The sequence below is a fragment of the Sparus aurata genome, chromosome 15 (assembly GCF_900880675.1).
Source record: "Sparus aurata chromosome 15, fSpaAur1.1, whole genome shotgun sequence".
In the NCBI taxonomy this organism is placed as follows: Eukaryota; Metazoa; Chordata; class Actinopteri; order Spariformes; family Sparidae; genus Sparus; species Sparus aurata.
The window spans coordinates 27,857,976-27,929,808 of record NC_044201.1 but is presented as its reverse complement, the minus strand read 5'-3'; the positions used below and the strand labels follow the sequence as shown (position 1 = coordinate 27,929,808).

Here is a 71,833-nt window from a genome sequence, read left to right as displayed (position 1 = left end):
CACACACACACACACACACACACACACACAGATATAGAATTGATCTATATATATATATATAGACTTTATACACAAATTACAGAACGTTTGCATCAGCAGACTTTAATGAATATTTATGACTATTAGAGAGAACACGGTGACCTATAGAGAGGAGGAGCACTCAGCAGTGAGTTACCCGAGCAGCTGCTGATAACTTCTGTTGAGAGATAAACAATATGAACAAGACTCTGAAGGGTTTTACAGAGCGGATTCACGACAATTTAAATAATGATGTTACCTGAAAAAAAAAAGAACGAATAATTCACTCTCCTGCTTCCTCCGCGCTCGATATCTTTACGTCTCCGTCGTCCTCTCACTTTCTCCCTTTTCATTTCTCCTCTTGCGCTCCTCTTAATGTGATTCTGAACTCACTGGTGCCTGAGCGAATGATTATACAGGCCAGCGCCAAATGAGAGGAGACAGTTTGATGGGCAACAAGTCAACCATATTGAACTTCAGCTCGCCCGTGTCTATATTAAAACGTGACAGATGACAATTATCGCGCAAGTGCCTAAAACTGAGGCAGCAGTCAAAAAAAAAACAAAAAACCCGACAGGATGGAGGTAATTTTTAGACCGCAGGGGACACGTCAGCGCTCTCCCGCCAGCTGCGCGACGAGCTGCGTGATGGCCTCGCCGAGAGAGGTCCGAGTTAATTACATAAGAAATTCAAAAACCTCTTTGATGTGGTGTTGTGACACGGCTGAAGGTTTTTTTTTTCCGGTGGCAGCGGGGGCAGCAGGTAGCTGTGAGTCTGCAGCAGCAGCAGCGGCGGCGGCGTGACCAGTCAATTCTGCATTAATTAAATGAGCTGCTGCTCTGCTGCCGCTGCCTGCCTGCTCTGCCACCAACAAAACAGTTGATGAGCAGAACCCGATCATGGATCAATGCCCAGGCCTCTTTGTAGTGAGGCAGGAACAGGACTCTGAGGCTCTGGACTAAGCCATGACTGACTTAATTCCAGTTACACGACTGATCAGTTTGACAGCCCTGCAATGTCGAGAAAGAGAGTCAAGGGCAAAACCAACTGCAACCGTCAGATTAAAGACTAACTCCACGCTACATCCTGCACTCAGGAGAAGCTTTGATGCTCTGACCTCTGCGAGTCGAAGAGTAAAAGTCTGTCCACGCATGATCACAGCTGGTCAACACGGCCAACCTGTCAGCACATCCAGCTGTGATGAAGCTTCACAGAGAAGTTAAACTGAAAAACTTCCAGGTCCTGTTAAAGGACGGAGGACCGGAACTGACAAAATACAGCATGAATAAAGACATTAAACAGTCCCTCCAGAAAAACGCGATTATGTGATCGCATAATTCAATGCATAATCAGCCAGAGTCCGAATATTTATGCGGGGGCTGCATTTTTTCAAATACGCCGCACTTTCGCCGCATAAATTGCCGATTTCCGCGCAACATATGCAGGGCTTGCATGATTTCATAATCCCCGAATTTTCGTTGCAAAAAAGTCACATATTTCTTAGCAGAAAGTTGAAAAATGTTGCGTTTACTTCACACAAGAGCAGCCATTTTCCTCTGTTGCCATGGGAACGTTATGAAGTGACGTAATTACGCGACGTGAACATCATCAAAAGCTGCAAACCCCGCGATGAAGCCATGATGAAGCCCGCAAATCAGTCTCATTTGCCAACAAAAAATCATACTAGTTTCAAAAACCTTACAGTTGTAAGTATATTAGTCGTATGTAAATGTACGTTACAGTAAGAGATGCACTTTGTCCATTGGAAGCACTTATTTTAACAGAAGATGTCTGTTTTGTATCGCTACCTCTGTAAAACAGGAAGCACATTTTATTTTTTTATATTTTATTTATTCATTTTTACAGAACTTGTTTGACTCATCAATGTTGTGTAAGTTTAAGCCATGTGTTTATTAAGGTCTGAAATAAAACAAGCTGAGAACTTAAATATTCCAGGACTTTCTGTGATGTAGTATGTTGCTTATCATAGGAAGTAATAAGAAATGACTCCATACATTAAGGTAGTAGCCTGGTGAGAACAGTGTGTTGGGCGAATCACTTTTTATTCTCTTTTTCATCAAACTGCAATTTTTGCAAGTTCCCGCAATTTCATCACATAAAATTGCATAAATATTCCGCATATTCCATCACATCTTTTAAGAAAACGTGCCGCATAATTAAGGATTTTTCCCCGCAACAATCACAAAAAAACTCTGTGTTTTTCCGGAAGGACTGATTAAATGATTCGAATATGATGACACGCCATTAATTCATGTATAAAGTGTGTCATAATCTGTTTTTCCTTTTTCTCTCTTTACATATTTACCTAATTAAAAACAGAAATATCAATTTATGTCACATTTCAATAATTAACTAATGTCTACATTTGTTTTTAATTCTATTTTTCTGCATTTAATCGTACATTAATTCATTAATTCATTTATTAAAGGGACTCGGGAGGTTCTCGTGTCGAGAACCGAAGGTCACGTTACAATCCGCTCACATGTGGCCAATAAAAAAGCAATTATTATAAGTAAACTTGTATAGATTGTTACATAAATCTCCTGCAATTCCTTTTTGTATTTTTGATTTCAGCAGTTTCGGTCCTCCGTCTAGCAGAAATACGAAAACTTAACGATAATGGACAGACGATTGATTACTGGAGTCGTCAGTGACATTTGAGAAATATAGAAGTTTATTTACGGCGACTGGCAGGAAATTGTACTGAGAATACTGAGAATATACAATGTGGTCGAATCGTTTATTATTCACCTCAGAAGATACAAAGAGTTCACACAGAAACTCTCAGTATATAATGAGTTCATCAACAAACACTTCTACAGACTCAAATCAAACTTGCTGACATGAGTTTATCTGTGATGCAGTTCGGAGACTAAATTGTGATTTTGCATTTTGACTTTTGATTCACATTTTTTTCCTCCAGTAAGTCCTTGTGTGTTTGCAGCCTTCAGGATATCCACATTCTGGCCATAACAGAGACTTGGAACAGAGAAAAATGTCTTTTTATGTGTTCGGAAGGTGGTTTGAAATTTGTTGGACAAATATTCAAACTCAAAAGCGTCAAGAAACTGTGCAGCGGCTGGCTGTGAATTTTAGGAAAAAGTCTAATTGAAGGGGGAGCAGATGAGCCGGGCTGGTGGGAAATAACCTGTTTTAATGGTTTATCCATAATTGTGATGGTTCCTGACAAACTGCGGCGTAATGGTTTGTTGGTTTGTCGGTTGTAATCTACTGGAAATTATCACAACCATTAGTAACCAACGCAGCCTGTAATGGAAACCATTACAAACCACAGCTACAAGATGAAGTGGAAACCATTAGATCAGAGTCCAAAAACCCACGACAAACCATTAACGCCATGGATCCAATGAGGCTTTTTTTTTAATGTTGCAGGAACAAATGGAAATGTGCAAAAAGGTTTATCTAATGGTTTCTGGTGTTTTTTCTTTTTTGCGGGGTAAGAACACCGAAAAGTTAATTACAGCGCTGCAGAATAACTCCTGGAACACTTCGAACATCACAGATTGACATTTAAGAGTCTAAGAGATGCAGAGGTTGACTTTTTCATTTAATTTGCTTCTGAGGCGACGCTGGAAATAGGTCCTGATGTACATTCACCCGCTCGCCCACATGTGGAAAAAAACACACCAGTAAAAGCTTTATGAAAGATTAAACAAGACAGACGTGTCGCGGTTTGTCTGTTTGGATCTGTTCTTCATGGTTTCCCTTGAATATTCCCGCTTTATTTATCTTCTTATCAAAGGCAAATGGGTCTGTAAGGATTATTACATTACATTTAAATAGTTTGCAGACAAAAGGAGGTCAAAAATAACGTGTTAATGTTGCTTTATTAGATATTTTGTTTGTATATTTTGGTTGTTTACTTACGTTATCCCAAAGGATGTTCAAACCAGAGAAATGCACAAGTTTACACAAGATAACGGTGCGTTTCATTCGGTCGCCATCGCACATTCCGGGTCAGCGAGCAAGCTTAAACTGTACGTGTGTGGAAATATATGACTTGAGTCACGTCAGATAGACTTTTATCAGCAGTGGTGGTTGTTAAATGGTGTATTAAAGGGATATTCCGGTGTATATTTAATCCATGGTCTAAATCACCGTGAAACTGTGTTAGACTCCCTCTGGAGAGATCAAGTTAGCAGACCGCTAATTTACGGAGTTTTATCAACCTCAGAAACGACCGCACAACAACAATACACTGCAGTAAATGGATCCAAATATAAACCGCCACCAAAAAGCCACAAATAATGCTCAGAACAGCACCAAACTTCAGCAACAGTACAAATAGGGTCTCAGCACATAGTCCGGGGCATCTAACCTCCGCTAGCTTAGCTGGATTTCTACTGAAAAGCTGACTAAATTTACCACTCTTCTGCAGCAGCTTCCTGTTGACGGGAAGTCCCGACGAGTCGATTACCGAGTGCAGTAGAGTTCCGCGGCTCATGGATGAAAATGTATGATTATGACTCCATGGAAAAGCAATCAAAGTTCATATGTGTCTTACCTGCCAGTTTATAACAGTTATTTTCGAGAGCGGACAGGGAAAAGAACGGAATTGAGCATTTCTAACCTCACTCGGTAATCGTCGCGTCGGGACTTCCCCGACCGGGAAGCTGATGGAGGAGAGTTGAAATCTGTTTTTAGCTTCACAGTAGAAATCCAGCTAAGCTAGCGGAGGTTAGATGCCCCGGACTATCTGCTGAGACCCTATTTGTACTGTTGCTGAAGTTTGGTGCTGTTCTGAGCATTATTTGTGGCTTTTTGGTGGCGGTTTATATTTGGATCCATTTACTGCAGTGCGGTCGTTTCTGAGGTTGATAAAGCTCTGTAAATTATAACGTAAATTAGCGGTCTGCTAACTTGATCTCTCGAGAGGGAGTCTAACACAGTTTCACAGTGATTTAGACCATGGATTAAACTTACACCGGAATATCCCTTTAACTACCAGCAAAGCTTACTTAGATAATGTTATTAATGCACAATGAGCTGACGCCAGCCACCAACGGCACACAAACACAGTGTGTCAGGTAATCTCTAACTATTCTGCTCTCACCAGAGATGACTACCACTTCTTTTCCCCTCTCCCTGTGATGTCTCCATGAACTATAGTAGCTCCAGTCGGTGATCAACACTACAGTAACGTGACACCGACAGCAGAGATTCCCTCAGCAGATCGCTGCTGCAGTCAGGTTGATAAACAGGAGTGAAGATAAACAGTAAATGAAGGTAAACGCCTCCAGATCAGAGACTCCAAATCCTCTGCAGATGTCTGGAGATGTCGGGAAAATATATTAACTCCGCCGACACTGAATCGCATATTCTACAACCTGCTGACTCTGCAGGGTCATAATAACAAGAATGACGGATGTAATATCCACTTCTGAGCTCTCTGTTAATCTTTTATGTTTGATTAAAAAACATAAAAGCAAACAGTGCCGAGGGAACTGGTAATATAAAGACATTAGGGATTATCCAGTGATGATGAAAAGCTGAACATTTAGAGAAGTATTTCTTCTAAACCTAAACAACTGGATGTCTTTCGGAAGACGTCGAGACATTTCTTCAGCCGTATTTCTGGAAACCAAAGCAGATATTTCAAGAAAATTTAAAACTGAGCCTAAAGAAAGGAAAGTTTCAACACTGCCAGCATTTATTCTGGTGATTGGGTTGGATGGGAACACACACAGACAGTATGAAGGCTCTGGGGATTTTTTAGTATTTTTTTAGTTCTTTTGCCGGGTGTATAATCTCAGTGCTTCACCTCCTGAAGGCACAGCGCCGCAGACTTAAGAGACAGTTCTGGCTTCCTCCTCCCATCAGGAGCTGAGTGAGGTGACCAACCGGCCAACTTAAGGTTGGCGTGGTCGCTGATGTCACCCCGACTTCAGGGAGCGGCGGGTGACGCCATGACACGTTAATCTATTACAGTAATAAACCAAAACACTGTGGAGGAATGTCTGCTACACACACACACACAAACACACACACACACACGATTTACATGCACACTTACAGTATGAACACACAGCTTATCCCTGTGCTTCACACACGCACACACACACACACGGCTCATTCTCTATTCCAGCAGCCTGCCGTCTGGAACTTATCGATGGCCGATCAATACTTCCTGATCGATTGACCCTATCACCATGGCAACCACCATTTAGCCCACTATCTTTGGCCATTCATTATAAAAGCCATTAAGCCTTGTGTGTGTGTGTATGTGTGTGAGTTATTGCCACCATTAGAGAAAGAAAAGAGGACTCCTGCTGTCTGTAAACTATGCTCGCGGAATCACAACGCCGAATTCAGCCGCGGCCGCCACTTCCTGTTTAACACGCCGCGCTTACACGTTTTATTGGTCCGACGTGACGTTAGAGGCCCTGGAAAAACAGATGTTCCCACCCAGATGTTTACTCTCGGTGACGCACGCCGTTATCTGCCCACTGTTTACTTCTCGGGAGAGATTTCTCAGGAGGAAGAGCCCTGTTGACAAAAGGGTGGTGTCATATTCCCACCCACCAATCAGACGTTAATAATTTAGAAATCTTAATCTCATGGCAGTTATTGGGTTGCTCCCTTGTGCTGCCGGGAAGACGCCGGTGTCAATCAATGCTTGATCAAACCACACAGTCGTAAGGAAAGCAGATTAGCTGCAGCTGTAGACGTCGGCTCCCAACCTGGGGAAGCCTGTTCCCGGAGGTGAGATTCAAACAGCTCTGGTGACGTCCTGAATGTATTAAGAGAGCTTTCAAGGTTCAGGGTAATTTATCTGTTCATATATATATATCACAGGGCTGCAATAACAAAGTTAAAGTTCATGTGTGCTAACGTGTGTAAACATAACCGAAGCTAACATGAAGCTCTTGGTGTTGTGATTTTCCTTTTCATTGGGACATTTTGGTTTCATAACAGGAAAGGTGTGTCGGCCGTGTGCTGCTGGAAAACAGGAAACAGATGTCTATTTATCATCACATCATTAATATGCCATTAATATGCTTGATTCTGTACAAGAGGAGCACACAAACAACTTTATCTTTGCAATTAAACTCATTCGAACGCCAAGCTGCAGGCTCTGTGTTTATATTGAAGACACACTTTCTATATTATTCATACACGGATATACATAAACATGTATGTTGATGATGGTTCTCGGTCATCCAGGTCATGGTAATTATAAGTGGCCCTAATGACTCTTTAAGGTAACTCCCACACAGGGTTTAAAAGCCTGCGACTCCCCTCTAAGTTAGATAGAACTCAAGAAGCCTTTTGGATGAGAGGTGAGACGTCTTCAACAAACTGAAACACGTCCAGTTGCCTGAATATTTAGGATCTGCATCAGGGTGAATGTAAACAGCAGCAACAAGATGGCGATGATAATATGGTTGGTACAAATGAAAAGATGTCGACATCTGGAAACATCAGTTTTGCTTTGGTGTGAGCGCTAAGCATCGATGTTGTAAACACAGAGTCCAACTCTATTCGTCTCAGGCGTCCAGTGCAAAAACTTGATCCTGGATCCTGAATGTGGCCACAACAGTCTCTGATTTCACGTTGTTTGAGTCCCATTTCTGTCCATTTTCAACCAGGAGCAGCAATAAAACCACCACTGGATGCAGCATGGCTCTTAATCCGACTCTTTGTCTGTCAGGGTCGTTCAAGTTCGATAGTCAAAAGATGTCGTGGACAGTGATCATACCAGAGTCTGCTGATCTTAATCCATAACACCCGCCTTCTTCTCCAGTGATGATGAAAGCCGTGGGCAATATGTGTTTCAGCAACAGAGCGGAAAGAAACTTGAAAGGAGCTTCTGGACGCTGCATCTTCTTGCACAACTTATGAAAAATGGCGCCACATTCACTCCAATGCAGTTTGCTCACTGGGCCGGCATGCAGAAAAAGTTTTTTAAGACTTCCTTTTACTTTGTGTCCTTAGAGCAGGATCACAAGTCTTTCCTCTGCCAGACTGGTAAAGAGAGCGCCATTAAAAATTTCCTATGACTGAGCCTTTCTTGACTCCCTGAGCACATGAACGGCCCGAAAATAATTTATAATGTTGGAGACTTCTCAAAGTTTGTTTAATCTACAGGACTGGATCACACAAAGAGACATTATTTTTTGTGTTTTGTGACCAAACATCAAAGTGGAAACACAAGTTTAAAACCCCTCTAGTGTTTCCAATCAGCGTTAATGTTGGTGACGCTGTCTCAAAGACAGAAACAGATCATTTAGTCTGTAATGAAGACATGAAAGCAGACAGTGCCAGGCTGCCAGCCTGACTGAATCACCAGTCAGCCTTCATATTCCTCAGAGACTTCATGCCTGGTGACAGACAGAATTTGCACAGTTAAAAAAACCAACCTGAATGCCAATGGTGTCTTTACTCAACAGCTATGTCAGTGTGCCGTCAACATTTACCTCATTATGATAAATGGAAGCAAATAACTTTATTGCCACTTTCAGAATTCATCTTCCTGCAACAGAGATGGAAAAAACAGCAACTCTCATGAAGGTTACACTCATAAATTGACCGAAACGCAGCTGGAGAGGTTGAGTAAGTCAACCAACACAAATAACTTAAAGCTCAAATCTGCATATTTATTTAGCAGAATTGAAATATTACTGACTACTGATGGGTGAGGGCAAAAAGAAATAGCCTGTCCACACACACACACTAATTACAGGCAACAAGATTATTTTGGGGGGGCTTTTGAGCTTTTATTGTGATAGTACAACAGCAGGAAATACAGGAGGCGGGCTTCAGGAAATGACCACAGGATGAATAACAACCTCCGTACATGAAGCAGATGAGACAACACCACATGATATCTTTAAAGGGACAGTGTGTAATATATCAAGTATTTAGCGCCATCTAGCTGTGAGGTTCTGCATTGCAACGCTCCTTTGCTCACCCCTCCCGTTCTGAAAACGCTGGAGACGTTCCGGAAGCTACGGTGGCCCTGACGGACAAAACACTCATTTTCAAAATATGGACTCTTTCCCAACAGCGTCGAGTATTTCTACTGATTCAAGTAATGAGGTAAAGATGTAGTTAGTTATTGTTATTGTTAGTGACGAGCGCTTTCGCCGAGCTCCCTCTCAGTTCCGCAGTCAAGCTAGCTCTGAGCGAAAACGCGTTTAGTCTTACTACGTAGTACCACGTAGTGCTTTGTGTCCCTCTCGACAGTCCGTAGTTTTTTTAAAACCGGAAAGACATGGCGGCCTCCACAGAGCTTGCCCGTGCTATGTATATTCAGATAGGTAATTCTTCGCTCAGGAGGATAAGTCAGATTGTTGGCAGAGGTAATTGTACACCAATGAGGACTGACTTATGAACGAAGACGTTGATTTGAGTTAATAAATTACTTAAATCGTTACACACTGTCCCTTTAAGGACATAAACATGATCTTTTTCTGACCGCTAACCAAGTGTGTATGAGCCTAAACCTCAACGTAAGATTTCAACATATTAGTGAATATATTGCAGAAATGTGCAATGCCAACATTTCTTCTTTGTGTTGGGTCAAGTAATTTAGCTTTGAGTGTCTTGGATGCCGCTTGGATTGTTGTCGGTTATGGCAGTCTTTTACCGACAGTCTACATCTGGTGAATCCGACTAAAAACACTCTGATCTGTTCAAAATGCTTTCTAGATATAATTTCTAGAAAATCTTAAATCTCTGATCAATGTTGTCTTTCAATCTCGAGACTACTGTGATGTTTTTGCCAAAGCCAAAGAGAAAAAAACATCAAACACCCTCGTCTGATCACTACATATCATCAAGCGTACTGTACATGCACATAGAGACAGAAATAATGAGGTCCGCATGCTGATACATATTGATTATCACATTGTTAATGCATGTGATTGATTCTCTCACTGCCACTCACGCATGGGTTGAGGTTTAACCTACAGTTTTTGTCAGTGCTTTCAAATCTGCAAAACAGGAAGTCTATTAACATAATCGATACAACAATCCTGACATTTTCACCATACTTTGACTGTGTGGAGCTAATTGGCTCGCTAAACCCTTGTCGAGTTCTGCCTGCCACTGCGGCTCAGCTGGTCTCAAACCACGGAGAACTCAGGACGGTCGAATAATTCAATAATCAGCACAATGTGCGGTAAAACAGAGAGTTACCGGTCTGAGTTTCCTCCTTCACGCTTCCCTTCATCATTCCTTTATTCCCCCTTCTCTCCATGTTCCCTGTTTCTTCTGCTCCAGCATGTTTTTAGCCGCCCTGCTAGCAGACGGACCTACAGATGTCACTGTCAGTTGTTCGAGTCCGTCTGTCACGCTTTGGTTCCACAGCAGAGATGCCCTCAAAAAAAAAAAAAAAAAAACAGATTGCCATTACATCTGCTCTGAATATTCGCAGTCCCAGGAGGATGAGTCCTGATGCTTCTTGGTGACCCTGACCTCCATGACTGCCCTGACCACCAGGCTGAAAGTTCCACTTGGACACAAGAAATATGAAAATCCAACGACCGCATCGACGTTAAAGGGATATTCCGGTGTAAATTTAATCCATGGTCTAACACACAGTGAAACTGTGTTAGACTCCCTCTCGAGAGATCAAGTTAGCAGACCGCTAATTTACGGAGTTTTATCAACCTCAGAAACGACCGCACGACAACAATACACTGCAGTAAATGGATCCAAATATAAACCGCCACCAAAAAGCCACAAATAATGCTCAGAACAGCACCAAACTTCAGCAACAGTACAAATAGAGTCTCAGCACATAGTCCGGGGCATCTAACCTCCGCTAGCTTAGCTGGATTTCTACTGAAAAGCTGACTAAATTTACCACTCTTCTGCAGCAGCTTCCTGTTGACGGGAAGCCCCGACGAGTCGATTACCGAGTGCAGTAGAGTTCCGCGGCTCATGGATGAAAATGTGTGATTATGACTCCATGGAAAAGCAATCAAAGTTCATATGTGTCTTACCTGCCAGTTTATAACAGTTATTATCGAGAGCGGACAGGGAAAAGAACGGAATTGAGCATTTCTAACCGCACTCGGTAATCGTCGCGTCGGGACTTCCCCGACCCGGAAGCTGATGGAGGAGAGTTGAAATCTGTTTTTAGCTTCGCAATAGAAATCCAGCTAAGCTAGCGGAGGTTAGATGTCCCGGACTATGTGCTGAGACCCTATTTGTACTGTTGCAGAAGTTTGGTGCTGTTCTGAGCATTATTTGATGCTTTTTGGTGGCGGTTTATATTTGGATCCATTTACTGCAGTGTATTGTTGTCGTGCGGTCGTTTCTGAGGTTGATAAAACTCCGTAAATTAGCGGTCTGCTAACTTGATCTCTGGAGAGGGAGTCTAACACAGTTTCACGGTGATATAGACCATGGATTAAATTTACACCGGAATATCCCTTTAACTGAGGACGTTCATTCACCCCAAGAGAATGACCTCTGGCTGTATGAGCATCAAAAACAGAATGAGCTATTTCTCATGACTTCTCTTCATATCTTTCACTCTCAAGGATGACAAGGTCCGATACGCTAGGCTACGACCCAAAATGCACGACTCGAGATCACAGGTACTTTTTCAGCTTGTGTCTGCAGAAGGACTTGACCCTGAAACGTCACACTTGGAGATAATAAATGTTCGTAAGTCGAGAAACAGACTCGCTAAAAAACTGAAGTGCATCTGTTCCAGGAGACAGACGGTGAAGTCGAAACAACTCGAAATAAAAAGATAATCTTCAGGAACCCATTTAGGTTGTTTTTTTTGTTGTTTTTTTTCCCGTTTTGCCTCTCAACATGAATCAAGCGTTATGAGCAAACAAGAGGCGAAGGGGCGTAATTCAGTCGGAGCGAGACTTTCTCCCAAAAATAGACGGTGACAAAATATTCCTTCGACCCCCCAAAAATGATCCGGTGAGAACAGATTTTTTTAAATATCACTTGAAGGCAGGAGTGTGTGATTCACAGGGGAGAGGAGGAGGAGGTGAACAAAGATTAAACACACACACAAACACACAAACACACACACTCATATTCGGCTTGATGCATACCAACTAGTTCCACTGTGATGAAGGTTTTTTTCTGATACAAGGAACAGTGTGTTTATGAAACCCTTGACATATGGGGGGGAAAAAAGCATTGTGTGTGTGTGTGTGTGTGTGTGGTGTGTGTGTGTGTGTGTGTGTGTGATGGCATTTAGTCTCACCAGCAGATAAGGCCAACTGGACAAGTTGGCAGAGACAGAGGAGAGAAAGTATATTTTCCTCTCTCTCTCATTCTGTTTGTGTGTGTGTGTGTGTGTGTGTGTGTGAGAGAGAGACAGAGAGTGTGTGTGTGTGTGTGTGTGTGTGTGTGTGTGTGTGTGTGTGTGTCACAGCAGGAGCTTGTCATGCCCAGTTGTCTATGTCCGGCAGATTTCTACTCCCCATGGGACACACACACACACACACACATCAACTCAAACGTGTTCACACACACACACACACACACACACACACACACTCTCTTTCTCTCTCACACACACACACTGTGCCCTTCTTGCTGACACTGCTTTTTAATATTTCACTACATGCAGGGCTAGCCATATGCTGCCCTGTCACACACCTACACACACACACACACACACACACACTCAGATAAATTAACACGTGCACATATGCATGCAGCACATTCTCGCCTCCCTTTACGTCAAAGAAAACTTATTTTTTTCCTAAAACACCTGCAGTTTGTCGTCTTTGGCCGCGCCGCCCTCCAGTTTGGTTAATATCCATCCGCTCGTCTCATTTAACGGCAAACGAGGGCTTGTAAACAGCGGCGGAAACAAAACTCAGCAGCAGCTTCTGTGCTGGAATTAAAAAAAAAAAAAAGTTGTGGTAAGCTGTCAGCTCGTTTTTGAGATGTTGGCAGTGAGGAGGCGGAGGAGGTTGTCTGCGCCTCTCGCCATCATTTGCTGCTGAGGAAACAGCTGAATAAGCATCAGTTCAGAGAGTTTAAGCTGCTGTCTGTCAGCTGCCAACGCCAATTTACGCTCAGTCATAAACTCCCGCGTTTCTCTGTGTTGTTGTGGGTTTGCGTTATGTTTCCGCTCCTAACATCTGAGTTTGAATGTAATTGTTCTCAAACGCTCATAAAAGTCGCGTTCTTCGGATTTTCAACCTCGTCTCGTGCTTGTTTTTCTCCGTTTTTCTCTTGAATCCACACGGCTGCCTTCACGCCAAAGATTTTCGATAGCGCATTTCAGAGCGAATTAATCCGACAACCGAACAAGTGAGACTTTTTTCTCCTCAGACGCGACCGGTGCTGTGTGAGTATTAAAAAAAAACACCTGTCACCTCCAAACTTCCCCGTGATCAATCATTTTAAAACCTCAATACACAACAAGACAGTCAGAGTCAATAAACTACTGATAATTCTTTCAGATGAGAAAACAGCAACTCCATCTCCTAAAAATTATTGTTTCATATATTAAATTATGTTATTAATGCGTTTTTTTAGCAATAGCTCCATCGGTTCTGTGCCCTCGTGTTTCCGTCCTGTCGCGTGTCCTTGCTTTTTTGGCTTGTATTTTGTTTTGCTTTTGTTCCCATAGTTTTGTTTCCTGCCTTTTGTTGCCTCTGCTTTTGGATTTTTGGATTTTAATTTTCAGCTTTTGTTATTGACGCTCTCTTTTGTTTAGTTTGCTAACCCCCCCGACAATACAGAGGGAAGAAGAGGAGCAAGAACTGGAGTCTTTTTTGCCATTTTTTAAACATGTGACTGAAACTACAAGTGTTTTCAATGCCAAAGAACCAAAAATTAATAATCTACATGTTTGTTTTATTTGGTCCTTCATCTTTTTGTTTTTGACTTTTTATCGTCAAATTTACATTTCCGGAGTTTCCAGACTGTGAGGGGCTTCCTTCTCTCATCGAGATGTCTCAAGTACCTCCAGTTCTTTTAGAGGCAGATGGAAGCAAGTGTCTTTATTATGTGCTACTGCAAACTATTTCCTGTAGAAGGACAATAAGGACAGTTTTAAATTAATGTCTTTCAAGTAAAACTGAGAACAAACATCTCGTTGGAGAGACTCGAACTTCTGAGTGGCTGCTGAAGTCCGTGTTTGTGAGGAAGCTCGAGGTAAACAGCTCCAGATGACTCACATGGACACACAAATCAAATAACAAAGTGTGAGAGTGTGTGTGTGTGTGTGTGTGTGTGTGTGTGGAAAGAAAAGATTGTCAGACAAAAAGGAAACTGGCAGAGGACCTGATCTCACACGTCTGACGTCAGGAGGAAATACCGCTTATCCAAAACTAAAGTTTGGCCTCGGCAGAAGTGCTAACGCTGGAATATTTTTTTTTTTTTAGCTCATGAGGTTTTTTTTATTTTTTTTTTCCGGGCCAAATGAATTATTGATATGAGGTCAAGTCAGCATGAGATTACACTAAGAGATGGTGGGGAATCTGTAAGCTTGAAACAGAATAGTGAAGCGACAGAGTGTATCAGACGATGTTTGCGAGCCGGTGAGGAGGTGAAACTTTCTCCCCGTCTTCCTCGAAAAAAACACTAATTAAACCCTTCATGTTTCTACACATTTAAAACGAGATAAACATGATCCCAGACGGTAGGAACATGGCCACATATTCAGCATGTGTGTGTGTTTGGGATAACTTGACTGACAAGGTCATAGCAGTGTGTGTGTGTGTGTGTGTGTGTGTGTGATGCCACTGAAGAAGGTGTTTTGTAAAGAGGAATATAAGCTCTTAGATCTCTACAAAGCTGCCAGCTAGCTGTCATTGTTGTGATTTATTCAGCATTAAAGTAGAAAGGATAAAAGTTTACAGTCGTGCCAGCAGCACGGTGCGATCACAGGCTACTTTTCAAACATATTGATGCCACAAAAATGCCTAAATCATACCGAGCAGGTCCGTATTACCATCTTAGCTGAGAATGTTCTCATGCTAACATGCGGCAAGTTACATTTACATCACATTATAATGTTTTCTGTAAACACATCTTTATATATCAGCTGTAGAGGTCTTTGCTACCTGCTGAGTCCGGGGTCGTTCTGTTCCAAGCGTCTCAGAAGAGGACGCTATTGAGCATCAGACTGTTTATTACGTCATTTTTCTTTGATTTGATTTGCTTCTACTGTGTTTGAGAAAGGCTACACAGTTAAATCATTTCGCTGTTTGCTGAGATTTTGACCCCTGAGTCGGCACACAGTGTTTTATTTAAAAAAATTGACCAGATGCACAATGCTGTTTGACATGGCTGAGCAGAGCGGAGGGGTTGCTTCTGGGACGCTGCCGAAACATGACGTAACGCAGCCGGTATGAACACAAACATTGTCCAGAGCGGCACCTGTACCTTGGCCATATCTTTCCTGGTGGAGTCTAACAACGTGACCTTTGAGACATACCGATGACGAGCATACAGGACATTTGCCGTATAGTCGGTCTGAAGATAGCAAACAGTGACAGTGAAACGAGTCATTTCACAGGTGGTTAGAAAGCTCCAAAAACATGAATCCACCAGTTTACAGATGCGTCTTTCACAATGTAAGCTTATGAGAAAAAAGTATTTTAGTTCATCGCGTCATGATGTCATTTCACGACATTAAAGCCTGGAGCTCTTCCTGGGGGCTTGCTCTCCACGCTTCCCCACCTCAGTGTAACGGGTTGTTATATGACAGAAAGGAGTAACTGATCAGTAATTCAAATCCAGGTTGATCGATTGTGCAGTGATCTGTTGTTAATGCCTCGGGGCTCCTGTAGAAGGAACTGCTGGTTTATTGCTGGAAGAGTTTCTTGCTCACTCCGACAGTGCAGTTGCTAGCTCCAGGAGACTGCGTGTTCTCAGCCTCATCATTTAAGCTAGCTACTGTTGTGTTAAATGTCTGTGCGGTTAGATATAATGCTTACTTTGTTGTTGAAGAGACAATACTGTTAGGAATATATTTCACAAGTCATTGCTCATGTGATAACTTAATAAGAATATTATTCAAATATTTCAAGAGAAGTTTAAAATACATGTTTGTAAAGGTATCGGTGGTAGCGCGGATTTCATCGTTCGATGTTGAGATTCATATCGTTCGTATTGTTCGTTCGTTCGTTCGTTCAGTCACGTTTCCGGTACAACGTTGTTTAGCGGTGAATCATGTAATGCACAGTTCTCAGCTCCTCGTTCTCAAAAGATCATGCTAACACAACACTGTAGTTCAAGGCAAATACATAACTGCAACTTCATGATTATGTGTACAGTGGATGATGTGTATATTCACCTTGACATTAAATTGACATGTATTGAAGGTAAGCCAAGAGTGACTGACTGACTGAATGAGAACGATGAGCTACGAATGTAATTAAATGTTTTTTTTCCATGGAAACGGTTGCTATGCTTTCCTGTTTCTCCCCCGATTAAAGGTACAACATCAGCAGTGCAGCTATGAACCTTTAAACGCTGAACAAAACCAGGTGATTTCTGATTATAGGTGTCATCTTCGCTAACGTAGGTGAGACATGTGAGACGACATGTGACTGACATCTACCCGTCATTATTCTCCTGGTAAGACATCGAACATTTCATTTGTTTATCAGGTATTTGAACACATTAAACACAACTTCAAATAGCTTTTTATTGTCTGACGAAGAGTCCAAAGGCTGAATATCTTTCAGTTTATTGTCACAAGAGAAAACTGAGAATCAGATTCTCACTCTGACCGCGGGCATGTTTGGCATTTCACTCAAAAAGGGAAGTAAAAGATTAATTGATAGATTTTCTAACGAGTTAACCGACTAATCCTTCAGGTCTTCATTGCTTTTTTTTTTGCCTCTTTGTAAAACACGTCTATGTTTGTATTTTAATATGCTCCTATTACTGTTTGTACTGTGTAAATTTAGAAAACAGATCTACAGATATCTGCTGCAGGCGATCAAACCCAGAAGACATCCACGATTACTGAGCAGTGCTGTAACTTCTGTGTGCCCTCGAGCAAAATACTCCGCCAGAAACCTAAAAAAAAAACAGAAAAAAAACAGCTTAAATGCAAGAAGAAAATGAGTAAATGTGGATTGTAATGGATTTTTTTTTTCAGCTGCAACAAAATGACCAAATCATCTCTGTTGTGTGTGTTTTTTTTAATTTCCTTATTTTCAATCCATCCTGAAATGAAGTGGAACCAAAACAAAATGAGTCAGACGAAGTTTGAACCCGAAGGTGTCTTTGAAGAGAGTTGTTCTTTTGAATTCTAGCGCTCTTCACACGCCTCCCACGCCTCTTCGCTCACCTGCTGAGAGCTCCTAACAGGTGACGACAGCTCTGCAGCACCACTGATTTACAAGGTTAACCTGTTAGGCCCGATCGGAGCCCAAATTCGGGCTATTTCGTTAAATTTATAGTTTGGTACGGTGCCAAAACTCTGTACTGAAACCTCTCTAATTTTGTTCTGATCCACTTTAAAAGCATCAAAGTTGGCAGAGGTGATGTCCAGATGTTTCACTTTGGTTTGCAAGAGATTTGGAGCTGCAGCTGCACCATTCCTCAGTAACAACATCGTCATTCCCTGTGTCGCGGGAACATCTGAGAAACTCAGGAGGAGTTTGTTTGTTAGAGTAGAGACACAAGAAATAGAGGCTAGATGTTAAGAGAGTTTATTAAATGCTTTTACCTTCACGTCAGCGTGACGACATGATGATAAATATGGACCAGAAATACAGATTTGTGTGTCACATTCTGACACTCCAGCTTTTGGTGACTCCATCTTCATCGTGCTTTACATTATAATTAACTAAATTCTTTAAACACATTCATAATTTCTCTCTGTTCATTTTGTGTTTGCCGTCGATTATCCTGCACTTTAGTCATTTATGTATTCAGCTGAATCTGTCTGCAGGCCTGGAAAATTAATTTGGGTTTTTTTTTTTCTTTCATTTTTCCATCGAGCCTGCTCTGCTTTTTCTGAGGAACTTTGAATTTCACGGCCTCTTAGTGAACACTTAAAGGCATCGCGCTCGGAACAAGTCCTCAATAGATTAATTCGATTTTTGTGGATGATTAAAACCATCTTGTGACAGATTTTCATAAACGTCCAGTAACAACACTTCAAAAGTTTTGAATGTTGTGGGATTCAGTCCTTCAGTCTGAATGTACAAGGTCATGGTCATGTTGGACGCCATCGTTTGAAGAGATGTTGGAGGTTTTATGTGTTTTAAAGGGATATTCCATTGTAAGTTTAATCCATGTTCTAACCCACCATGACACTGAGTAAGACCCCCCCCCTCGAGAGATAAAGTTTGCAGAACACTAGCTCATGTAGCTTTAGCATCCGCACGAAACGACCGCACGACAACAATACACTGCAGTAAATGGATCCAAATATAAACCGCCACCAAAAAGCCACAAATAATGCTCAGAACAGCACCAAACTTCAGCAACAGTACAAATAGGGTCTCAGCACATAGTCCGGGGCATCTAACCTCCGCTAGCTTAGCTGGATTTCTATTGGGAAGCTAAAAACAGATTTCAACTCTCCTCCATCAGCTTCCGGGTCGGGGAAGTCCCGACGCGACGATTACCGAGTGCGGTTAGAAATGCTCAATTCCGTTCTTTTCCCTGTCCGCTCTCGATAATAACTGTTATAAACTGGCAGGTAAGACACATATGAACTTTGATTGCTTTTCCATGGAGTCATAATCATACATTTTCATCCATGAGCCGCGGAACTCTACTGCACTCGGTAATCGACTCGTAGGGACTTCCCGTCAACAGGAAGCTGCTGCAGAAGAGTGGTAAATTTAGTCAGCTTTTCAGTAGAAATCCAGCTAAGCTAGCGGAGGTTAGATGCCCCGGACTATTTGCTGAGACCCTATTTGTACTGTTGCTGAAGTTCGGTGCTGTTCTGAGCATTATTTGTGGCTTTTTGGTGGCGGTTTATATTTGGATCCATTTACTGCAGTGTATTGTTGTCGTGCGGTCGTTTCTGAGGTTGATAAAACTCCGTAAATTAGCGGTCTGCTAACTTGATCTCTCGAGAGGGAGTCTAACACAGTTTCAGGGTGTGTTAGACCATGGATTAAACTTACACCGGAATATTTCTTTAAAACAAATTCTAGAAACATTCCCACCATCATTCCACCCGTCCAGGAACTTCATCATACTACAGAATTGTAGACGTGTTGCATCATTTTATTATGTTTGGTAAAACTGGTCAAATAAAATACATCCTAAAGTGGTTGTCGAGCTGTTTAGTTCTTACCTGAGCGCTTTGTCAGGCGTCTTTTTGAGGCACTCGATGTTTTCGCTCTTCTCGTTTCATGGATGATAATATCAGGTTGTACTCATGCTGCTTCCTGCGCAGGATACGTTGTTATGAACGGACGAAGGAGGTTTTATTTTTTGATTCCATCTAGATCTGGTGGCCGTCTGACCTGCTGACTAACATCCGTCTCTACCCAGCGTGAGAAACAAACCCTGAAATCAGAGCTGTGTGTGTTTTTAAAAGGCTAAAGCTAAAAAACAAGAAAGCAACAGCTCGACACATAAATCTCAAACTAGGCTTGAAATAACAAAGACTGGAAATGTAACCTGGCAGTATTAACAGGCCGTTTATCGAGCGCTCGCATTCGGCTGCGGCTCTCTGCGGTTTTGACTGACAGCTGTAGAAATGATGGAGAAAGGAATGAGAAAACTCCCAGCGTGCCTCCTCCTCTCCCGGCGAGGGCCAAATAAATCATGCAGTCACAGTAAATGACACAAGCTTGTCATGAACTTGACTCCTGTTGGAGACTTTGCCTCCTGTCACGTGCATTTAATCTGATTTTTATTTGTACGTTGCTCTCTAACAGCAATGCAGCAACCGAGCGAGTCGCCACAGAGGGAGAAGGCAACAATAATGCCTCCCTCCGGCTTTTGCTGTCACAGTATCACCTCCCGTCGAGCCGCTGCTGTTTTTACACCTGCTTAAAATTCAAAAACATTCTGTCTTGACAAACCGGACGCTTTTATCGAAGTGTTAATACAATTCTGATCAATTCCTGGGTCTTGTTTTTGTTACTGAAGCAGGCCACGTCCTTCACCTGCAATTTATATTGTTCTTTTAAAATGCTCAAAGTGATGCAGCGTTTTAATGTTTGGTTGACATTCAGTCCCGCTCACAAAAGATACAATTCTTTGAGTTATATTGTTGTTTTTTCCTTGTTAATATCTTTAATTTCATGAGTAAGTATCGGCTCAAAAGTCCTGTGCAGGTGAAAGACAGAACATCTATGAAACAACCTGTGTTTTGATGCAGATTTTGAATACATTCTCAGTTTTTAAAGGCCCACCTTCTGTGAAAAATGTGTTTTCTTCTTGTTCATATAGTTAAATGTGTAAACTCACTGATAATCTTATTTTATGGCCGTTATTTGTGACACCACACATAGTTTGGAGGCCAGTTCTGGTCCAATCTGCACCTTATCCAAGTACAATGTGGAGACTTTACAGTGACGTGTTAGACTTCCTGTGTCAAGAAGAAAAACGTATTTATATCAATATTTATAGACATTTTTATGAGGTAGAAGGAGGATGTTATGTGGCTAAAATCATATTTTTGTTCCCCACTGATTGTTTGTTTATATGTCATATAAATGCCAGTAAGCCATCTTTATATGTTTTATAGGAATTATATGAAACGATAAACTCTGTTGGCCCCTTCAAGACGTTTTCCTTGTGCTCAGTGTGACTGCATTCAGACCGTTTCACATATATTCATTGTATGTTTGTGCAAGTGCCAACAAAAGAAAACAGACCCTCTAAACAACCTCTGCACTCTTGAGCATTACTGCACTCAACATATTAAACAGTATAGCTGGACTGCAGAGTATCACTTATTGATTGAGGCGCTATAGAAGCAGCACATGGTTGATGTTGTTAGTTTGAAGGATCAGGAGGTGTCGGTGTTGAGAATGTTACTGGAGGACGGAATAAAAGACTGTCGACTCTATAAAACGTTGTCGGAGCTCCTGGATCTGATGAGAGAAGCCGATGACCAGCTGGTGGCAACTCCTCTGGTTGCATGTAAGCTTATGAGAAAACTACGCTACTTCTCACTGGATTTATTAGCTTCTTGGTTTCAGTCTCTAGTTCCAAGTCTTCTTCGTCACAGCTTGATGTTCATTTTCTAAATTATGAACTTCAACGTTGATTTAGGCCGTGGCTGTGTTGTGATTGACAAGTTGGGTTCTCAGTCAGGTCCAATCAGGATTCAGCTCCACCCTCTCTCGTCCAAATATGGTCACTACTTCTGGCTCCCTAAATACAAGATGGCGACGACCATAATGCAAAATTGAGGCTTTTGAAACTGGTACTCCACAAAACAAAGGGTGACATGACACATGGGGAGTTTTATTGAAAGTTAAAACTCACCACTGTCGTCCTGAGATGTGTGTGTGTTTGTGAGTGTGTGTGTGTGTGTGTTTTAGTGTGTGTGTTCTGCTTGTGTCAGTGGATCTTTAGGACCTGTCCTCCCTCCATATAAGCAGAATTTATGGTCCATATTTTATCATATTTATCACACTCGTAACGCTACGACTAACCTCGGCTGACTTTGATAACTCTGCGTGGTACTCATGACTAGGTGTGTGTGTGTGTGTGTGTGTGTGTGTGTGCGTGCATGTGTGTTTGTGTGTGTGTATAAGACTAAGTATGACTTTCAGAGCATCTGCTGGGTGCGGGCATGGCAGGGGGGCACAGGTGGTATATTGTTTGTACCCACACACACTCACACACACACACACACACTGATGAAGCTCACAGATGCTGACCTTGTACGAGGCCAGGCTCCTGGACTGTCAGCACTTGTCACACACACACACACACACACACACACACACACACACACACACACAAACACACACACACACACACACTAAAGATGAGGTGCCCATTTACTCAGGGCTTGTCAGAGGCTGCCATGCTTCCCAGTGGGGGTATATGTGCGCTGCCGGGGGGAGGGAGCGGGGTATCCGAGGTGGGAGTATTGATGAATAATGCTGCAGGTAATGAGATGGGTGATGATGGGGACAGAAATGTGAGCAGCCGGGAACTTGTTTATATGTACTTTGCTGTCGGATAACTTCTTGAATTATTTGTGGAAATTGGTGGAGAGATAAAGCCGCACGCTCGCAGCAGGGTTATGATCCTTCAGGTGCTCGCAGATAAACACTGCATTGACTGTGCACTGTGACACAAAACCTCCGTATGTACAAGTATAGAAGGAGAAATCCACGTATTCGCCGTGATATATCACCAGAATCCACTCCGAGGGGGGAGATGAATGTGTACGCTGAAGCAAAAACAGTTTCTCCAGACGGCATTATAACTGTCGCCAACGCCGCAGTTTGACACAGAAATGCAGTTTTTTACTAGACGCTGAGTTCCCTCCACTTTGCAGCCTGCAGGTATTTTTCTTTCATCTACTTTTCCGTCTTATACACCTTATATTCCCTTCACGAAAACAGTGTGAGAGCTCTAAATGAAAGACAAAAAAACAGTGCAGGTGATTCAACAGGTGAAGCAGCAGTCGTCAAGTTAAGCGCCCCTGACCAGTGATGGTGAACAAAACCTTTCAACAGCTGTGCAATCCACTTCAGATTGACTGCATTCCATCCATCTATCAATCCATTCATACACGCATCCATCGATCGATCCATTATCTATAATCCACTTACCCTTTCCCAGCTGTACCACGCAACAGCACACTTATTTACAGTCCACTTATCTTTTTCTTGTTGAAGTAAATAGTAGTTTATTGGTGATCTACACAACAAACACTAAATTATAGCAACATAAAATTAAGATTAACACCATTTTTCAGAAGTTTCTTGTTGTGAAATAGAAAATGAACATTTATTAACTGAATTTTCTGGCAAAGACGAGCTGGAAACACAACAGCGTGCAATTTGTAGCTTCTGTTCCGCTTCTAATGTTGACTGCCGACTGGAGCTGGAGGGGAAATGTAATTTACTTCATGAACCTAAACGTTACAGAGAAAAGAGAGTTTTTGATTTAAAACACAGATGTTCCTGCAGTCAAACCTGCTTTACTGTTGATGTGTACAGCATTAAACAACCACCACTGATGATGAAAATCTATCTGACGTAAATCAATTTAGAGGCGATACACTTTGATCGATGTCGTGGTGGATCAGTAACGGACCGAACACGGGCCTGGTGGCATTTGGGGCCACAACTGACTAATTCTTGTTTGCAGCTTTATGATTATACGTATGTACGTGTATTTATCTTTAACTTTAATTAGAAACCAGTAACTTGTGTCCTGAATGTGACTCTCTCCAGCCCTCTCCTTTGTTCCCTGTTTCATTAAACTACATGTTGATCCAACTGGACGCTGCGTCCCATCGGAAAGTCTCTTTACACAAGCGCAGGAGGAGCAACTGACATTTTTATGACCCTCAATATAAACCAGACATGTTAATTACACTCTTGGTTACAGGCGAGGTTCAAAAATTACAGCGCATCAAGAGGAAAATGGCAGTAAAATTTGTCTTTGGCAGATAAATCAGTCAGGGTCAGACGAAGCACTGTTGGACTCTGAAACACAGATGTTTCTTATTATTTGGGTTATATTGAACTGTTAGAATAACCTGGTGTCAAAGAGGCTGCAGCTCCACACACACCTGCTTCTCTGCTGTAAGGAAATTAACTCTGTCGGTTCAAATATTGATTAGCTGCCGGTCAAGGTTTGTGGTGAAAGCACAGGTGATTTCGACTTATAGTTATCTATAAAATCCAGTTAGATCAAATATCTCTCTGGATGCTTAACAATCTGTACAACTGACTCTGTATCCATAATAATCATAGTTTCTTTATTGGGTGATTCGCCACCACCATGAGTCACGTCCACTAGAGAAGTCGCAGTTAACATTTCCTGTCATAAACCCTAACCACACCTGAACTATAGTAATCTGCAATAAATTAAATCTTCCCTAAAGCTTAACCAAACCGCAGTTGCCTAGAAATCGGCCAAGAAACACTGAACGTACTCTGAAATCGATGTTAAGTCACGTTTACATGCACACTATTAAACCGATCATTATCTGAGTTATGGAGTTACCAGATTATCAATGTGGTCATGTAAACAGCATAATGCGATATGCTGTATATGATAAAAGATGGATTATAAGAAATCCGATAAACACACCTAGTTTTTCGCCCAATAATTGTTTAATTCGCTACATGTTTACAGTAAATCTGGTTTCTTTCGCTCTTTTACATCTGCACGTGGAAAACAAACATAAAAGAAACCAGATTTTGTTAAACACAAGCTGATGCGGATACGTTTTCTGTTCTTATTGCATAACACAGATAAGGAGAATATTATTTTGCATGTTTTGCAAACTTAACAAATCCCACATAAAGACAGCCGTGACCGGATGTTTTGGAAAACAGTTTTGTACTTTGAAAGAAATCCAACTAATTGACTAAATTATTTAAGCCCATGTTTTCTTCCATTATCATGTTACTTAAGTGCATGTGAACACGTCAAATCAGATTGTTATTGTAACCTGATTCCCAGTTATCGGATTATTGTGGTGGTGTAAATGTGCTCACTGACATGTGATATCATGATGTCACTGACGATCCACCTATGCAGTAACTGAGGATGAGGATGTGTTGGATGGTTGGTCCAACACAAGGCATCGTTATATCAAGCTGTTCTTGTTCTAGTTGATTAACTAGCTGTAAAACTTTAACACGTTTTGTCTTTTCTTCAGGTTTGGTTTATTTTTACTCATGTTTTCTATCAGCCACTTACGTTCCCTCCACAGATACGCCAGATAGCGTCAAGGTGGAATCAACGACTCACAGGTGACGTTGACGACTCTGAGAGGGTTCAAAGCCTGCGACTCGCCACCAGTCAGCCAGAACTTTATATTCTTATATTGCAAAATTGTAAATTAGTTCCCTAAATCGATGTATTTCTGAGTTTGAAGCATCAAAATGTAACTTCCTGGAGGGCGATGGTTGGTTGGCGTCCCAAAGTCTCAATATTTGATCTCGTTTTAAGGTTTTAAGTTTGAATATCTTCAGAAAAACCTTTTAACCAGAAAACAAGTAAATTATAATTCAAAATTATGTAACATAAAGTGAATATTCTGCATGGAGTTATGAGAAAACACATCTTTCCCTTCAGTTTATTTTGTTTTCTCAGGTTGTGGGAGTTGCTCTGTATTTCATCCAAGGTGTTTCTTTTCCATTAAAAACACAATAAAACCCTGATTTTGATCGGGAGCAAATTTCCGAGGAACGGTTCACCTGGAAAATGTTGGTGAAATCGATGCAAAGCAACCGTTTTTTAAACCCAAAGTGCTCGTGTTGCTGCATGATACATGCGATAAATGTGGATATTTTATTTAAACAGGCTGCTGTTGATCTGTGTTGTGAAGTAACTGATCTGCTGTTGAAACAGAATATAATGGGCATTTTATTTTTTAATTCTTTTTACAGCTGGAGCACTGGCAGCACAATGTGCCACAATAAACACTGAAGATGGATTTGGCAGGCTTTAGTTCAATCATTACAATATGCGGCGATTGGTTCAGATATTGATCCAGCAGACCGGGTTTGTAGAAACATAAAGCGGTGGGAGCTGCCCAGTACAACTCTGCTGGCTGAAAGAGCTTTCTGATGGAGCAGCTGGAGGTGAAATGTTTCAGTCAAGGGCATTTTGGTTTATAGAACAAAACAAGACAACTGGTTTCATGAAAAAAACATAAGCAAGATGAGTCCAAAAAACACAACCTAATGGATTTAATGCTTCTGTCTTCCTTTTGGCAGGACATTTGAACGTTTCTCTGCAGGAGGAATAATCAGCTGCTGCTCCGGGGACCTGCAAGCACTTACATTTCTTTTAAAAACATAGAAAAACAACAGTCTTGACATACCAACGCGACAGAGCACATGTAATATTATTTCTCTGCGTGCCCAGGGTCGTACTTTTCAACAGGAATGGTCCCCTGTCTGCACATATTGATATTGAAAGCTAGAGGAAAAAAATAAAAAAGCCATCACAGGGCAACCTTGAGCTTCTGCAGGAAAAAAAAAACACTCAGAGCAAGATGAAACAGATAGAAATTGATTTTATGTACTATTGTGACTGCTTGGCCTCTCAATGTGAAACTTCTGCTGATATTACAAGCTCAGCCGGCAGCTGTGAACGAGAACAAAGCCAGAAGCCAAGTGCTTAAGTCAGACTATTCAGCAAGTCGGGCTTAATTAACTTAATCATGATCAATAAAGACAGAAACAACCAGGCTGTGTGTTATCTTTCATTCTGCTTTTACAATACAAATAAAACACACAATCGCCATCGTATTGTTCTTTTTATAAGCGAGTGCTGTGAGGATTAATCTTGGATGTGTCTCTAATTGTGAGGATTTCCTGTTTTTCTTTGCTGTATATTTAAAATGTCATTAAATGTTTATTTTTTCCGAGTGGTTAGTCAGTCTTGTGGGATGTTGTGATGGGCATTTTCCAATATTTTCTGACATATTCAGATGAAATGATTAATCAGTTAGTCATAAAAAAAATTAAGTGGATAAAGAAAAACAACCATTATTTGCAACTAAGATGAGTGTTGGGTGTGAAAGCTGTCGGCTGCGTTGGTATTTGTGCGGAGCTTTGTTGACTCTGTGGGGGGAAAAATGGTGTGAAATGTAATATGATGTATTTTATACCATGGCGATGGAAAATACTCATTTCTGAATGCCTGACAGGCGTCAATTAAATTCACATAGCGTGACATCTCAAGAAAATGGGCCTCATGCTGAACTAAATGGAAAAAAAATGAGTCCAACACTTTTGTTGCCATGGCATTAACAGGATAATACACTGACAGAGAAAGTGGGAGAAAACATGGTCGTGTTCAACCTCTGACTACTTCCATGTCAGAGATGTGTTAATGGCATCGCTTTGCATGTTTTTCACACGTATGAAGCAGCAACTTTCACTTTAAAACAGTCGGATGCTGATGTGCTGTGACGACTGTGCGTTGGCTTCTTCCTCGTGAGCGCCGCGGTTGTGCCTTTTTGAAACTTTCATCGCACGATTTCAGTGACAGAAAATGACAGAAAATATTTGAAAGTAGGCGTCAAGATGTGTCGCGAATACAAAATGGGGATTATTGCTCTTTTGTTTTGCCCTTGTGGAGTTCCTGCGTCGGAAAGCATTTCCACCGTCTGCAGGTATCAGCATCAAAATTTCAATCCGACAATCTCTTTCTTTATGTTGCACCTCTGATTACCGGTGACAAGTGCGGCTGTCACACTGAGGTACTCAGCGACTGTGATCGCTCAGTCATTAGCAGCTGCAGCACTTACATGTCGGGTGATGATGGAAGTGACTGCTTCCCTCTTTGCGGCGGTTCAATTAGCAGCATTTGCATTTTGCACCTACACCTGAAACACAGCAATACGCGGTAGTCGTGCATTACAGAAATCCCGGCGCGTTCTGGTACGTCTGTTCTTTGCACTGGAGGGACACGTTACATATTCATGTGTGTGGAGAAACACATTAGCCGCTTTACTATCTCAGTAAGTGCTTTTAACGCTCCTTTTAGCTTTTAGCTCAGCTGGTTCACGGATGTTCAATTTTGACCTTCTGAGGAAATACTCTAAGTTAAAGGGGTCGCAAGGATACACGAGTTAACAGCTAACACAAACCATTCAACACCTTAGACATGAAGAACAGAGGGGTGTATGAAACAGCTGTGGGGAACACGACATGTGTGAAACAGCCGGGACCCCCAGGAGAAAGACTTGAAGAGGCTCGGGATGTCCCAGTCAAAATCTTTTGGCACCAATCCTGATCCGAGTCCTTTAATATTGGATATCTTGAGTCTGATATTCATAGTGACCTGAATGTTGATTAGATATGTTTCAGATCAATTATAAACCCACTGTGATGTCAGCCGTCTGCTTCTGGATGCTCTGAAGAGTTGCCTTTGACTTTGTGTCCATTGCCATCTTGGTTTTTTGGAGCAGAGGTGACCATATTTGAACGAGGTGACTGATTCAGATTAGTGCTGAGGATGATGCCAAGAATCTCAATCTCCCAATCCTCTTCCAATTCAATCGATCAGTCATTTGATGACCAGGATGAAGTCTTATACCCTGTTCAGTGTTGTAGTCAAGACCAACTCGACGTGGACCAAGACAAGACCAAGACTTTCAAGACAAAGGAGCTTAAATCACGCTCGTTTCATCGTCAGGTTTTCTGAGTGGAAACCATCGTTTCAATCAATTCAGTGACTCTCTTGCAGTTGTGGTCTTGACAGAGGCCTCTTTGTCTGATACCAAGACAAGACGGAGTGAAAACGCGATCCGGGAACGAGATCGAGACCTTCAAGAATGAGTCTCCAGACAAGTCTTATGACCAAGACCAATCTTGAGTATGACAACACCGATCCTGTCAAACCCCAAATCATTCAGTTCGATAGAGAAAAATCGGACAAGGAACTCGAGGATATGCCCTAAAGCATAACCTCCTGCTTTATCGTCTACTTTACTCTAAATAGATCCATTATTTACCTACTGAGGTAATATATCAAGTGAGAAGGAGGGTCATTTTCTCATAAGTTTACCCACAATCTCACTTCTGTTTGCAGCCGGTACAGTCGCCTCCTGCTGGTCATTAGAAAGAATGCAGGTTTAGGTCACATCTGTGTTGGCTTCACTTTTGAAATACCACAAAATGACACTGGAGAGTACAGACATGGAGAAAAACACAAATAACAAAATAATATCAAATATTTCTTTTAATGTCTGTGTTTGATTTTTTTCAGAGGAACTTTTTTTCACAGCCAAAACTTTTTTTTTTTTCCAGTGCAAGTGTGTCAGTGCCAATGTTTCTCTTTTTCTGTTCAGGTTCTTGTTTCCGATGCCAAGTTTTCTTTGGCACCGACGATATTTAAGAGGTGTGGGGTGTGAATGCTGGTGGGATGGAGGACCGAGGATGCAGCTGGAAGCGTCGAGCTCAGGTGCTCGCTCATACAGGATATACGTGCCAAGAACAAAGACGGAGGCCAACAAGGGCCGTCACAGTCGGTGTTCGAACTGAGTTTTGTCCTGAGTGAAAAAAGGCAGAACTCCCTTTTTTTTTCATTTGAATGAGGCGACACAGCAGGAGACGGGAGCGGCAAAAAAATTGCAGGGTCATCCAGCAGAAATGTTGAACCGGGCTCAATTTATGCTTCATTGTGCAGTGGCCAAGAAAATCACTCCAGTCAAATATGTGCATGGGCATATTTTTCCAGTTCTCTTGGTGGAACAGTTGCAGAGAATTAAAAACTACTGTGCTGTTTTTGGGTTTCTGAAAAATGCCTTCAAACTCACGGATCAGTTCCTTAAAACAACACAGCGCACAGGTGTAGACAATTCTGCTGTTTCCGGTCTGAATGCCATCAGACAACCAAGTTTTCTGGCTGCCTGTACTGATGTTCCTTCTGTGGTTGAGTCTGTTCAGGTTGATTCAGTTTGTATCGTCTAATTATCCTCAGGTCTTTTTTGAAAATGGATTTATGCACGTTGGGTTCAGGTCTGTTTTCCATCTGTCCGTTTTAGATTTGCTTAAAAAACCAGACCAGTTAAGACCTCTATGACCCTCCGGCAACTGTGTGCAACATGAGTTAACATCAGCATCACAATGAGCTTGATTTCATTGTTTCCAACTGAGCCTGACGCCCTGTTTCTATTTCCATCCCTGCCGCTCGCACTGACATCGTTGCATGGACTGTTGAAATGAGAGATCATCGTCAAAAACTGTACTCAAAGGTCACACTGACAACATTTTTATGTTTTTGGTCAGAATACATCTACAGTTTTAGGATGATAAAATGAAATTGGTTGAGTTTCACAGTATGCACCGTTAGCAACGTTAGCCATGTTAGCTTGTGCAACAAACTGGGAACCACTTTAAGGAGCTGATGATTCGGACAACAGCGGCGTTGAGACGTGAATGCAATGAAAGGAGGTGAGATGATGACACATGTAGTGGCTGAATTAGGTATAAAGTGAAAGTACTGTTACGTTAAAAAACAAGTATTCAAGTAGAAGTGATTTATAGTTGCTATAAGATCGATGGATGCGTAAAATCATAATCAAAAGTGAAAGTAAAAGAGTAAAAGTAAGGTTTCTTTACTCCAATAACAAGTAATAGAGTAAATGTAACTTGTTACTACACACCTCTAAAGATAACACACCATCTTTCACTTGCTGTTGGCTGATTTATATGTCATGTCTCGCAGGAAACATATTTGTTTTCTGTTTAAAAAAAGTACAAACGAAGGAAGGAATGCTATCTCAGAAAACTCTCCCATCTGTCTCCCACCTGAGTGGTTACCGGCACATTGTTTGTTTACTTCACATAACAGAATGTATGTTTAACAGATTCAGCGTGACGCTCACATGCAGTCAGGACCGAAACTAAACAGAAAGCAGTAACTTTAATATCCAGCCACCTGTGTTGTGTGATCAAATGGACGTTCAGCAGGTTTTATCAGCCTCGCTTTAATTTTCACCTCATCGGGGAGCTTGGACGGAAAACGTCTTTTATCGGCTGTTTTGACGCAGCGTGCGGGGTTACACTAACAGACAAGACTGTCATTCAGTAACATAGACACACACACGCACACACACACACACACACACACACACACACATACAACCAGGTAAACACACACACACACTGAGGGAAACTGATACATGCATTCCCACATCCATTATACATACAATCAATGAAGAAGTACACGTTCTCATGCACACACACCAACACACACACATGAGGGGGGGTGAACTGAAACACACTCTCTCTCTCCTTACACACACACACACACACCCACACACACACACACAGCGTGCCATTGGGGGTTTGATCGCCCCTCTCTGTCAAATCAGTGCATTCCTTATTAACGGCCTTTTTCTTCTCTTCCCTTCTGTTTTCTCTATCTTCTTTTTTCCTCTCTTTTTCTCCCTCCCTTCTTGGCCTCCCTCTCCTCCCCCCCTCCCCTCCTCTCCTCCTCTCCTCTCCCTCCCTCCCTCCCTCCCACTCCTCTGTCAGAGAGCAGATCTGCCTGAATAATTTCTTCCCCCTGGACCAGCTCTGCTCTTTAATTCATGAGCCAGAGTGTGAGAGAAAGTGTGTGTTTCTCTCTCTCTGTGTGTGTGTGTGTGTGTGTTAAGTGTGTGTGAGAGAGGGAGTGTGATTGTGTGAGGGAACATGTGTGTGTGTATTTGTGTGTCAGCAAGTGAGGGAACAAAAAAGAGAGCTAGTGACAGAAAGTGTGACACCGTCTGTGTGTGTGTGTGTGTGTGTGTGTAAGTGAGTTCAGATAAAATGTAATTGTGGTGTTTTGAGGTCTCTGCATCTCCAAGTTTGTGTGTGTGCGTGTGTGTGTGTGCACGTGCATGGTGACAGTACCAGCAAGCATCTGTGTGTGTGTGTGTGTGTGTGTGTGTGTGTGTGTGTGTGTGTGTGTGTGATCTTCTTCAACCACAGAACGTCTATTTTTAACTCCAGGATGAAACTGGCTCAGAGTCATATAGAACTGACTCCTCTGAATGAATCACTTGCTTCCATTCAACATTAAGCTCCTTCCACTTCTGCTCAGATGAATCATTTACTTCTCCGCCACTCTCAGAATTAATCTTTCAGCGCCTTTTTCTTTCCCCCCACCAACATTTCCAAAATTAATTATTTGGTTTATTTCCGTTGTTCTAAATTGAGCCATTTAGCTGATTGCAAATCTTAACTGAAACACTCAGATCATTAAAGCGGAGTTCATTTTAACTCTAATCAAAATAGTTTGAGCTGAGCGGCACGCCGTTCACACAGGACGTGACTGGACTCCAGAACAGGATCGCTCTCTTTATTTATTCCAAGTTTACCCAACTTAGTTTATTTTAACTAACAGTTTATGCCTGTAAATGATCCTCCTATGTTGCTTTAACACATAAAAAAAATCAACAAAAAGATGATTAAAATGCGGACATGCCTGCGAGGCTCCCGACAAACTGTGAATGACAGCAGGTGAAATGTTCATCTGTATTGTTTTATTGGCAATAACAAGAGCCTCAGTCATGGATCTGAAGCTGATTTACAGGTTTCATTTCAAGCCGCAATAAATTTTTCTTTACTGTCTGTTAATATTTCAGAAACACAGTTTATTAAGTCCTTAAATCGTAACAATTTGCCGAGCAAACGTGACATGACTCTTAAGTCTAACAGTGCTGAGCTTTACTGCCAGCAATCATCTGCTGGTAGGCGTGAAAAAAAAAAAATATATATATATATACATTTTTTTTTTTGCCAAGTGTTGGATGTCTAATTTTAGAATGAAAGTCTTCATGTTTTATTTAAGAGAAGTCTAATTATCAGCGGCGATAAGTAATCCGTGAACACTGCTGTCATAATCTGACTCAGATTAGAATCAAACACAAACACGAGTTTCTTATAGAAACTCTAATTAGACGAACTAAAATATTCCATGTCGCCCTTCTTCCCTCCTTACTGCAGCATTTTATAAACACTTCCATCTGCACAGGCGCTGCTCAGTAGGTTTTTTTGGTGCATGATCCTTAACTGTGTCTTTTGCTATCAATAATGAAGGAGGGCTGCATTCAACAGTGAGACGACGTATACATTTTTAATGTGGGGACATTAAGTTATCTGTCATACATAATATAATCCAGAAGAGACTCTTATAGTCTTGATAAGTGGCTGATATGGGGCGGATAGCTCTTTAATGAATGTGATCACATATCAGGTTTGGATTTATATATCTTTTGGCCCAAAGGGTGACCAGTGCCTGAGTCAAGACTTCTACTCTATTAAAATGCATCACTCAAACGCCACACATGCCTCCAGTGCCGCCTTCAATCCACAGTTTGTGACGACAAAATATCACAACACGAATGTCACATAGATTGTCATAAATGAACCCCAGTGGAGAAAGAGGTGCACCGTCAGTGCCACCTCTTAAAGGATAAGTTCAACAAAAATCAAATAAACATCCAGTCATCATCTCTTTGTGTTGATGGAAAGTCTAGTTAAGTTTCATAGTCAGTAAAACTTTACTGGAGCTTCACAGTAAAACAACGTTGCAGCATTTTCCTAAACAAATGAAGTAATGTTTGTCCAAACTGTTTTATAACAATAGTTTCATACCGTTTGTATCTGTTCTGTCAGTGTTGAGAGTGGAAGTTGCCAGTTTGTGGTAAAAAAACGTTACCAGAGTTAACGTTAGCTAGCACCCAGCTGCAACGTTGCCATAAGCTGGTATTAGCATAGTTGATGTTGGCTAGGAAGCATAAACAACGCTATTGTTTGCTAGCTTATATTAGAAAAGTTGATGTTTGTTAGCTAGCATTAGTAATGTTTGTTTGTGCGACAAACTGGCAACCACCTGATGGCTGATGACTTGAACAACAGTTTAGCGGCTGATTGTCGTCAATAACACCTTTAAAAGAATTTAAATTACGGATTTGCAATTAATTTAATTTATCTTGAGGCCTCTGGAGACTTATGGCAGACATGCTGTATGGAGCCATTTTATGTTTTTTAATTTGGGCTGTTTTCATTGGGGTGAGAAGATAAAGACTGAATTTTCATTTCCGGTTTAACTTACCCTTTAAACCCACCTGCTGTCTTTTGATTATCAGCTGACAGAGATGCTGCTATGTTTCAACAATCAAACCAATTTGGATCAATGGAGGAATTATGACAAATGTCTGGAACCAGGCTTATCATTCAGGGCCCTTCAGAGACGCTCTGTCTTCCCACTTCCTGCCACATTATGTGCCATCCCGAGCCAATTAGCCTGGAGTAGAAGTGGTTTGTAAAACCCTCCCACAGGGAGGTCCAATCCCAACGTCCACACTAACGGACTCACAGACTTTGAGACCATTCCTGATAAGTCTGCGAGGAGTTTAAGGCTGTCCTACTGTCAAATCATCAAAGTGTAAAAGGGCTCCCTCGCAGACATGTTGAGCTCTTTAAGGCCACTTTCCTTAAGTCTGCATCTCTGAAGACCTTGCCTGAGGGAATTACCCACAGTTCACAGCATTGTAACGTTAAACACGGGGTCACCATGGGTTACCAGGGGTCCATGCAGATGATGGCACTCTTGAATATCTGATTAAAAAGAGAAACATGTTCATAATTAAGATCTTTTCTACTAGTACTGATTTTCCTCTTTAATCTCAGTTTTAAATTAATGATTTTTTGATCATTTCCCACGACCTTCATCAACAGACGGAGTTTAACAACGTTATCTCGGAATTGTAAATGTCCCAATTTCTGTTAAAGGACTCGTCAAAGATAATGTGTTCCAAAGCCCAGAACTGTTGCAAAATGTGCCTCGTAGTGAGATTGTTTTCTGAACAACTCTTATGTTATCGCGGCCTCCATTAACGCTCCCATTGATTCCAGTTATCTGCCAGTGTACCATCACCCATCCACTCCTCTCTGAGTGACTCGGTGCAGTTCAATTCAATCTTTATTGTCCCACGAGATGAATATGGTTTGCGGATGGAGTTAACAATAAAATAATGAAATAGAAGCGCACAATAAGAAAGCCTTGCGGGAATGCAATAAAATGAAAGGAACACAAGTAAAATCACAAAAAAGCAAACCAACAGTTTTATGCCACACAGTCAGACGTGAGCTGATAAAAACCCTGCAGGGAGTCAATATCTGAATATATTGCAATAAAAAAACCCTCAGTCATCAGTGCTGCCGCTGCATCCACCAAAACGAATTGGTGGCAGCACTTATGACTGACAGTAATAAGGTTTACACAAAGCTCTACTCAGTTGCGAGAAAGGAGTATGGACGTTTTTTTTTCTAGTTAGTGAATAATGGGACAGCTAGTTAAAGAGGAAAATCCTCCTGAGAACAGCTTAACATTGTTTAGAAACTCAGAAATATCTCTAATTCTTCTTATTTACTGCAGCGCTGTTCTGTGGATAACTGCGGCTATTATTAGATATTTCCACTGCAGATACAGTCGTGCACCAAAAGTCAAAATGGGCCAGAAAAGAAGCACTAAATTCCTCTTAAACATATGTTGAACATCCTGTCAGTCCCTCAGAAACAAATCTTTATACTCAGTTCTATTCAGTTGTGAAGGGTCTAATTTTTTATTTGATTTTTTCTCCAGATAACTGTGGATATTTTTAGATATCTCCAGTGCGGATACAATGGTACAAAAAAGGATAAAGGGCCGTGAATGGAGCCGTTAATTCCTCTCAAAACTCAACACAAGGCTGTCCCTCAGGGACAAACACTTTTTGTTTTGAAAAGGAGTTGGTACATTTAATTTGAGAGGGTTTGGGTTCAAATCAGTGTTACTGCTTAAACTTCTGTTAGAAACATACCTACATTACCTTAGTAACTTCTGCAGTACGTGATGTTTCTTAACTACAGTGGTAAGTTGGAAGAACTCACCGTTGACTTCTGGGTTTGTTCAATCCAACTGTCCATCCCTGACCTCCTGAAAGACTTTTCACTCTTTAAGCTCGACTTATTTTTCTGCGTTGCCTGATGTGCATGTGGACTGCTATAACTGTCATTAATCCACTTGGTAGGATAATATTTTCCGGCCTCTCCTCTGGTGCTTATACCAGGGATTGTGATCTGGAGTTTTCCCAGTAAACACACCACCCTATTCAGCTGTTGCAATGTGGGGAAATAAAGTATCTCTGGGCAAAAGAGAGCGGACAGGCCAGATGTCTTAAGGACGGGCAGCGAACAGCACCTTGCTGAAACCGAGTCCACTCTGCGTAGCCCAGAGACACAGATGTGAGCGGAACACGGTGTGTTTAACGTTGGAAAGTACAGCCTGCATTCCACTCAACAGCGCCAATACCAACGCCAGCCGCATGTATAAATGTTCGCTATGTTGTTGACCCATAAATCTGCCTTTATAGCACCTCTGCTCACTTCCTCCTTTGAAGCTGGAATAATTACTACAGCCACTAGAGGCCGCCGTCTAACAACAAACGCAAGTATGAGTCAAAATAAGCTGCTCTCAATTTCATCCTTTTCTGATGACAATAGGCTGGATTAATGGTAAAAATAGTTAAAGGAATCCTCCTGAGAACAGTAAAGCCAGGAAAATGTCTCAAATTCTTGTTATTTGTTGCTGCGTTTTTCTGTGGATATTATTAGATATATTTCCAGTGCGGATACAATGGTACAAATAGAGTAAAAAGGGGCACAAACGCAGAACTAAATTCCTCTAAAACATCAACAGCAGGCTAAACATTCTGTTTTGGTGTCAGTCCCTCAGGATTATTGAGCAAAGCGCTCCCTTTCAGACTCTTCATTTTGCACACACTTTCAACCGTCACACGGGAGAATGAAATCCACCAAGAGAGGGAGGAACACACAACAATCTCTCCACCGACGGTACCCTCCAGGGACCAGAGTACAATACATCCAGGAGACGAGTTGTGTTATCAGTAAAAGGATACGATTTTTTCCCTCTTCTGCGATGAAGAAAACGTGTTCTATTGCTGTCACTATCGCTGCCGCTCCTGCTATTCGCTCATTACCCGAACATGAAACACAAAGCTAAAACGATAACAGGTTCACACCTGTTCTCTTCTGCGTTGTTAGAAAAATGTAGTAAATCATCAACTAGAGCAAATGTATACAAGGCAGATTGATTTGGGGGGGGGGGGGGGATTTCGACAACTTGAGCAGAAAATAACTCCTGGATTGGGAGAAGCGTCACAGACTGATGAGATCTCAGCGGTGTGCTGGGAAAAAGCTGCAGAGGTGATGGGAGGTCTGGGTCTTTATGCAGCGGCGTGCAGCCTCTCTCTCCCTCCACAGAGAAGTTTTCTTGTTTTTTTTTCTGTCTGTGCTGATAGTCGCCTAGGTGGGCCGGCCTGGAGGCAATCTTTCCTGCCCTTTCCTTCGCCCCCGGTGTCTTGCAGCTGCTTGATGGGGAGCAACTGACAGCCGATGACCCGCTCAGCCGTCAGCAGTGCAGACGAGGTGCTGCAGCGTGTCCTTGGAAGCAGGAGGAGGCCGAGTCGGACTGAATACCAGGACACTTTCCATTACCAGCCCCGGAAAAAACTGGACTGCTATAGGTTGTGTGGTCTCAAGTGTTCCCTGATGTTGTGCTTTGCTAATTAAGAAAGAGGCATTTTTCTTTGCATCTGCATTCATGTGTGTGTGTGTGTGTGTGTGTGTGTGTGTGTGTGTGTGTGTGACATGCCCGGCCTCTGCAGTAAGATCGATGTTAGTATGAATATGAAGGAGGCTGTTATAGGACAGAAGTGGTCATGTAGCAGATATTGTGATTTATTAGACTGCCCTCAGAAGGAGAGAAAAAAGAGGGAGTGGGAGCAAAGCGAGAGAAAAAGTTTGCTTTAGGCGATATTACCCACCTCTGTTATCTTAAATCCAGCCCGCCGCCGTTTGCACTCAAGAGCTGTGTCAATATCGGTTATTATATACAGACGCACGTATCCGTCAGCATGTAGGAAGGGGAGCCATGCATGACAAATACGTTATAAATAAATATGTCCACATCAGATGAAATATAATAAAGTGGCATCAGAGCACAAACACCAGAGAGCATGCAAACACGACGACGACTCGATGACATGTTTGCAGCCGAGGACGCCGTTACTAGAGCAAACTCGTAGACTCACTCTGGGACTCATTAAAGCACACAACTCGTACTGTCATTATGTGGGCGCCCAAACTGAGTAAATGTTGTCCCTTAAAACTAAGGCTCATTAAAACACACGAGAGTAAATGAGAACCCAGAAGGAGCAGGCGTGTGTGACCCATTTTGGCTCGTGACTGCGCTGTGGTTTGCCGTATGACACACAACCACACACACGAACAGACATCCTAAAAAGTGAACTGGCCGATGAACTGAGACAGGATGTGGATGAAGGCCACACGTGTCAAATGTGCCAAATGAAATCACATTAGTAAGTTAAGTGAAATCTAATTCAATCAAGTTGAATCAGCAGCTGAAGCGGTAATACTGCTGCTGGTTGGATCCGCGCCCTGCAGCCACGACACGATCGCACGCTTCTGGTTACAAAAAAAAAAAGAAAGGGGGGGTTTTCTCTTTTTAGCAGGAGATCAAACTGGAAGGACTGCAGCTCTGCTGTTGCAGAGACTGTTGCTCTTCTTCATTTTTCTGCTTTGCCTTAATTTACTCCCCAAAGCACTTTCAGAGTTCAGAGAGAACACAAGCTCCACATATAGGTCTGAAAAATTTCATCCAATACTCAGGCAGTAAAAGTCAGACCAGGGGTGTCTTAATTGACCGGCGGTCTATATAATCAAACTATTAAATGGAGGCAAAATGCTAATAAAACAGGCATATGCCCACTCGCCAGATGGTGGCTCTGTAACAACCTCTTTTATACAGACAATTATAGACAATTATTTGTAAACCACCTTTTGCAGCAACACATTTTTTTCCCTCGTGATTTCTTTGTATGAGGAACTGCACCAGCTTCTGCACCACACTGACTTTACTTAACAATATTTTCTGTATAAACATCATCTGATCACCTTGGACTTTGCATTTTGCCATTTAGCTTCTCTGTCTCTCTCTCTGAAGCCATGATTTTTGGACAGGCTTGTATTGATCATTCAGTTGCTGCAGGAGCAAAGCTGCAGCATGAGTCAAACAAAATAAATGTAATAATGTAAATGAAACCTGGCACCGGTTCTGATTTTATCACCTTATGTCTGCAGAAACCAACTGTAATGACCAGATACTCGTGACTCCACAGAACTGACATTTCAAGAAAACTGCTTAGTTGAAGATTTTGACCAATTTATACCCGAAAGTTCCTATTGGCCCAGAGTTTACATTCAGGTGCATTGATATCAATTCTATTCTCTCAGGATATATGTTGGAATTTTGGTCATACCCGACCACTAAACTGACCAGTTCTTCTCTCATCTGTTACTTCTCTCCTCAACTGGCAGATACTGCAACACTGCCACCTGGTGGTCGAATACTAAAACTGCAAAGAAGGTGTTTTTTGAAAGTTTTTTTTTTTTTATCATCAGAGGTATTAAATAACTCCATTATAACCTCATATATTGCAATATTATTTTGGGAGTTACCTACTTAACCTATTTAACCATTCAGATCCTCTCTGCAATCAGCTCAAGATCCAATCAATCTATAACATAAATAAATACCAACTTTTTAATTTTTGCACCAGCCTGCTTCACTTTTGTGTGTGTGTTACGTTCTGTTAATATCTATCAATCTGTTGGATCTTTTTGTCTGTGAAATAAGTTAATTTCATCCATATATGGTGAATATTACATGTTCTTGTTTCTTATTTTATGTTTTAATTTTCCCGGTTTATTCTGATCCTATAAATAGTTGTCTGTATTTCATTATGATGTTCAGGACCGGAGTGAGACTAGAGGAACATCTATGTGCTTCTAATGTGGATCCTTTTATAATCATACAAGACATACAAGACATACTAAATGTTTACATCTACTAATGTTCCATGTAGGCTCTCTCAGTTCTCTGTTGGATATCAGGGGGCACAGCTATGGAAAAGGTATAATCAAATAACAATCCAGTCTACTTCTCTCAACAATAACAAATATAAGCTCAGGAATATTTTATGTTTAATGTTATTGCGGTTTTATGTATGCTTGCTTTTTGATCCTGTGTTTACTTCTGCTTATTTTTGTTGATCACACGACTTCATTATACATCATATCTGTTTGTAATGTGCATTAAGGTGAGATTCCTCATATTCTATAAGCCTCTCCAGGGGTTTTCTATATCTCACCTGCACAATCAGCTTCTTTTCTTTTGAAGTTGCATCCCTGCTGTTTTGTTTTACCGTGCAAAATAAATAAATAATGAAAATATACTATTATGAATCAAAATAGAAAGGCATATATTATAATATTGAGAGTCCTTCTCTGGTATTGGTCATATACAAGATTATTTCCCAACAGAATAGAATAGAATAGAAGCGTTTCATGTAAATCTACCATATTTCTTGTAATTACAAAATTCTGTGATCGTTTGTGCTCTGTGTGACAGTATTATTGACGTATTATAAGAGGTTTTAGCCTGAAATACTCTTTTGTCAAGTTAAATGTTGACAAAATGCTATGAAACGAAATATTGTAGAGAAAATTAAATGAAATAAAAGCAGCAAAATAAATAGAAATAGAAATAACAGTAATATCAGTGGGAAATACATTCAAATAAAATTAAAACATACATTTATTTGTAAAAATAAATAATTTATAAATATAAAACTAAGATTTCTTTGAGCCTTTTCCAAGAAATTGATGTAGTTTTAATCTCAGATCTGGCTAGTTTTCGTAACAGTAAACTACAGTACCCGTCATGCATCTCGGGGCGCGTAATGACGTCACGGACCATCAACAACTCACATGTGGCCTAGCGCCGTTGCTGTGCTGCTGTGCTAGCAACAACTGGGTAATGTGGAGCTGAGTTCCCTCCCGAAACACCCCATTTAATAAATATTACTCGGCTGTACGCGGTTTTTTACACAGCTCCACTTGAGCCAACATGCCTCCGAAGAAACCCGCCCAGCCCGCGGGGAATAAAAAAACTCAAGAGAAGAAGAAAGAGAAGATTATTGAGGTAAAACCTACACGAGTTAGCTTGTCGGTGTTTAGCGTTAGCTGTCAAGCTAATGTACCGTTATCGCACGCGCTGTAGGCTGGGAGCCCAATGCTAACCGGAGCTAACATGAGTGCCAACAAGTTACACTGGCCTCTGGGTACATGTCAACGTTACCCACCTGTCTAGTAGTCACTTTGATTAATTTAGCTTCCTCCTGATAAAAACATGAATCTCTATTAATCCATTTTAAAGCGAGTTGAGCAGCTGTCAGGAAGCTAGCTGCTCACTTTGACAAACGCACTGTGTGAGAGGCGGTCAGAGTGCTAGCAGGGCCGTGCCACCGCTGGAAAAGCTCATAATCCTTCCAGAAATTTCGATTTATGTCCCTAAATGTAGCAGCTAAAACCAGGAGCCGTAACATAACACCCTTTTTAATGTGTTGTATGATTAGTTTGGTTGTTTTTTTATGTATGAGCGGGCATCACGGCGAGACGCGATGGGCCTGCTAACTGGTACTGGTCGGCCCAACTGGACATGAGAGGTACCGGATCTGAGCCTGTGTCCATAACCGGCTAATAGAGAAGAAAAGTTAAACATGTCCAAAGTTCATATAAGTGTTGTTGATATCGATGTTGACTCTACCAACCAGTAAACTTCTGTATCTTTCTGTCAGCAGTCATTACCGGCTTGTTAGCGTTAGCCGCCTTTTGCTGTTGAACATACAGTCACATATTGTACTGCAACGTGTTAATGTGCCAGATGGTTTGTTATCTTTGAGTTAGTCCAAAGAGTTTATCTTCAGGTTATATGACTCATCTGTCCCCTAATGTCAGAGTCACCAGGAAGTGTTTGAGTTAGTGTGATGGCACTTTGTCGATCAACTCTGATCTGTTTGTCTAAACAAAACTTACATGAAAATACTGAAAATAACTCTGTGACTAATGTGTAATCTATTTAGACTCCAATACTAATATTAGAATAACAATACTTTCACTTCTTTCCATACAGCTGCAAATAGAAATGAAAGTCCGAGATGTGCCTGGCTCTAAAATCAGATTTTAGACTGTACTTTTGATACTAACAAATATGCTTATTATATATTGTTTTAAACTTGTGTTACCTAAAAGTATTAGTAGCAACTCTTCTGACAACCTTGACTAAACCTGTTATAACTTATTTATCTGTGCTATAGAGAGACAAAGTCAGGACTCTTCTGGTTGACTGACATGGGACATGATTTCATAACAAATATGTTCAGTGGTAAATTGGGACATACAGTCGTGTTTTTTATCCTGTTTTGAGTTGTGCCATGAATTACACGTATTTCTCAACTTTAAAGATAATTCTTCAACTTTAACAGTCAAATAAGTTACGTTGTCTTACTTAACTCTCACCAAAACCCACCTAATTCCGTATGTTAGCAGTTTAAAAAACTGATTAAATCTCCTTCCTCATGACTGCAGCTGTCAATACGGACAGATTTGTTGTTATTTTCACCTTTTTAAATACTTTTTGGTGACACATTGAGCAAAACAATGTAGTTCACTGAGCGGTTTCATATAAAACTACGTGATATTTTGCTGTCTTTACTACAAACTTAGACTATCTTGCAAAATTATCTTTTTAGTTGACGAACATTGTATTCAAATGGGATAAAAATGTACAAGTCTCACCTCCTGAAATTAGGACCCACGGGGAACACTGGAGGAGTGGGACTTAGCCTCTCTGAAGTCCATTAGAGATAGACAATATACAAAAAACAAATCGTATTGTGATTAGTTAGACAGATATATTTCATTTTCTGTTCAAGGGAATATAACAGTGATGATGTGGTTTTTGTTGGGTCTGTACCAAACAAACCATGTTCCCTTATGTCTGGAGAACATGACTTTAGGATGTCTTTTGTAGCTCTCACAATGTTGTGAATAATATTTACAAATAATAATAATGATAATAATAATAATAATTGTTCAGCCCTCACCTCCATTGTTGTCCAGTAAATATTGAGAATTCATGTGAGCCACACGGTTGCAATGTGTGACATTTTAATCCGTGGCTGAATATAGTTCCATAAAAACACTAACGCGTTGCTACGTAACACCAACGATCCTTCAGTTTTAACAGCCGTCTGTCTCTGAAAACCAAATGTTAACTCAGTGTGCACCAGCAAATTTAGACAGGAGTCTGTCAATAGTTTTGCTAAATTAAAAACAGATTTGGAAACAATTCGTCTTGTATAATCATCTGCAGTGATTCCAGACAAATCCGCCAGGGAAGGAGTTGTCACATCTGATTTATTGCAGCTCTCTCCTCCTAAACAGACTCGGACTATTGCTGAGACCGATTGTTGTTGACCCAGTGGTTGTAGACAGATTAAAGCAATGTAACATAATTAATCTTTCATGCGGTGTGTTTTGCTCCTGTGAGCTTTGTGTTGCTCAAGTCACATTGTGACTTTCCCGGAAATCATTTAATATCCACGATCATGTCCACGTGTTGGTGTTCATATAACCAATGAAAACAGCTGCATTGTGTTTATTTTATGACCCCTATACATTCTGATAACCAGATTAATTGCATGTCACACTCGAGGAGCTGAGTCATCTAAAATCCTGGCCGAATGTGCCGTGAATGTCTGAATTGTGGCGCAGCACTTTTAAAAAGAATTGTGTAAGCAGAAACAAAAGTTTTGTGTCTTTGCGTTGTCGCCCTCATGAAGAAAACTTTCATACCCTCTCATGAAAATGCATAAAAGACGGATGGTTTCTTTGTGTGGTCACTCAGAAATCTGAACTCTTCCCAGCTCATCTCTTGTAGTTTCACAAAATAATTAACATAACTTATTTCATCTTGCAAAACCCAGCAGCTTTTCCAAATACAGTAATTGGTTATGGATTTTTGTTTTGTACAACTTCTCAGAAGACATTATTTGGAAGTTAACTGTGACTGACCATTTTGTTTCTGTTTTTGTTTTCTAGGACAAGACATTTGGCTTGAAGAACAAGAAAGGGGCCAAGCAGCAAAAGTTCATCAAGAACGTCACCCAGCAAGTCAAATATGGACAACAAAGTGCCAAACAGGTTAGAGGGCAGCGCTTGTTCTCCGATGTTTCTCCACCACTGAAATGTTCTTCTTGCCTCTCTTCCTTACAGTCTCTCCTGCTACTTCTTGTCTGATTATACTGCTGTGAAAATTTCACATTTCGAAGAAACTAAAGACAAGAAAAAGACAAATGTTTATTGACGTACCACGAGGTTTTATCCACCTGGCTGTTTGGTGCATATACGGCTCTATCTGCTCGGATATGTACATCTAATTATACAACTTATTTAAACTATTGTGAGCCGATTTAATTGGATCAGACACCTTTGAATATATTTAGATTACTGTCTTTGTGTTTGTAGACTGCCGCGGCTGACACCGGTAAGAAGACCGATAAGAAGAAGGAGTTGGATGAACTCAACGAGCTGTTTAAACCGGTAGTAGCTGCCCAGAAAGTCAGCAAAGGTAACCAGCACGCCGACAGAAGATGAAATGATTATAACTTTTCCAGTCTTTTGTATTTGCTGGTTGTCTTTGTGTGTGTGTTCTTGAACATTGACCAGCGTAAGATAAATAATTGTTCACTCTTCTCTCTTTTCGGCAGGTGTTGACCCAAAGTCGGTGCTGTGTGCGTTCTTCAAGCAGGGCCAGTGTACTAAAGGTGACAAGTGCAAGTTCAGCCACGATTTGTCAATGGAGAGGAAATGTGAGAAGAGGAGCGTCTACGTGGACGAAAGAGATGAAGACCTGGAGAAAGGTCAGTGTGTGGTGAAGGTGACCAGGATATGTTAGAATACAGTACAGTGCTAAGTGGTGTAATCATCTTTAAAATTCTACAGTAATAAATAGAAGTTCACCTTCGTGCAGCTGTTTCTTCTTTCTGTTTATTTAAATTTGAAACCACCTAATGTATTCAGAATTATGTGTGAATGAGGAAGAGATGGTTTTTAAACACCTGAAACTTTAAATTCAGACTCCCTGCAAGCTCCAAGAGTTTCACATCCTGCTGATGAGGCCAAACTCCTCCTCACTAAATGCAGATTCATAGAAGCACAGCTACAGTGTTGAACATATAAACTTAAGTAGAGTGAACTGTTTTAATTGCTGTGTCTGTCATTGGGTTTTATTTGTTTTATAGAAGAGTTTATGTTACTGAACATGTAATGTTCTGTTTAGACACCATGGACAACTGGGATGAAAAGAAGCTGGAGGAGGTCGTCAACAAAAAACACGGAGAGGCCGAGAAGAAGAAAGCCAAAACACAAATTGTAAGTCTACTCGGAGGATGAATAATCAAGACAGGCCAGCGACTGATGGTTGATAAAGAACATTTGTTTTCGAAAAAACTTTGAGGGACGCAAATTAGTTGTTTTCCGGTCTTGACTAAAGAATCTTCAGGCAGAGCAAATAAGTCATTTCCTACACACGTAAATGAGATGAGAGAGGAATGTAGAAGTCAAGAAGATGATGAAGAGACTGGGGGGGAAACCAGATCCAAGGGTAATAAAGTCTACAAGGGCTTCCATGGATTAGGTTTGGGCTGTAGTGTATGTGTGTATTCATCCCCAAACATTTGGACCCATATCACTCAAACTTAAAATTCATCCAGCTAAATACATTCCTAACACAAGATGCTGTCTGTTTTCCCCTGTTTCCTCTCCTCTCTCACTCACATTGTCTTCCCTGTTGTGTCGTGTCTTCCGCAGGTGTGCAGGTACTTCCTGGACGCCATAGAGAATAATAAGTACGGTTGGTTCTGGGTGTGTCCGGGGGGCGCCGACGTCTGTATGTACCGACACGCCCTGCCGCCGGGCTTTGTACTGAAAAAAGACAAGAAGAAGGAGGAGAAGGAGGATGAAATCTCGCTGGAGGAACTGATAGAAAATGAGGTGAGGATGGATGATTTGTGATTTGATAAACGTGTGATGCAGCCAGATCGGATCCTCAGATATTACCTCCACAAAGAGCCAAAGAGGCCTGATGTGAGCCGCTCCTTAAATACTCCATGTGACTGATGTAACCCTGGACGCTGTCTGTACTCTGCTCATCCTGATCATCTCTGTCCCTGCAGCGCGCCGCTCTGGGTGCTGATGTCACTCGGATCACCTTGGAGACTTTCCTGGCTTGGAAGAAGAGGAAAAGGCAGGAGAAGGTTGGAACATCTTCAGTCATTTTCATTAGCATGTTTGTCACGTGTTCCCATGGAAATTACATCTTTCAGGACATGCAGTTCTTGTTGCACGACTAAATCACACTTTTTCTTCACTTTGAAATTAATAGGTGGACAAAGCGAAGGAGGAGATGGAGAAGAAGAAGGCTGACTTCAAGGCTGGAAAAGCACTAGTGAGTCTCTTTTTATGTTTCAGTGTTCACTTTATGATTTGTTGATCATTTTGTCTTGTTTTACTGAAAGCGTTTCTGTAGCAGACATTTCCAGAGTGACAGAGCTATAATGAAATCACATTATCTGTAGGTGAGTGGCCGTGAGGTGTTCGAGTTCCGTCCAGATTTGATCGACGAAGACGACGATGAAGCCGATGACACTCGATACGCCAACGATAATGAGGAGGACGAGGAAGAATATCAGGAAGAGGTAACACAGTCACAGATTTCTGAGACTTTGCTCTCTGTACAGATCTTACCCTCCTCCAGTCAATTTAATTTAGCTTTGTGTGACTTTGTATTGATTTGTGCTCTCGGGTCCTCTCACCTGAAGAAAGATGTCTCAGCACAATAACTGCTGTCAGCGTTTGGTGTCTGATAGCGTTTGCATTGTTGGCACAAAATATCTTCAATATAAAAGTGTGTGATGCAGACTGTGTGTTTCCCGGAGTTATTTTTGTTTTGCTGTGAGGTCACTGTTGTCAGGCAGTTATCTGCAGGCGTGAAAGGTTTACATTTATACATGAAGTGTTGAAATAATCTGAACACAGAGAACAAAGTCTCTTAATTAATGCAAACCAAGTTTAATGCAGCAAGAAACCATTTTTTATTCATCTCAACTTCAACAAAGTGTCGCTTTTTATGCCTTAATTCTGAACATGGTGCCGAACATGGATACTTTTAAAGTTATTACTGAAAAATGTCAGTATCATGAAATCACCATTACTGTATATTCCCAAGAGACTTTCAGTAGATGTTAGAGAAACTGTAGGTTACTCTCCCTGATTCTCTGCGTGTTATTTAACATCGGTCTTGTTACAGACTCCTGTTTTTAAACCTTATTCACAACTTTTATTTCAGATTAATACAACAGAAGTCCAGGATATCGACTTATCCCGATTTGTTCCACAAGAAGTTGACCACGAAGGCATTACCGTAGCAGCCACGGACCGATTCACGTCTCGAAAGAAGACTCAGCCGAAAGTAACAGACGACGGTAAGAAAAATGAGTCATCATCACTTGCCAATCCACTGTTTAAAGAAAAACACTACAGCACAGTGTGAGAACTTTTGATGCACAAATAAACAGAACATTAATAAAACATTCTCTTCACCTCTACAGAGGAGCAGCTGAACGGAGCTTGCGGTGGCGCCGAGGCCAACGGGCTTTCGGGAGCGGAGGGAGGCGGGGAGGACGGAGAGGATGGGGGAGGGGATGAAGACGACGACGAGGAGGAAGCGGAGGAGGTTCCGGTGGACGAGAACCTGTTCACGGGAGAAGATCTTGAGGAGCTCGACGAGGAGCTCAACACACTGGCGCTGGAGGACTGAGGGGGAGCGCGTGAGAGGGAGGGAGCGTGAGGTGGAAGTTAGGACGGACTAAGTGACAAAGGGATGGACTGATGGATGCATGGAGCTAAACAACAAAGAGACCAGATGTTTGAACGATTTTAAATTTCAGAGACTCCGGTAATAAAGCCTGATTATATCATGACATCACTGCCTGTCTCTGCCCCCTCTGTTTCTGTATCACCCCTCTCGCAGCCCACCATGTCCTCGGCTTTCTGTCCATTGGGTGTCCAGATTTCCACAGCAGGGCCAATTAGGGTTAATCAGGGCCAACTCCTCATGAATGTGTCAGAATTTCCATGACAAGAGAACCGGGCAGCGGTTGTTGTGCACTTGTTGCATGACATCGAAACTGCAAATTACTTTTTTTAAATTAGGCTCCAGGTGCTTCTCTACATGATCAGTTAAATATTGAATTTGATTTGCAGAGTGAGACAATGTACATGCTTTAAAAAAATGAAAGCACTATAACTTGTGAGATTGTACTGTGAGATAAGACTTAAATAAATGATCGATGGATGTTTGACAGAGCTGTTAAACTGTACAGGTTACGTGAAAAAATGAACAGGAGTGATTCTGTTGTAAGAAACTGAATCTGTTCATATCTTCATCAGAGCTCATACCAAAATCAAAGCTATAGTTTGAGGATGCACTTTCATCTTTCTGGGTTAAGATTGTTTTTCCTCAGCAGGTCCATATCATTTTATCTGAACTGAATGCCCTGTTGAAAATTCTTGTGTTATGGAAATTTCATGTAACGTTTTGAAGGAAAAGTCCAGTCAAAGCCTCTAAGATGTCAACCCTGTTTCTCAGATCTGATTAGTGCTGTCTTGAAGCACACGAGGGGAACCAAACAGTCCCATTATCAGCCCAGTATTGTAAATAATGTTCTCGAGTTGCCTCCTTAAGAAATAAAAAATACTGTACATCCAGTGTGCCTCTCTTGTTTGATGATAAATGACAACAGGGCGTCACGTGTATTGATAATCTGAAGCTCTGCTCTCATTGTTCAGTTCCCCAGATCTAACTTTACTAATCAGATTCTCTCATGGTGCATTTTTCCACCACGTGGGTAGATCTGTTCATCTATAAACTCTTAGGCTCAGCAGACAATGTCAGAGTAGTAGTAAAGTATAAAATATATTAAAGTCTTGACAAATTGAAGCAAAACATCATCACATAAACTAGCAAACACTCGTACCTACCAAGGGAGGTTTGGTGAGCAGTCGATGTTGCAGAACCAGATCAGATTTTTTAACCTGATCAATGAAATTTTTTTTTATTTAATTTGCGATTTGACAGAATTGTTGTCTGATTAGCATCTGCATCTTCACAATTTGTTTCCCGCGAACAACTAGGTTTTCCATGCGATTCTTTTGCAAATTTGTCTCAATATTAGCACATGAAAGAAATCTGACAGATCAAAGTAAAACAGCAGAATAACTTTGAGAAAACAAATCAGATTCAGGCCAGACGGCGCTCCTTGTATTTGTAACACCGATAACGGTCAACAGTTACTCGTTAGGAAGCTTCAAAAGAAGAGACGAGACAGGAAGAATGGTGTGTTCAACTGATCTTTATTTTTACTGAGACAAAAAAAGTTCACATTTTGAAAAAGGCTTTTGAACTGAGCTCAACATTAAAATATTACAGGGCAGGAAAAAAAAGTAACGATCAGATCTGTTACAACTGTCTCAATCCAGCTTTACAAATCCTGTTTATAAGCTTAACAGGCTCCTGCTCTCTGAAGAAAATGCTGCGAAACACCTGTAAGATATTTTAACTTAAATTCTTCACCAGCAGTACGTTGATGAATCACGATTAACTACTGCTGTAGTTGTACATTGGTTAGTCCATCTGGCACGAGCTAAAAGCAGTCCCAGGGTTAAAAAATAATATACGTGAAGGAAGCGCGACACTGAGCACAGCTACACACACACACTCACATTGTCGTTGTTCACAGACTATAATGATAAAGACTCCATTGTAGTTAGATGCTACCGTGTTATATGAGTGAGTCACAGCAAGGTCACTGGCCAGAGGTAAGGTCAGACAGGTGTTAAAGGTCGTGTCAGAGGTCGGGAGATGGTCTTGATGTCGGTCGGTCTGTCAGGTCAGGTGTCATTGTGTCATGACAACAGTCGCCTAGGGAACAAGAAGCTGCAGTGTTATTCACAGGAAGAGAAACATCACTTGTTGACATCTTGTCAGCCTACGAAGAGCTTTCCTCAAAAATAGCAACAAACGGATTTACAGCAATATGGAAGACTGCAGGCGGACATGTCAAGCCAGGACACGCTCTCGCACACAGTCTACACAGGTAAACCATCTCTGCTATTCTAGATTGTGTATTAAGGAATAACACACATCTATTATCCTGCCTCATGTTTTATAGCATATCTATGTGACACAAATAGAAAATGCACAATTATTGTGAGTGTGTTCAGATCATGTTTCAAAAGGATTTGGTTACACTTTCTTTTTACAGCTCCACAATTTTCATGGTAAGCAGGTGGAAATTACCAAGTTACATATTTGAAATGATCGTCACAATACTGCAGAAACTAGCTGGATATTAAAGCTGCAACAATTCACTTCAATTTACTGACCTGCTAAGGAGAAGAAAAAATTAGTTGGATAAAAACACTGGGATGATCAGCAGGAGTATGGAACTGCCACAAGGGGGAGACAAACGTTTCATACACAGGCTTTATGCAGAAACCATTCGGCTGTTTCCTGGAAATGCATTAAAGAAATTACCAGCTGTTTATTAACTGCTTGTTGTAAAACAGCAGAAGACAAGTATTAAATCACACCAGGGTAAATTTCAATAAATATAAATGAAATATGCAAATTCAAATATGTCACTTGGTAACCACCACCAACTTACCATGACATTTGCAGCCCTGTAAAATGAAGTGTTAGCTCACATTTCATATGCTACATTAAACTTGGTTGACTGTTTTGTTAACGGTCGTTACCAGGTCGACCTGAAGCATATTTTCCTACTCAGCAATGTGCCTTTTCTGCTGTGTGTACTGTATTCATAGTATACAGTATATAATACAATGTGACCAAAATATTTTGGTACCCTATTGTCCAGTTATTAACACTGGTGTTCCCTGCAGCAGATATTTGGTACTTACCGGTCATTTCTGTCACGTGGTCCTAGTAGGTCCGGAGACGTTTGTGAGATTCCTCTCTGGGAGGATCAGCCAGCATCACCTTCATCTTCACTCCGTTGACGACCCGACCGTGGAGAACCGCCATGGCCTCATCTGCACACTGAGAGAGAGCGAGAGAGAGACAGAGCGAGAGAGTTTAACACACGAGGATTGAAAGGGAAAATATATGATTTGGTTTTAAATGCAAAGGTTTAGAGTCACCTGTTTTTCTGCATACTTCATATAACCGACCTTCCTCCCAGGAACCAAATGGACCTCAATAAGGGAACCAAAGCGACTACAGAGAGACAGACAAAGACAATGTTTAGTTGTAATCAGGAACATTTTAATGAAGCTGATTGTCAGGATCATCATTCACACAGCAACATTACATGAAAGCTTAGAGCTGTTGTTAACTGAACCTCTGACCTTCTGGTAAATGGACCGTTTTTCACTGTATGCTCATTGCTTGATGCATTTTGTGACATTCATGGAACAATGTATATTTACAATTTTATAATTAAGAAGAATTATGAATCAACGCATGGGACGTTTACCAGAAAACATCCTCCAGCACATCTGGGGGCAGCGGAGAGGGGCTAAACACAACAAACAAGCGCTCCTTTGCTTTGCTGTCGGGCGGAGCGAGCTTCTTCAGCGGGGGCAGGTTGACGTCCGTCTGAATTCGGGACATCGGGGCGATTGAGGAGAAGCCCTGGTGGATACCAACAAACACACCCAGGATCAGTGACTCAGCTAAAACATTTGAAATCATCTGCCCCTAACCGATCACATGTTGCATTATCATTATGAATATCAGCTGCCAGGTTACGCGAGTGCAATTATGTGTAATTTGCTAAATGTATTAGATAGATTATTTCATCAATTGTTACAGGTGCTAGAGGAGGCCTGGAGGCATAATTACCCAGGAGTGTAATTAACCTTGAGTTGGTATTTAGAAGAAGAGTAGTTATGATGATTCATCATCTCTCTAATGTGAGACCGGAGCAAGAAAACTGTAAATCTAAAGAAACAGAACTCCCAAACATTACATTTTGTGGCAGTTTTCTAGATGAAGATTAGTTGATCATAATTCTGATATTCCGCTGAAATATAATTCATTTTGGGAGGAAAACAGTGGCACAGTAACGAGATAGAGGGGAGAGTGAGCTGACACTCTTAAATCAGGCACTGACTTAATTTACTCACAGCAGGTTTCATTACTTGGCTGGTGGAGGGTCCGTTCCACACTGCAGACATCATCTGAGCTGCAACAAACTGCATCGCCATCCGACCTGCAGGACTACACACAGAAACACACGGCCAGTTTCAAGCTGATCTTCAAAGCTTTATATACCATTAAGTTGTTGCTGTGAGACAGTCCATCACACTTCTAATTAAAATGACTCTGTGTAGATTATTTTTTGGTTAGTTTAAACCTTGTAGGGTACTTTCATTTAGTATGTGTACACACAATAGTAAATAAGAAATCAAGAGAGAGTGACATTTGTGTGACCACACCTTGATAAGCATCCTGCCCAGGCTGCTTTTCAACATTGCTTTGTTAATCACAATGTTTCATGAAAGGTAATCCTCTAAGTCTCAATTATGTGGCGCCAACAACTTTTACTGCTCCAGACTATGTGTTTCTCTGTTGACTACACAAAGACTTCCTGATCCTTTTTGTCATTGTCGGGGCTTCACACGGGGAAAACAACTACCCGGTCACTGTGGCCCACAGGGGGTAATTGTCACATTCAACCGTGAATATTTAACAATTAGAACATGACCCAGAAGACTTCTAGAGAAGGTTACTATTAATTACCAGTGGTATTTTGGTCCCAGTTTTTTTAATTAATGTATGTATATATTAACTTTAAAGGGCATTTCTGCTGTGTGACCCTTCTGAAGTTTTTATGGGCTTTATGTATTAAGTATATACTGTACAGTCGTGTGTGTGTGTACCTGCTGCGGTCTTCCCCGTCATCAACAAAATTGACTCCCAGTCTGTTGCCAGGTGGGTATTCAAAGCCATTCAGCTTTTCTTTGGCATAAAGTGCTGATCCAAGATTACTGTAGCGAATCAGAGCATGACCTGAAGGCACAAGACAGAACAGGATGAGTCTCAAGCTGAATACTTCAAGTTTAAAGTCCGGAATGATCAGTTGCAACACACTGACATAAATTACAAACTACAGTTAGAACTACTTCATTTTGGTTTTTCTTGTGCTTATGTTAAAATCAAAACTGGCACTTTGGTCTCGTCACAGATGGAAAACAACATGTCATTGAAACAATCTCCTCGCCTTTAATGTAGGATATCAAAATTAGGCTGGCACTCTGGATGAGTGAAGCGATACTTTGTGATTAATCACTCACCTTTACTCATTCCATAAGCATCTCTCTGCAGCTCGCAGTACTCCATGCCAGGAATGAGGTCAAACAGAGCAAAAATCTGTTCCTGGGTAAGTGCAGCTCGTGTTGACACCATCAGACACCGCGTGAAGTCGCCTGAGCGGTAGTCCATTGTCTGGTAGTTTCCAGGGTCTGCTGTGGAGGGAAGAGGGACACCAGGGTCAATAACAGAGAGGACTGAAGCTTTCCATCAGAGAGCTTCAAGAAGAGACCGTTTCCAGTTTAATCAAGTGTTTGCATGTCGCTGAAAAAGAAAAGTCCTAATAGAGACTGTGAACATCCCCATTCTCCTTTCCAATCTAACCAGTTGTCTCTTGACCATTTATACACAAACATTTCCTTTATGAACTTCCTGCTCAAAACTAACAAATGCAGATTTAAGTGCACAACTGATTTGAATATCAAGTAAGCAGGCTGACACACATCTATTCTGATAACAATATACCACCTTCTTCCTTTTCGGACATGTCTCCTCTGAAGCGCTCACCTCTCTGTCTTCTGTCTTTGCTCGACATTCCTTCTCAATGACTGAGAAGGAATGTCAATGAGCTTGTTCTCAGTAACAGTAAATGGCTTACCAATCGTGTCTTAAGCCACTTATCTTTAATAAAAAGTGTGATATGCATTAATCATATCTACGTTTACTTGCTAGCTGTCGTCTTCCCTGCCTTTGCTGGTGCATTGCTGTGTTTCTTGGCACGCTACTGCCACCTGTAGATCATTGGAATAACATGAAACTCCCCTGAAAACAGGGACCCCATTTCCTAAAAAGATTGATCCATGGCCTACTAAAGTTAAACAACTCCAGATTACATTTAAGACTAGCTATTGTTATTTGTTCTGAACAGTCCTACAACACATCAAAGGTTTGACGTTAAATACTGATTTGACTTAAATGCTGGGGCTCAATCGTGGGCTTGAAAATAGGACTTCCTATCCCGATACAGGTGATTTAAATTTTTCATTTAATTCCAAGGCGATACAAAGGTACATATCAGGATAAAGAACATTTTCCATAAATTCAAAGATTCTATAATATAGATTGAATGAACACACAGAGGGGCATTTTTCCAGATATAAAAGAAATACTAAATTAAGAAGTCAAACAACTGCGTACCCATAGGGAGAGCGTACTGGTTCATCACGTCATTATTACCACCACCACCGCCACCCCCGCCACCACCGCCGCCGCCCATGTAATCAACTCTGGCTCCTCCCCCGGCGTAGTCTTCTGTCGACGAAGCCTTGGTGCGAGGTTCAGCCAGGATGGCCCTGTAAGCTAATAACACCAGCAAAATCATCATCATCATCATCATCATCATCAATGGGACAGCTCTGAGTCAGTACATTTTCTTGCAGCAGTATAAGAACATTGGACACTCACTTACCTTTGTCACAGTTTTCTATAGCGATGGCGGCTTGAGAGGGTTTGTAATATCGCACGTAGCCCAGTCCTTTACTTTCCCCTGTGGTCTTATTCTTGATGATCACACAATATTCAATATCTCCGTACTCCTGATGGAGTCAGAAAGAGGCAACAGACAGAAATGACAGGATTTGTATTTTTCTTTCTAAACTGGTTATTTGTGCATTTAATGTTACTTACAACGATTAAATTAATTGCCAACTGTTGATGATATTTAATTAGTAAGTTTGAGCGACTTTCGAGTCAGAAAAAGTAAAGAAAAAAATAAAAACTCTTTGATTCAGGAATCTTAAATGTGAATAGCTTCTGGTTTCCTTCCTCTTCTATGACAATAAACTGAAAATCTTTGGCTTGGAGAAAACATGACATTTGAGGGTGTTAGATTGGGCTTTGCAAACTCTGATAGACATTTTTCATCATTACTACAAATCGATTAGTTGGGGTAGTAATTGACAGATTAATGGATGATGCCAATTGCTATGGCTGTTACTTGCAGCCCTAGTGTAATTACTTTGAATGTCTCTTTAAGGTCATCCTCTGTGAAGGTTTTGGGGATCATCACAAAGATCCTGGTCAGCTCCTCGTCCTCAACGTCTCTGTGTCTTGTTGAAGATCGTGACTGGGCAATAAACACCTACACAACCAAGAAGAGAACGGGAAAAGGGTTACAAGTGCAGCCTAACAAAACAAACAAGATACCCAGAAATAACAGATTTTAAAAACGTCTTTTTCAATTAAAAGACTTATACATCACTGTCACACAAAGCTGAATCCCTGTCAGTTAGTTACACTTTCAATGGCACTTCCTGAAAGAGTCAGTTCACCTACGTTTTCTCCCTTTCTCCTAGTAGTTTCTATCTATGCAAATAGATTCAACGTATTTGCTTCTATCGTGGGGTCCACTCCAATACAAGGAAGTTAAAAAACAGGAATAGTTTAACAGAGATTGCTCTAAGCTACTCTCCCCACCGTGGCATCCTGCTATCTCTTAGTAATCCACATTCCTTAAGGTTTCCTCAGTAGGGCGTAGCTTGAGAGGAAAGTGCAACAGTCTTGACAACTGAGACAAAGTTTCTAGAAAGACAGGTTGTTGATGAGTTCTTCCAAGTGCGCCAAATCAAAATTATTTTCACGAACCGACCCTTAAAATACTGGCATCGCTGTTCCTACAGGGTACCTAACGTTAACGCCCCTTATGTAGCATGCTAGCAAGCTAACTCCTGAGCAGACCTCCCATCTTTTTTGATTTTGCTGTTTAACTTAAACTTTAGAGATACTGACAGTTAGGTAATCAAACCTGTAAGTTAGTGTTACCTTAATGGGTTTGGTCCCGTCAATCAGCACTTTGCCGTGCATTTCCTCCATGGCCAAACAGGCCTGAGAAGACTTGGCGAACTTCACATAGCAGATACCTTTTGACTCTTTTGTCTGCTTGTCTTTGACCACCCAAACCCCCTGAATGTCTCCGAACACAGAGAAACTCTCCCGGAGTTCATCTTCGGTTATGGACCGACTGGTAACCGCGAAAAGCCGACTGTTTGGAGGGTCGTCGAGGTTTTCTATCGCTTGTTTAGAAGGATACTCCTCCATCTTTGTTTCCTGCTCAACAGAGTGCTGCCGCAAAGCCGTTGGTACTGCCGTTGGTACTGCAGTTGGTGCTGCCTTCAAGTGCTCGTCGGAACTTCCTCCTTCGACTTGGAACTTCGGGAATCGCAACTAAAAAGAGGTAAGACGCCGAGATCCAAAGGTGGCTACTTGTCGTGAAAAAAATGTTTGTACATCATTTGTTTATATCTTTTCATGTTTTGACCATGAGTGTTTTATGACTTCATGCGATCTTGGCACAAATTAGTCACTTGACACGTTAATTATGTTAATTCTTACAGTTGTGAATCTATCAGTATTGATGTAGTCGACCGCAAAGATAGTGACCTTTGCTGCCACCTGCTGTACAGGAGGTGTAACAACACCCTGTGACATTACAAAAGGATGCTGCAGAGAGCTTTTGTAACTCACCAGCTGTGCAGGATGAAGTCACATCCTTTACTTAAGAGAAAAAACAACGTCACATTGTAAAAATGCTCCATTACAAGTAAAGAATTTGTTTACTTATGTAAAAGTCTGTACGTTTAATCAGAAAGAAATGTATCCTCCTGAAAGTATTAAATTGTCTTTGTTGAAATGACCCCTGTGACAGATATAGTATTAGATATAATGAGTTCGATAACTATTACTCATGCATTAATACATAAACGTCCATATCATTATGGATTTATCTACTGACCCAAAGTGACACCCTCACAACATTTTCCTTTTGGTATAACATTTAGAATTGTTTCATATTAAAATGAATTAAAACAATTAAAAGAAAAAGCAAATCCTCACATTTGAGAAGATTGCTGTGTTTGCATTTAAAAAGGTGGGCCTAAAGGATTTAAACAATTATCGAAGTAGTTGCTTGTTAATCGATTAATTGACTAATCATATCAGCTGTACTTGGACATGTTCTAATGTTTTGCGTGCTAAAATCTTAAATCTGTAAAGACGGAATTCATAAAACACAAAAATATTGTGGAGTAAAAAGTCTGATATTTATATTGTGGATTAGTAGGAGAAGAAAATACAATCAAGAAATTGTATATAAAATTTGTACTTGAGTAAATGTACTCAGTTACCATCCACCACTGTAATTCATGTTAAGATACTTTCAACATTTGTCAATTAAATGTATGAATTTGTTTGGTGGTATCATGAATTAGTTATGGGCTATCATGTTACTAAACCACAGAGCATATAACACACACATAAGCCTGTCAGCTGATGTTTTGGCGTCAGAGGCATGTGACGCTTTTGTCGGGTTGGGGTGAGGGTCTCAGGAATGATCTATAATTGTGCCACCATATGCTCTGTGTGTGTGTGTGTGTGTGTGTGTGTGTGTGTGTGTGTGTGTGTGTGTGTGTGTGGGGGGGGGGGGGGGGGGGGGGGGGGGGGGGGGTGTATGGCTTTGTGTAATAACACCTGCTGAGTGATCTTCTTGAGAACAAATGTTTAACCTCGATTCCAAAATGTAAATAAAGACAGAATTAAAACATTTGCAAACAGGCTGTGTTTACAGACGACAGTTTTACGAAGTGTTCCTGAACACATGTCCTTTATTCAATCACGTGTGCCCGTATCTTCATACCCAATCATAAAACTATCACCTGCTCACCTGTGAAATGTTCCAAACAGGTGCTTTTGGAACATTTCACAACTCGTTTGAACCATGTTGTTAGCATCAGATTCAGAATAAGCACATATTTGCAATAATCAATGAAGTTGATGAGGTACAACTCTAAATGTTGTCTTTGGACTGTTTTTTCAATTGAGCATATGTGGAAAAAAGATAAGCAAATAACCACGTGTGTTTTATTTTTGTGTTACACAGCATCGCAACTTTTTTGGAGTCTAGGTTGAAGATTAAATTGGAGTTGTTAAAGAGCTATAAGTATGTTTCTCACAGTGTTAGCCTTTTCGCTGTGTACCTAATACGTTGTAAAAACCTGTGTTGATCTTTTGAATTTTCCCGTTTGTAGTCTAGCACAGACAGAAATATTTGAGTTATTGCGTAGAGGAGATAAGTCTGACCAAGTCACCTCAACTGAACTCTGACCCAGAATGAAAACATATGGAGCACTGTACTCTGAGGGTTGTTACTCATTAACTAAACTCTCACCCTTTAGGTTGAGGACACTGTGAAAAAACACCTGAACCATTTGTTAACACATGCCTATGTTTACTTTTATTAATTATATCATTTGTCTTTATTCAATAACTTGCATAGGTCTTCTATCATGCAGGTGTAATTTGTGGTGATTTATGTATAAACTTTTACTTCATCTTTGTAATAGAGAATAGATCAAATTTGGACTTGTCTTCCTCTTTTTAAAAGGTTTGTTACACAGAAGATTGGAAGTTTTCTGATGATTTTATGTGAAATATGAATGAATTATTGTCTGGACTTATCCTATTAATTTATTCTTTTTTTTTTAATTCAACCACAACTGGAATAGCTTGAATGCCCAGCTTGAATGACATGTATGTCCATACTTTTTTGTATTAAATAAGGCCACAAATATTAAGCTTTGTTGAGTTTTTCCTTTGTTTCCAGAGTCTTGGAACTGGAATATGATGGATAAACTAAATGTACTGTATATCTAAAATCATAAAATACTCTAATTTGTCAGTTTCAACAGTAAAGAAACGCACATTTTAAAGTCCTTATATAGCCTATGCGCTCCTGCAGGTGCCTCTGTCGTCACAATGGAAGTCGGAGAATGCGACATGACGTGGGAACAGTACCAATCCACACTTTTCGCTTCCTTCACTGGACCCTTCTTCCATCCCTAACGGAACCGTCGACCACAGCGACATTACATCTCCACTTTTATTCATTAGAGTTTATTTGAGTTCGTTTCCCCAAAAAACGGCCACTTTCTACATGAAACGAAGCACATAAAATCGGGTAAGGAAGCGCCTTGATGTAAAAAAAAAAAAAAGGGACGCGGCCGGATTGAAGTCACCACGTCAGGATTCAGAGGATAGCGCCCGCCCTGCACGTGATTGGATGATGACGTCAAAAGCCGGTGCCTCTAAAGTAGAGTGACCTTCTTTGCGACCGACAGAAACCGTTCACCGGCAGAGCGAAGCAGCCTACACCGGCACCGGAGTGATTTTATCCCCGCTCATTTGAACCAAAAGGTAAGTTTATATGCATCTTATTGATGGGATGGATGAAATAAAGACTGGCTTTGTGGCTTTATGGGTCAAAAATGATGCTGAAACAGAAGGAAGGAGATGCTGGGCGGCTGAGACCCAACGGAAGATTCTAGTAGCCGCCATGTTGGTGAATTGCCCGGCTGCTCTCTTTACGTGCATTAACGCGCTCATCAACGTAGCCCGTTATTTAAGAGTAATGCGGTGTGTTTTTGTAGGATTGTATAATTGTTGGACAGTTGATTTTATAAGATCATCATACGGCCCTTTTGTCTGCTTGATTCAACTGTTTAGGCTTATATCTTTGAGTCGAGTGCGAGCTTTCCTACGCCGACATTGAAGCATCCTTGACAACCTGGATGGGGTGACACATCTCCGGCTAACCTTACTAGCAGGCTAGCCAGACAAAGCTAACCTAGCTCAGTGAGCTTTGTCATTTCAGTTAGAAAATGTTAAAAAAAAACATTTTTAAAAAACACATCAGCGTCTGCGAACAGAAGCCGCTTTCAGTTTCTAGAGGCAGTGCTGTGTGTCCTTGATGCCTCCCTAGAAGGATGTGTAGCCCGCCATATTAAATGGCTGTGTTGGCTGTGACATAATAGCTAACTTAACCTTCCTCTTAACTTCAGATGGTATATACGTATAAAGATCTATATTCTATAAGACACAGAGTGAGTTACATGTTATTATATAACTCCAGATCCACCTGCTGCAGTCGTTTAATTCATGCAGAGCGGCTGTTAGCTAATAGTAAATGTGATAAGAAGTCATTGTTTGATAGTTAAGCTAATAAAGATATGAGTGTTGTAAATCGCTTGTATATACAAGCTTTGCCGAGCTGTAGGTGTCACATTTGGCTGTCTGACTGTGTCAGTCGGGCTGCTGCGGGTAACACGACCGAGGTCATGTCAGGACAAGCCGCACCGGCTTCGCTAAAATCTGCAGCGTACCCCTTAAACTGGTGCCTGGTGATATTACAGCTGTGTTTTAAATCAAAACAAAAGTATTTTATTTATTGTTAAAAGTGACGGTGGTCAAGCTAATTAGTTATTGTGTTATTCGCGCGTTGTAAAGGCTTCCTGGTTGGTATTACGAGGAAGGTAGGACACATGTTGGCACCTGTCTCACTTCTGCCACACTGGCATGTACCCCACCTTTAGCTAAGTACATTAATGTTAGCTCGTTTAAACTCACTGGCTCTCCTCTTCAGCAGCGACATATTAAGGCTGTTACCTCATTGCGGGATACCTTTAAGATAAACCGCATTTACTGGACAAGCCTGGCAGCTCTTCTGGTGAAGTAACCCGAGCTGAGGCTGGCTGAGCTCTAAAGAATGAGACGCTGATAACTGTGATATAACGGGAGCGAGTGAAGGCTAAGCTAGTGTGTTTTTTTTAAGGGTGGTTTCCTGCGAAGGTATGTCGCTGGGTTTCCTTGAAATGACCTCGGCAGGCTGCCAGTGCTCAGGGAAATGTTACGACTTGCCTGAATGCAATATAACGAAACCGGTGCAGATAAAGTTGTCTCCTTACACGACCTTCACAAGATGGCGTCGGTCAGAGCAAAGCTGAGAATGAGCTTCCTGTCATAACTGTGGTCTATTAAAAGAAGATGGGCAGTTTTACTAGGATCTAAACACACATTCCAGTATAGATAGGATAATTACAATTAGCTGACCTCTTTTCTTTCTGTTCTCTTTTCCTCTCTCTTCCTTTTTCTTCAGTTGACTATGGGAGACATTGCCAAAGGAAAGAAGGCCTTCGTTCAGAAGTGTGCGCAGTGCCACACAGTAGAGCAGGGCGGCAAGCACAAGGTGGGCCCCAACCTGTGGGGTCTGTTCGGACGCAAGACCGGGCAGGCGGAGGGCTACTCATACACTGACGCCAACAAGAGTAAAGGTCAGTTCACTAGTGGTTGAATGAGAAAGCAAAGAGGGGGAGCGTCATTGTTTGCAGTTGGCATCTAGATATATATAAGATGTTCTGTGTGATAATGGAATATAACTATAATATCTAATGAAAAGCCACATGAAATATGAAGTTGAAATTGAAGGTTACTGTCCAAGTCGACATCTTCAGATGTTTTACCAAAAGAGCCGAACAGAGAAACTGTTTGCCATCTGAGCTAAATCCTTCATTAATTATTAAAAGTTGTGTTTCTGTCGATAATCATTTCCGCATAAGTAACCTTAGTGGTTTATAGAAAAGACGTAAAGGAATGCCTCTTATCGTTTTTTTTTTTTTTTTGATTGATTAAATAATTTATCCTGCTTTCATCATCATGTAATCATTTAATTTTTTCGCTCCCCAGGTATTGTGTGGGGTGACGCCACCTTGATGGAGTACCTGGAGAACCCCAAGAAGTACATTCCTGGCACCAAAATGATCTTCGCTGGCATCAAGAAGAAGGGAGAGCGCACGGATCTCGTTGCATACCTGAAATCAGCGACATCATGAAGACGCTGTCATACAGATCAGAATATTTAATGTCATTTTATTGTTTTCTTCTTTCTGTTGTTTATTTTTAGGCTTGCACTTGCTTAACATGGTTTTATGTTTAGTCATTTGTACATAAGATTAATATATATTGTCGACGGTTAGAAAAGTGGCACATCTTGTGAGCTAGTGAGCTCACAGCAAGTGTCACTTCCTATTTTTAATGTCAGGGTACGAGCAATAGTTCAAGTGGCTTAACATAAAACCACAGTCCTTTTTTTTTTTTAGTTTTTGTCAATCTGACTGAGAAGAACAACAAGGAAATCACATCATTTGAAATGTATAAAATGATAGGTTACCTGACCTGTCATTCATTCTGTTTTCCATGACAACACTTGTCCTGTACTTTCTGCTTGGAGAGCCGCCCGACATCAACCTCATTTGTGAAACTTTGTCTGAAAAACATCTAAAATCAGTTACATCAAAGCGATAAGGGTTGTAGATCTTGGGACTTTTGGTGGTTAACTGTTGCTGATTATCAATATACTGCCAGCTTTCATGACAGCTGGAGTTTCTAACCTTACAAAAAGTGACAGCGTTATTAACCTGCACGCCCTATTACATACCCCTGTGATTAGAAACTCCTACTTTGCGTGAATGCGCCTCAGATGTAACACACTAAATATTTTGTCCTAAAACTCCCTGAGAGAACCTGTAGTTTCACGGTTTAATGCCGAACACAGCCTGATCTGTACGGTTACTGAAGCAGCCCCTCTGAGCTCCCGTTTTTAACCCCTGCTGTCATTAAGACTCTACGAGTTTTTTAAACATTGTGCAAAGTGTGACTCACTCTTCTCTGCCTCTTTACAGCTAAGAATTGTGGGGTTTGAGTGCATTTTAATGCTTTAAACCATCACCATGCTGAGATCCCTACAGTGTGAAATCAGCTGTAATTCAATCACCATGCCTAACAATGTTGTGGAGCTACTGTATTATATAAAAACCCATGGAAGGCACCACCTGGAGGGAAGAAAGACTTTGTTATTTACCTGGTTTCACAGGCCTGAAAGAGTGTCGTTTTAACTTATTTTACCACAATCTTAGACTGATTCTATACAATTGTTTGATGGGGCTGCTTGCTCTTGGTGCACATGAATAATAATATTATAATGTGGTAGCTATGTTGTGTAGTTGTGGGCAGGAAGGATGATGGATTGATTAAAAGAAAACGTCCAGAAATATAAACCCGACTGGTGGTCTCTTCATTTCAAGCTCTTAATTTTTTTGTCTCCAAGTAATACTGCTTATTAAGCTATTGTCTAGTGACAGGTGAATTAAATCCTTCAGAATAATGATACTAAATGATGAATAATCTTTCACTTGGTGGGTTGTTACATGAGCTACCAGAATATTAATAAAACTGGTAAAAAAGAATGGAATGGAATAAAAAGAATGAAATTATTTAATATGCTCCATTTTATTTGATTTAACCATGATCTTTACTAAAACCATTTTCTTCAGAGAAAACCTGATTCTCTGATTATCATTTTTGCAGCTGTATTGAACTTTAACTGCTATACATTAAAGGGAAAATGATTCTAAACACTGAATAGTCCTTTCTAAAGTCATTTACTGAAAGGACTAGTTCTTCCATAATTGAGAATTCAGTCATCATCTACTCACCCTCATGCTGATGAACAGTCAGGTGAAGTTTCATGAAATGGCGCCATAGAACTCATACAGTGTAATCCAAGTCTGAAGACCCTAATTGATTTGAAAACAAGTTATTTACACCCTGTTCAATGCTGGAATCTTCAATTTAGCTGCTCATGGTTAAAATAATGTCTTTCCAATCAATATGGGAACACTTATTCCGGAGATTGGGAGTGCTAGTGGTGAGCTGAATGAAGCCAGTTTGTGTTTTTTGTTGTTGTTTTATTTGTAGTTAAAAAAAAACAAAAAAAACATCTACTTCAGTTTAGGAGAATGCTGCAACGCTGTTTTGTGAACTACCAAACTTTATCAGGCTTTACAACGGCTTGAAAGTGAGGAGATAATGGCTTGATTTTCATTTCTCTGTGAACTCATCATTTAAAATGTCATTCAAGAAGTCCTTCATTGTTTTCTCTTTGGATCCAACCAGAGCAACTTCAATCTGGCCGGTCCTGATTCTTGCATTGTGAGTGTGTGTGTGTGTGTGTTTTGAGTGTAATGATGCGAATGTAATCCTCTAATAATAAAAAGTAAGCTCATTAAGATACAGTTTCAAAAGGAAAAACAATTTAGACACTTAATTGTTTCCTGTTTAGAAGGCGTGGATCAGATTAGATTTTACATCAGCACATAAAAATGTCATCTTCCACCCTTCCGTCCTCTGTTAATGCACATTATGACTTCTGGCTGAGGTGGACTCCCTCTGTGACAGCCACGTCTGCTCATATACAGTGTAATGTTATATAATCCTCCACTGCTCATGAGATCTTTCTAGGAACAGAGCCAGCTGAGGACAGCTCAGGTCGTGTCCCCTGTCACGTTTCCTCCACCCGATCAAAGCTCAGCGTGCAGCAGGGACGTGACCAGATCAGTCCGGATCTGTCTTCAAACAAACTGCCTGACTACACCAGGCTGCGGACATTTAAGCTCTGTGTGCTGCTAGGCTGTAAACTCATGAAATCATATGAGAAACAAGTTTGCGGAAAACCATAATTAAGATAAACATCTGTTATGGAGCTTTATGTTCCTCCTAATTACATACTTTCATATGGAAAAAAAATCCGTAAGTACAGTTGATTGTGTCTGTAAAGTAGCTCTGGTGATCACAATGGTTCAAACAGTCTTCTGTATGTGTGTAATAAATAAAATATTAAGAAACACAGCAGCCTCAAGGACAGACTAGTAACACCTGGTGGTCAAAGTTGGTGTTATTATTATTAGAAAGAACCCGTCGTCACACTGACACTCTTGTAATGAAATACTGAAGAATGTGGCTCTGGTAACTGGCAAAGGAAATACAACCCAGAGGCAGTTTAGTTTATGTCATACGCTGCACAGGGAAGGCAAAGGTCAACAGACAGCAGTTAAATAAAGGCAGTAGTAACAGCAAGGTAACGTGATAACCAGGAAACAAAGGCCAACACGAACAGGTGGACCGAGAAATGGAGAGATCAGGTGAGCAACTGATAAACTTTACACTTGGAAACAAAACAAGTCAACAACAAAAGGGTCTTAAAGGAGACCTGTCGAGTCAAAGTCTGCACGAGCTGACGCTCCTCTCTCCCACAGAAAACACTGCTCCTGAAACGCCTCGTTGGCAGTCCCGCTTTTAATCCTGTGACTTTGTGATGTCACACTGTGTCATCACATCACACACTTGCATAATTTAAGCCTTGCAGCTGGCTAGGCGAGTAACGATTAATTTTGCTCTGTTGTTTTTAAGCAGTGCTGGGTCAGGCGTGTGTGAGGTGACCAATCAGAGGAGACTTGGTAGCCTTAAAGAGACAGGCGCCAAAACAGTTTATTTAAAAAAGTGCTGCTGTGATGGACAGAATGAGAAAACTGATGTATATTTTAAGCATTAATGCATGTAAACTATTCTATGAACCTTAGAATGAGCCTAATTTGAGTCCCCCAGAGAATCGAGATAATTAGGTAAGAGGTGCAGCTATATAAGTCTGATAAGTAATAGAGAAAATAGGAACATTTTATACTTTTTGATGTGTGTATTGAGTGTAAAATCAATCAATAAATCCATTAATCACAGACGAGAGCGCGTTAAGATTGTGGAGCCCACATTTGATAAATTGTGTCATAAATGACACTGTGGCTGTTTTAAATTAGCTCTTAATTACTGTTTGTAATTTATGGTGACATTTATACAGAGCAACGTAAGTCACACACACACACACACACACACACACACACACACACACTGCCTGTCCAACATTAGCCTCACAAATACACTATTTATTATAATCACTAGTACTCTGATGTTATTATCAAATAGTTGTTGCATCATCTAAAGTGTTTTTTAAAGCGGTCGGACCTTTAAGATAAGGACACATCAAATTTGGATTTGACCTTCTGATCAGGGAAATGATTCCTTCATCAGCTGCTCGCTCCTCACAGTGTCGCCGGTATAACTGGACGGGGAAACAACAAACCTTCCCCTGAGCGGTACATTTGGCAAACAGGGAATTTTATCCCCAAGATTTGGATTTAATCTTGTTAAGACAACTAAACTGAACCCTAACCTCTCCCACTGAGCAAAAAATCAATTGTTTTCTGATTGCTTTTCCCCCCCGATTGCACTAGCTGCCCCAAATGAAATGGTCATCAGGCTGAAATTTGTCCTGAAGGTAACCTAAGCCATAATCACACACTCACACACACACACACACACACACACACACACACACACACACACACACACATCCACACACACGCAAGCGCACACACACTGCCAGCTGTAAATGAGGGTCTCCCTTATGAGATATAAATACAGCTGACCCAAATATAGGGTAATGGATGACAAACAGGTGTGTGGATCTGACAGAGCCTCACAAGCTGGATCACTTTGTTGGTAAAGATGATACAGAGACCTTTACTGTACACCTGTGGTCAGGTGAGGCGTCATGAGGTCGCAATATTGTTTTCCAACTGCTCTGACTACAAACACAGGTTTTTTTATTTGTACTTGCGAGCACCTTCATTGACATAATGTATTCCCTCGCCGCTAATCCTAACCTTAAAATCTCCATAATCTATGTTTTGATAACAAACAATAGATTAAATTACAATGTGAGAATGAAAGGTGTCACATGTATTGATGAATGTACAGGGAATTTTCACCTGTATCTCCAGCTCCCCTCAGTTTCACAGATCCTTCTAGGAAGTTTCAGCTCAAAGTTTTGGTGTCCAGCCTACAACTTCTCTCTACTGAGACTGATTTTGTGGTAGTGACCAAAAACTGAGCAAAAAGAAAGTGAATATATGACTCAAATTCACAAGTTACACTCCAAATGAAACATAACATTGTTCCGGAACAGCTGGATGTGTAATTAAGCAACTGTTTATCTTATATTTCAAGTCAATGCTGTTCCCAAAATACAAATACATTTCATTTTAAATGTCAAATTTAACAATATATGTTGATATTAAATCTGGCAAACCATAAGTAATTTCATGCTAGACAAATTAGCATCGCCCTGGTTCCCTCAACAAAGAGCCTACGAGATTTTATAATTGACTTTTGGAATATTGGCGAAAATAGTCTCTGTCACAAACACAAGTTTGTGATACTTCCATGTGTCGATCAGCAAGATCAACTTCACAGATGAACACAACTTTTGAGATTTTTGAAGTGTAAATTAACTCCCTAGCAGTAAAAAGCTAATTTTAGGCTACAAACAGACGACATCAAGGTCGCATGACTTAAACATCACCACCACTAAGTTAGAGTTAGAAGTAGAAGAAGTGTTCAGGACAACCTCTGTAGTCTCATTTAGACACATTTCAGGCATTAAACCGAAAACCAATTTAAAAAAGCCATTGACTTTGAGACAGTATTGCTAAAATGCGAACTGATTTCTGGATATTAGGACTACAAGCTTCACCTCTCTGTAGTGTGTGTATGTATGCTTGAAAAACGTATATTCGAGGTGTATTTTTTAGTAAGTTTTAAATCACTTCACTTCATGCACTAGCCATGACTTAGTAAAAGAACTGGTGACCTTAAAACAGCTTTTCATCCAGAATGCTGTATTTCAGATCATCCTCACTTTGAAGAAAGCAGCATGACTTCTACGTTACGTGTGATTAAACACATCACATCACAGGGTTAAGATGCCCACATTATCATTTTTACAGCCTGTTGCACTTCAGAACATAAATAATGATTTCTTTGTTTATGGCTGTATTTCTGTCAGCCTGGTGTTCAGTTTTCATTCATGATTTATAATTATAGATAGTTTGTGAGTTGGTAGTGAAAACACTGGGGGACAACTTCAACCTTCATATTAGTTTTAAAAAATAGAGTACTACATTGTTTTTGTCATACTGCTATAATATATTTGACCACATGAGGGCACCCTCGTCCACACATTTTTTAAGCATGAGTGATGTTTGCCATTAAGTTTTTCCTTTCCAATAATCTTGTGCATCTTTGTTTCCTGTTTCAGTTATAACCATTAATTTAAGCTTCTCCAAGTCGATTCTTCCACGACATTAATTTTTATTTTCATCTGCATATGCTTAATATACTGTCTTTTCCTTTTATAGTTTCTATCGCTTTTTGCCATCTTCATTTTGATCTGTCTTACAAATTGTTATATCACAATTTAAATTTGATGACTAGTTTCCCTTTTCTTTTAATAATTTGAACATGGAACGACTCTCCTAAAAGTAGAGCCAAATACTTTATCTTCCTTTTCTCTTGTCTTTTTACTTATCGATACAATTATTATTATAAAAATGATTCTCACCATTGACCCCAATTGTTATTAATTCCAGCAGGTGATTTCACCAGCTGTGGAATATAAAACAAATGTCTGTTAGATTATTTTAGTTTATTCTGAATTGAAAAGCTGTAGTATCCCCTCACATACAGCAGGATTGTGGTGTAAACGCTGATGACACATGATGGGAAAGAAGACAGTAAACCCTTCAGTTCCCAAACATTCCTGATGTATTCAGATGACCTTACTGGAAATTCTCCCATCAGCTCCACTTCCAAACTGGACATGTGCCATGGGAATCAAGCAAGATGGTTTTTAAATATCTCGAGTGCCCCTTTTTTAAATTATCCAGCATTTCTCAGCAGGCAACTGTCTTGATGCCTGTCCCTCCATCAGTAAAGGGCTCTCTTGTCTGGTTTTAGAAAGAAAGCCAGCTTAGAAAGGAGAGCATGAAGCGCCTTCAGGTGATATAATAGTTTAGAAAGTATTTCAGGGGTTTCACCTCAAAATGTAAGTTTTAGATATAAATAAATAAATCAAATGTTTCATATATGGAAACACTTTTCTTAAAAATGCATCATCCCAATTACGTACTGAGTGGTATTACAAGACAATATTGTATTCATATTCTGTTGATAATTTTAGTTGGTTTGTGAATGTTTTAAACTAATCTCATTACATATTGAACCTTTAAAGATGCTTATACGGATCAGTGGTTTCACTTTTGTCGTAGCTACAGCCATAACACCAGTGCTGTGTCTCAGCACATGATTTCTTCTCTGGTGCCACCCTCAGTACAAAGTTTATGCTGGTAGGCTCTAAGAACCCTCATGTTATAAGTTATTTCTTGACTTCAGAAGTCCTGAGAATGCGCAGACAACAGACAGTTGGTCCTGCCCTGTGTAATGAACTCAGCTGCCTCATGTGGACATTATGTTTTCCAACATACCACCAGAACCAACATATTTAACTATAGACCAGACGGAGAACACTTAATTAATTTTCAGCCAATTTATTTGTATTCTTATGTCTAACGTTAAATTAAGTTATGTGGGAGGAAGCCAGAGCCCCTGGAGAGAACCCACGCAGACACGGGGAGGTCAAGAATCGGGAATTGAACCCAGGACCTTCTTGCTGTGAGGTAACAGTGCTAATCACTGTACCACCGTGACGCCCTTTGCCAAGTCAGTTTTGTTGAGATTACACGTAATTACAGATGTTATATCTCATGGCACTTTTTGAAGATCCCCATGAGCATCACTGGGTGACAGCAGCGAGGAAGAACTGCCTTTTACCAAGCAGTATCCTCTTCTGTTTGTCAGAACAGAACCAGGATCTCAGGGGGACAGAGGGGAAAGAGAGAGAGAGAGAGAGAGAGAGAGAGAAAGAGAAAGGTGGGAAGGGGGGAGGATGGGGTAGTTCCCAGCTGGGAATCGAATCCACAACCTACTTGCTGGGTGGTAACAGTGCTAACAGCAGCCGCAGCGGCACTCGAGGGAAAAGCAGCACTGGATTTTCTTTAGCAGCGAAGCTTGTTTTGTCTGCGCAGGCTTATCCTGAGCCTCGTCATTCTTCTGGACTTCGGGCCAAGCTTCCCTCACAGGCGGGAGTTCTACGCGACCTGAACCGTTGCTCTGATCCTCCAGAGAAACTGGTGGAAATCTGCTGGTGGAAAAGCAGCACTGGAATCTCTTTAGCGGTGAAGACTGTTTGGTCCGCGTAGGCTTATCCTGAGCCTCGTCATTCTTCTTGACCTCGGTCCAAGCTTCCCTCAAGGGCGGGAGTTCTACAAAACCTAAACTATTGTCCTTTCCTTCAGAGGGTGGGGGGTCGACATTTTTCTTCATACACACGCTCCACCACGATGACTTTTTCTTGTGGACTCCGGTGGTCTCTGTCTCTGGTGGTCTTTGTATCTGATCAATGGTCTCTGACATTGACTTGACCTCCTCGGTGCTCAGAGTGTCCTCTGTGATTCTGGATAACATACTTACACGTGTCTTTGCCGGAACTGCATCACACAGAGCCTTCCCACCGGAGCGGTTCAAAATCTGCCTCATACGTTCGTCAGTTACGTCCAACTCTTTGGTAAATTTTGCAAGTATCTCCCAGGCAAGTGCCTCATTCCCACATAATTGGGAAGAGGTGGAACTCCTTGTGTGCACGCTACTGTTTTGGGAAGCAGATCTTTGGAGGGATGCTGAAAGCTCAGCTTCGAGCTCTTTTACCAGAACCTTCGTCCCCTTTGCAAAGTTGTCAGACATCTTCTTCTGCACGTCCATGCTATAAACACCTCTGCTCATTTCCTTCCACTGCCTTTAAAAGAAAAATCAGTCAAACAGAGTTAGAACACAACAAATGTCACAATTGTATTATAGTGTGCCAAAGAATTTAAGTGAGAAAAATTAGATAACGTACTCTTTAGTAAGGCTGTCAATGAATCCTGTGACAATGACGTAGACAGCACTCTGGTCATCTTGGGAATCTTCAAGATGTCTGTCCTGTGCTGAATATCTTGAGGTGGAGTCCGTGTACATGATCTGGTTTCTGTCTTTAATTGGAGAACGTCTGTTATTTTCTGGTGATGGAGACGAGTTGTTGGTTGATGGTTCCGATGGTGCCTCCATCTCGGTGTAAGTGGGGGATGGAGATCCTGGTTTTGGCAAATTAGTATCAGTGCTGGATGACTCAAAGACCTCATATACATGTCCTGGTGCCAGCGACACCGCGATGACTGTAGTGCCTTCAGCCATGCCTGTGACTTGTTCTGCCTTGTCAGCAGTCCAGATGTCCTCACTGGACCTGATTGAGGAAGTGTTGCACAGCTCTCTAGGAGATGCATAGCCGGATGTCAGGTTATTGCTGCCAGTCTCAAGGTTTTCCTCCACATTTTGCTCAACTCCCACATGTCTCATGGAAAAACACTGACATGCCGACTTAAACCCATTACAGAACTTTTTGTCCATCCTTCGCGGCGATTTCTCATTTGCCTTCAATGATTTTTTCAAATAAGAACTGCTGCTGGCTGATCCAACGACTTCATCCACATGAACCTCTGGCGGTTCAAGATGTCCGTCGTGTCCTGAGGGTGCTGGTGTCAAGTCCATGTCCATGACAAGTTCTTCCTCCGTGACAGGACACATCACATCACAATGCTCCGCTGCTTGAAGTGAGGCAGTAGGAGACGATTCATGAAATGTAGAGTCACATGTCGAGTAGCTTTCTGATCTATCAGCCACGTCCAAGCCTTGTTCATCAGTCACCTTTGTTTTTGGATGACTAATGGAAAGAAACTGCCATGCGCACTTAAATCCCTTGATGATCTTTTTGCCAATCCTTCCTGAAGACTTCTTATTTGCCTTCACTGAGTTTTCCAAAGAAAAAACGCTGGCTGACCGAACAACATCATCTACATGTCCTGCTCCTGACAGCACCATGGAGGGTCCAGGTATTGCATCAATGTCCGTGACTGCTTCCTCATCAGTCATGATGTCCTCACTGGCACTGATTGAAACAGTAGTAGACAGTCGCAGAGTAGATGCAGAGTCAGATATCAGGACGCTGCTGGCAGTGTCAACATTTTCATCCACATTTTGCTCAACCTCTGAAGGTGCAAGATGTCTAACGGAAAAGCACTGACATGCCGACTTAAACCCCTTACAGATCTTTTTGTCCATCCTTCGTGGCGATTTCTTATCTGCCTTCACTGATTTTTTCAAA

At 41.1% G+C, this 71,833-nt stretch overlaps 4 protein-coding genes across 13 annotated transcripts in view; 2 read left to right on the top strand and 2 right to left on the bottom strand.

Moving 5' to 3' along the window:
* Positions 1–16,834: 16,834 nt before the first annotated feature.
* rbm45 (RNA binding motif protein 45) lies at positions 16,835–56,107 on the bottom strand. 5 transcript variants are annotated; one of them, XR_003986915.1, is made up of 13 exons: positions 55,786–56,107; positions 54,983–55,105; positions 54,434–54,560; positions 54,163–54,324; positions 53,010–53,180; positions 52,596–52,725; positions 51,840–51,933; positions 51,188–51,345; positions 50,853–50,928; positions 50,613–50,751; positions 45,690–45,857; positions 45,408–45,554; positions 16,835–17,028 (listed from the first exon to the last, which is right to left on the bottom strand). XR_003986915.1 is itself a non-coding variant. In XM_030441714.1 (11 exons), the coding sequence occupies exons 1-10, from the start codon at positions 56,059–56,061 to the stop codon at positions 50,635–50,637; spliced, it is 1,434 nt and encodes a 477-aa protein (XP_030297574.1). In that variant the 5' UTR covers positions 56,062–56,107; the 3' UTR covers positions 49,025–49,611; positions 50,613–50,634. The 5 variants fall into 5 exon arrangements, 2 of the variants coding, with proteins under 2 accessions (XP_030297574.1, XP_030297575.1); XR_003986914.1 differs by lacking the exon at positions 16,835–17,028 and having other exon boundaries at positions 45,046–45,554; XR_003986916.1 differs by lacking the exons at positions 16,835–17,028; positions 45,408–45,554; positions 45,690–45,857 and adding exons at positions 49,025–49,611; positions 50,076–50,202.
* On the top strand, positions 40,482–48,398 carry zc3h15 (zinc finger CCCH-type containing 15). Its single transcript, XM_030441716.1, has 11 exons — positions 40,482–40,710; positions 43,671–43,772; positions 44,097–44,199; positions 44,339–44,491; positions 44,911–45,002; positions 45,441–45,623; positions 45,806–45,886; positions 46,015–46,077; positions 46,208–46,327; positions 46,978–47,113; positions 47,240–48,398. Exons 1-11 carry the CDS (start codon positions 40,636–40,638, stop codon positions 47,446–47,448), a joined length of 1,317 nt encoding a protein of 438 aa, XP_030297576.1. The 5' UTR covers positions 40,482–40,635; the 3' UTR covers positions 47,449–48,398.
* A 2,949-nt stretch (positions 56,108–59,056) lies between the features above and the next one.
* cycsb (cytochrome c, somatic b) lies at positions 59,057–62,906 on the top strand. The gene is made up of 3 exons (XM_030442515.1): positions 59,057–59,211; positions 60,950–61,124; positions 61,537–62,906. Exons 2-3 carry the CDS (start codon positions 60,956–60,958, stop codon positions 61,680–61,682), a joined length of 315 nt encoding a protein of 104 aa, XP_030298375.1. The 5' UTR covers positions 59,057–59,211; positions 60,950–60,955; the 3' UTR covers positions 61,683–62,906.
* A 6,203-nt stretch (positions 62,907–69,109) lies between these two features.
* The window catches only part of LOC115597155 (uncharacterized), an 8,399-nt gene continuing 5,675 nt past the window's right edge, over positions 69,110–71,833 (bottom strand). For all 6 annotated transcript variants that reach the window (XM_030442876.1, XM_030442879.1, XM_030442877.1 and 3 more), the window contains 2 exons: positions 70,532–71,833; positions 69,110–70,429 (listed from right to left, as the gene is read on the bottom strand). The exon at positions 70,532–71,833 is cut by the window's right edge. In XM_030442876.1, the coding sequence (XP_030298736.1) occupies positions 69,583–70,429; positions 70,532–71,833 (2,149 nt within the window). In that variant the 3' untranslated portion in view covers positions 69,110–69,582. The remainder of the gene's footprint in view (positions 70,430–70,531) is intronic.

Bases quoted from the DNA above. Each gene is read 5' to 3' on its own strand.
- zc3h15 (XM_030441716.1), top strand. From the start codon at position 40,636: ATGCCTCCGAAGAAACCCGCCCAGCCCGCGGGGAATAAAAAAACTCAA. The intron at 44,492-44,910 runs GTCAGTGTGTGG...TGTTCTGTTTAG, and splicing joins AGATGAAGACCTGGAGAAAG to ACACCATGGACAACTGGGAT. The intron at 45,003-45,440 runs GTAAGTCTACTC...TGTCTTCCGCAG, and splicing joins AGAAAGCCAAAACACAAATT to GTGTGCAGGTACTTCCTGGA.
- rbm45 (XM_030441714.1), bottom strand. From the start codon at position 56,061: ATGGAGGAGTATCCTTCTAAACAAGCGATAGAAAACCTCGACGACCCT. The intron at 55,106-55,785 runs GTAACACTAACT...TTGGTTGTGTAG, and splicing joins ACGGGACCAAACCCATTAAG to GTGTTTATTGCCCAGTCACG. The intron at 53,181-54,162 runs GTACGCAGTTGT...TTCCCTCCACAG, and splicing joins CCAGTACGCTCTCCCTATGG to CAGACCCTGGAAACTACCAG.
- cycsb (XM_030442515.1), top strand. From the start codon at position 60,956: ATGGGAGACATTGCCAAAGGAAAGAAGGCCTTCGTTCAGAAGTGTGCG. The intron at 61,125-61,536 runs GTCAGTTCACTA...TTCGCTCCCCAG, and splicing joins TGACGCCAACAAGAGTAAAG to GTATTGTGTGGGGTGACGCC.